The following is a 72,089-nucleotide window of genomic DNA, read 5'->3' as shown; positions in this document are numbered from 1 at the left end:
CTCATTTCATTCAAATACAACTTGTCATCTTGCGTCTCCGTTTTTAATTGTATTGAAAATTAAATAAGAGTTGACTATTGTTTACAGAATTTGATAATTAATCTTGACATTAATCTCTATTCAATATGTCCCCGTAATTATGTGGTAAAAAAAAAAATTGGTGTTATAAGTGTACAATGAATATACATTATTATTTCTTAAATGTCACTCTTAATAGTCTTGTTTGAACTTGTTCGTTCGTCTTTGGCTCAAAGACACTTGCTGCGAACTTTACTTCGCGGAAGCTTCAAGTTTATTTCAAGTGAGTGAGATAAAATATTTCAACTTAAAACAACATTTTGTGCCCAATTATTTCCCAGACGTAGTTTTAGTATTGAGATCCAAGTTAACTTGCCTTGCGTTCGCTACAACAGTGTGTGATGGTCACACAGGACGACTCGGCAGATTTGAAGTGTTTACCTCTATCACTGCGACTTTTTTTGAGCATGTTCTGCAGACAGAGTGACCATCCTCGATTAAGTTTCCCTCAGGACTTTTGTAAATGTCAAAATATGACCACAGCTCAGATTTGGTCCTCTTAAAAGGCTGAAAAATCTCCCGAACACGGTCACTGCCTTCCGCCATTCCTTCTCGAATAAAAAAGAAAAACCCAACATTGCGCGCCTGCGTCAAACTGTTGCTGGCTGGACAGGATTTATAGTGGGTTATTAAAATCGCGATAATCAAACACGGTTTTAATGATAATTTAATTTTAAACGATAATACTAACCGTCAGTACATTTTATCGTGGTTTATAGTGAAACCGGTAATCGTCCCATCCCTACTGCATAGAATATAAATAATATGACTGTGTTTGAGTCTGCTGTAAACGACAGACCTAAACCAGCCATGGCACCAGCACACACACATCATCAACAAAACTGAAATATCCAGATGTAATGTACAGTATTAATTTTTGATTCCTCAGTTCTTAAATTTGACTTTAGAAAGTGTGCTGCAACCCTGTATTATCAAGACCAACACATTGAAATATCCCCCATTGCATCATCATTATATAATGCTGAATATAATTTAAGTAGTTTATTCATTGGCGGCTGGTCCTGACAGCACACATGTGGTAAGAAACACACATCCTTTCATTCGCAGTGCAGCGTTCAGTGGCATCCTGAAGAATAATGTAACGGAATCACTGATTGTTCAGGAAAATCCCCATCAAAAGAACCGTTGTAACGTCATCTTTCCCACACTGTTTCAGGAACAGACCAAGAATGCTCAGTTCATCATCATCTCCCTGAGGAACAACATGTTTGAGATGGCCGACCGGCTCATCGGCATCTATAAGACACACAACACCACCAAGAACGTGGCCATCAACCCCAAAGCCATCGTCCTGCGGGAGATCGAGACCGTGTGAACATCACTGCAAACCTCCTACAGGTCCTTCATCCTTCTGCTCGCTCCTTTAGCCTTTTATAAACCATGACTTATTACTATAGTATAGTAGGTGTAACATGCGATGTTATCATGTTCTCACTGCACTGCTGTTTTAAATAAACATTAAATTTACTGTTTTGAGTTTTGTGACACCTTTACGTCTTTACTACAACACCATAAGCTCTTGATGATTTGAGCCTTTTGCAAATCAGGCTTATAATCATGTAGTGTGAACTTTACATGTTATGCTGAGTACACACCAAAATAATTTTTTTACATCTTATAAGATTTTCAAAATGTGATGGACCCCAAACATGAGGACAAAAATCCTAGATTTAACCGTTTTGCTCGTAGAGTGTGTGTGTGCCATGATGTGACAGGCAGCACAACACACACTAACATATTTTCATCCAGAGTCTGGACTGTAAACACAGGAAATCTCACAAAACCACAAATTAATCAGTCTTGCTAAAAAATTTTAAAAAATCTAACTGTAGTATTTATTTGGTTATACAAATGTTCAATACGCCTATGATAAAACCATGGTTAATTCTCACTCTTTTAACTCCCGGCGTCCGTTTTCAAATAGACAACTCCTATTTCGCATCATTTCTCATTCCACTTCTCGCGTGTGTTTTCATGCAAAACATGGTTTGGGGACTGGGTCGAGTCGTTGGGTGACGGTTGTTGTCAGCTCGTGTAGTGTGTGTGTGTGTGAGCCCCTTTATGTAGTGTGAACACCACAACGACTGCAAGACTCCAGAGCAAGTCCTGTAGTCTGACCTGTGTGTGTGTGTGTGTGTGTGTGTGTGTGTGTGTGTGTGTGTGTGTGTGTGTGTGTGTGTGTGTGTGTGTGTGTGTGTGTGTGTGTGTGTGAACTAGCCATGAGTTTGAGTGGTTTACCTTCACTCCTGTCTTAAATAACCAGAAGAAACCTCAGTACAGAAGAGCTTTATTCATCTTCAGCACTGCAACCATTGAACATAATCTGAGCCACCGAAAGGGTTAACATTCATATTTCTTTAGGTGAAAATAGTAGGGTTTTTAGCTACTATGTATTATTACTAAAAGCAAAGACTGAATGGAAAAATTAGGAATGTACAAACGGTTCATAAAAGTTGGTCCCAAATATGTAGAAAGATGCATTCAGGCATCTCCTCGTGCTCCTGTAGCCAGTGGGGTCCATAGTGTCTAAAACCGGCTGCAGTGCCGTCTGATGCATCATGGGTAATGTAGTCTATTTGTGCTGCATGGTTGCGACAGACTGGAAAGTGCATCAGTTGTCTGAGCAGCTGGTGTTCAAGGGGTCGTGACATGGGGAATCGGGACGTCATTGTACTATAAAAGTAAGTTCAAGACTTCAACAATACCATTTGTTGATATTAAGAATGTTTTTACTTCCTCCACATTGTGACGCGTCACTGGAAGATGTTTGCGTGTGACTAGCACGTCCACGCTAGCTCCAGCTCATCGCTCCTGTAACTGCCGGAGCGAGTGCACTGGGCTTCAACCTCGTCCTGGATCGCGATGTTGGAGGATTATATAATTGTTTTGTAATCGGTGCACAGTTTAATGCAGCGTTCACAAGAGACGTGTTGGAAGAGGAAGTGACCGGTCCTGAATCTGACTGCTGCTACATCACAAAGGGTAACTATAAACTATTCCATGATACTGGTTTTGTTTATAGAGGTTTTCAAAACATCCATAACTAATTTATTAATTGATACTTTTTTAAAGGTTAAAATTATTTGAACCATAAGGAACATGTTGAGACTAATGGCGCTTTTCCACTACACAGTACCAGCTCGCCTTGGCTCGGCTCGGCTCGACTCGACTCGCCTTTGTTTGGTTTTCCACTGTGTAAAAGTTGTACCTGTACCTGCTTTCGGGTACTTTTTTTCGTACCACCTCCGGCGAGGTTCTAAGCGAGCTAAGGCGATACTAAAATGTGACGTGAAAACAATGCCGACTGCTGATTGGTCAGAGAGAATCGTCACTATTCACTGCGTCATCATTGCACGCGCCAGATGGAGTATCCAGAATAACCCCGCCTTTTTTAAATAGTTTAGCCAGAGATAGTTACTAAACTTACTACTATTATTATGGCAACTCGGAAGAATACGCCGTGGTCAAACGAGGAGGTGCAGGCATTCCTTTGTTTGGTTGCCGAAGAGAGGATCCAGCGAGAGCTTGATGGGGCAACGAGGAACGAAAGGCGTCGCTATGACGACCGGGTACTATTTGTGGCGATACTTTCTGCAATGGAAAACGGAACGAAAAGCGAGCCGAGTCGAGGCGAGCCAAGGCGAGTCGAGTCGAGCTGGTACTGGTAATGGAAAAGCGCCATAAGTAATATCGTGACCCCTTCAACTCTTTACCCGCCGTTGACGGAATTTCCTGGCTATCCGAGTTTTCACTGTTATACGGTAGGGAGCGCTATTACACATCTAAATAAAGAGTACAGCATCTCCTGATCACAACACAGGAGAAGATGCAAAAACAAGCGACATCATATGTAATACATGTGTAAAATAAAGCGATCATCAACACTAAACAACATAAATCTAAACTGCCTAATGTTACTGGATGAAATGTGGACCCAGGACGAGCTGCAGGACTGAAGCTTTGAGGTGTTGATGAACTCGATCTACTCCATCTGTGTTTTCATCATCTCTGAATCTTATCCACATGTAGCCTTTAAGAACACAATTTTCTCAAAATGTTGCTTTTTTATGAAACCCACATTCAAGTGTTGAAATACAATGTTTTTGTTTTGTTTAAAAGCAGAGGCTCTGTTCTTTTGTTATATTGCATGTTCAGATAGGTATACAACAAAATATCCTGGGGGCCATGAAACTTTTGTAAACACATGCTGGAAAAGCGCTGGTGGGGAAAGAGAATGTTTATCAAGCATGTACTACAGTACTTTTGCTCATTTCAAGAACGAGGCCAATTGTGCACAACACGTGTTTCCAGTTTCACCCGGAAACTCCTTCCGCTTGTGTGTCCCGAAGGCTGAGCGTGTGCAGCTTCTGGAGCGTCTAACACCAGTGTAGTGTTTCGAGAAAGCTGAGCAGATGCTGGGAGATGTTTTCTCCTAAAGTAGACATAAAAGTGTGTAATGTCATGATAGTGTTGTGTATGGGACAGAAGAGGAGCGTCCCGACGTCACGGAGCGGTTCTTCAGCAGGAAACTCGCTAGCACAGAGATGTAAACACAGGCCTGTGAGCACCAGCATCATCATCATCAGGACCGCAGCGGATGGAGACGTGCGGAGCCGCCCGCGCTGAGCTGGACCCGGACAGCAGATCTCCGGCACCGGCCCGTCGCTCAGTCCTCTGACGCTCAGGCGGCTCCAGTGCTCCAGGAGGAAGGGCTCGGCTCGCGGCGCCAGCTGAACGCTGGGGATCTCTGGCAGCGGCGTCCGGATCAGAGCCTCCACTCGCTCCCTCAGCTCGCGCACCGTCTCCAGATACACCAGCGGCCTCTCGTCGCTCTCCACATCGGAACCGAGCGCCATCACCGCGCCGTGCTCTTCCTGGAGCCGCTTCAGCTGCTCGATGAGCGGGTCGTACGTGCACGCCACCCGCGCGCACGCCCGCTCCAGAGCCTGCAGGAACTCCTCCCTCTTCCGAGCCAAGATAAGGTCCAGGTCCTGGAAGAACTGCACTGTGAACTCACGGTCGTCTTGGATTAGCCCCTCGCTCCGCTGCTTCTCCAGCTGTAGGCGCTGTGTAAGCGCGCAGACGTCCTCCCAGCGCTCGCCGCGCAGCCGCTCCATCAGCCGGGCCTGTACCGCGCGCTCCCTCGCGTACGCCGTCTGCAGGTCGTCAATGGCGTGTCCGCGGTGCCGGCCCACGGTGAGGCAGACGCCGCAGATGAGCTGCCGGTCCTGCACGCAGTACACGTTGAGGGGCTGTGGGGGGTGTTCGGGGCAGGCGGCGGAGCGCGGCCGCTGGTACTTCTCCACGATGGCGCTCAGGCACACGTTGGTGGGCAGCGCGTCCAGGCCGTTGGTGGGCAGCTCCGCCACGCTGCGGCAGCTCGGGCACTTGAGCGGCAGGCGCAGCGGACGCCACACGGACACGTCCACGGACACGTGCATTACGCTCTCCAGACAGCTCTTGCAGAAGGTGTGTGAGCAGGGCAAGACCCGCGGGTCTGTGAAGAGGCCATAGCACACCGAACACGTCAGGTCCTCCTCCAGATCATCCATGACGGCGGCTTCTCCTGCAGAGGGACGGGGAAGCGGCATTAGTGCATGTGTTGGGTCTCAGGTTTCATCTCATGTTTATCTGTACGTTTGGCTGGTGAACTCTGTTAAGGCTTGATTTACATTAAAGAGGTCCAATAAGGACCTTTTCATAAGATGTAAAATGTCCTTAGAGTGTGTATGTGAAGTTTTAGCTCAAAATACCCCACAGATCATTTATTATAGCACGTTAAAATTGTCACTTTTTGAGGGTTAGCAAAAATGCACTTTTTGTGTGTCCCTTTAAATGCAAATGAGCTGCTGCTGCCGGCACAGGGGGCGGAGCTACAAGAGCGTGCGTGCCTGCACACACTCACATGCACTGAACATTTTGAAAACTTTTAGCCTTTTATATTCTAACTGGAATCGCACAAAGATGGAGAGACTCAAGAAGAAGTGACAACATGTAGAAGCAACAGGACATTTCCGAATGGTTAGCCTAGTTGATGAAGATAACTACACAAGCTACATAAATTCTAGTCATTGATTAGCATATTCTGTCATGATAATCTATAAATTGTGTACCCGGGGGCGGGGTATACGTCAATTTTAGGGTTAGTGATGGCACCCTAACTTTAGACGGTCATCTGTCGCCACCTACTGGCGGCTTAGTTTCGTATTTAAAAGTATCAGTCTTTCCAACATTTCATTTTTTGTAAAGTTGAATCCTTGACACAAGTTCATAAAGAGTTGGTGAAAGTAATCCATATGAGCTGAGCGGTTTAATGCTAAAGTATGGTCAAAGCAAGCTCAGGTTTCATTAAAAACATTCACTTCTGTTTTGAAGATTAATAAAAGTCGTATGGGTTTGGAACTACATGAGAGTAATTGATGACTGAATTTACATTTTTTTGGTGAGCCATTCCTTAAACACGATTTTTCTTTTTTGTTGGATTTTAAAAGGTCACATTAATTTTGTATGAGTCTTTTTACCATGCTGTTGTCATTTTTCAGCCATTTAAATGCCTTTTTATCCTGGTCAAAGAGTCTTGTTTATCCTGGTCAAAAAGTCTTGTTTATTTAAAAATGTATATGTTTATACTTGTTTTAACACTATCAGCAAGACGGCAGTCTTGATATTTTATTCCTGTCATTTCTACCACAGAATGAATGATGAGGTGAGATGTGGAGGAAATGACGTTCATTCGTATGCCTGTGCAGCGTTAATGTCCCAAACTCACACACATACATATTATAAAAATTCTAATTACATCACTGAGTTACTTCATGTTTATAAAGAACAATAACGGTGGAAATGTATATTTGCTTGTTTTATTGTAGTCAAGGCTTGAATAAAATCGAGATCATCATCAACTGCAGTGAAGGTGACCACTTGCCCCGGTATTCCCTACACAACTGTGTTGAGAACGTGATACAACAGGAAGTCGTACACCGCTTAATACAAGCAACACATCAATACAGTTAAATAGCAGAACTTCAGGTATAAATTAATTTAACACGGGTACGTAATGTAGAGACGTATTGATGTTGTAAAATGACGTGACATTCGAAACAAAAACTAGCAAAAGTTCTTCAAACACTTTCAGCGTACTATTTAGCCTACGCATATTAGGTTAAATTAGATTAAAACCGAAATAAGTGCTAATAACTGACCGTCATAAACAGCAAAAGTCCACAGAAATGGAAACACGACACGCGCATGCGCGTCCTCACTACTTTCCACCAATCACATCTCTTGATTCAACACGTCTTGAAATGCGACTAATGTTGCGTCTTGATACGAGAAACGTGATTGGTGGAAAGTTGTTAATGAACCCCGCAGTCCTGTGCGTGTGTGTGTGTGTGAGAGAGAGAGAGATGAAACATTAATGAGTTCTAGTTGATTAGGTCCTCGCTGTTCTGCAGGACTTCTAAACTGTACAATACTACCTCTGGCCAAACTCTGACATCAGAATCAGAAAGAGCTTTATTGCCAAGTGTACTTGCACACACACGGAATTTTCCTTGGTACTGAAGCTTCCAGTGCACATAAACAAATACAACTAGAAAACATATACAAACTATAAGAATAAAATTATAAAAAAAAATATGAAAATACTATAAAATAAAAATATATAAGCTCACAGTTGGGTTTAGTCAGAATAAACATTAACAGAACATATTTACAGTATTTTGAATAGTATATATAAATATCAGCTGAATTTTTAAGATATTGCCCTAAACAGTGGGAGTATTGCACTTACAGGAGATATGGTAACTGTTCAGAAGGGAGGTGATGGTGAATGTGTGACATCACAGCTTTACTAATTATACTAAAATATAAGGAATAGCTGACAAACGGTCTTTGAATAAACAAACAAAAAAAACCTTAGATGTCCATTATTTTCAATAACTCAAACTTCCGCAATCTACGAGGTTTTATCCTTAAAACACTCCTAGAACCTACTTTCTTGCCTGTTTTACAAACAAGGGTTTGTTAAAGTGTAGACTACATAAGATTGTATTCGTAAATTAAGTTTGCATGCGCAAGATAAGCCTCGTAAAGTTGTTTGTTCAAGTGTAAGAAAAAAAAGATATGCGGCATTTGAGTGTTTTTTGTAAGTGTATGCTAATTAATGTATAGTGAAACTGCAGCTTCATGCTAATGTAAAATAAATGTTATCTTTTGGTCTCGTGTCTTATACGAATACAGCGTAGCCACGAATAATCGTAATAAGCTCTGCGTTTTGTTACTTTCAATAAGAAACAAAGAGTCATCTTTCAAATTCTGTCCATTTTATCACAAGATTCAAACAAAGATTAGCGGGGTTTTATTTTTATATTTTTTGCTCTCTGATGTGGCGCGACAGATCACAGTATATTCAAGCGGCAGCGATCATCATATTCACTTACAGAATAAACATGAAGGAACATATGAAGGTATGTTGAAAGATACAAAACAACTTACTGAAGTGTATCTCGTGTAATCGCTCAATCAGTGCTTTAATCGCGGCAAAACGTCAATAAAACATCTTGTAAACAACGTCACATATCATTTACGTCATGTGTCTACAGCTTGTGAGTTCGCCAGGGAAATTAACTCTTGCTAAATACATGCACAATATTAGCCTAGATATATCATTATATTTTACTTAACGTAAATTAGTGATGTCTTGATTCTTTAATGTATGTTTGAAATCTGTCATGAAAAATGTCATTTTACTATAACATAAAAAACTATGCTTTCACCTCTAATCCCTCACTAGCTTGTGCTACTCTATACAATGTCTGAAACGTTGTATTTTGAACACTTCCTGTGTTTATTTGCCTGCTAGTTTTGAAATTAACACTTTCCAAATGCGGGTAATAATCAACTGTGGCGGGAAACGCTGTCAAATCACGAGCCAATCTGGCGTGTTACTACGTTTACTAACTTTACTGGGGAAGTTTGTGTAAACCAAATCTGTGCAGATTTAGCACAAATACTCGTGAATCATCATATTTAATACAGTGTATTGTGCAGAATCTGCTCATATCTGGCTTACTTGAACATTCGTCACATCAAATAACTGCATGTTTGTTCATTTGCATCGAAGCAACAGCGAAGATTGAAAAGCATTTGGTCACTTTTTTATGTTCTTTATTCTGTATTGATCTGTCCACCTAAAATACATTTTTGATGAAAAGGATGAAGATGAAAGAGGAAGAGAGGAGATGACAGGATTTTGTTTGAATGAGAAATGAATGTATGAAATCCAAATGTTTTTTATATATATATATATATATATATATATATATATATATATATATATATATATATATATATATATATATATATGCGTGTGAGTGAGTGTGTTTTTTTAAAGTTGTGATTGTAGTGAATCTGGGCCCATATTTATCAAGCCTCTGAGAATTACTCACAAGAACACTGCTAAGAATTTATATAAGAGTAAAATAGTTATTGTCTCAAAGCTGCTCTTAAAAGGTGGTTATCGAGCATCTCAGTCGTAATGTATAAGTGAAGTGTAGGACTAAATCTTAAGTGTCAGTTTTAGAGAATAGAGAACTTTCAAACGCTGCTCTTGCTTCATTTCTACTTCATTTTTCTAATACATGTTTCACTTCTGCATCTGGAGCGAGAAGCAGTTTTCTGATAGAGTAAAACCTGTGACTCCACTCCACCAGCATGCTCTCTATATGGGTTTCTTGGTGACACCTGGCTCTCAAGGCTTAGGGTTCATTTGGGACTATATTTGTTGGTAGAGAAGACATGTACAAACTAACCAGTGGCATCTCTGGCTCTATATTTCTGATGGGGCACAAGCAACCACTTACTCAACCCAACATGAGGACACACACGAACGTTTAATCTCAGCAAAAAACAACAATAAAATGTGCATGTCATAAATGTTCAAGAGGCCGTGAAACCGAGTCAGAGAAAATCACCAAAAACAGTGCATATTATGTGATCCAGCTCACATACACATTACAACCAACTACACAATGTTGCATTTTTCACAATCTAATAGTAAACTAAGGCATCAACAAGTCCTCGTCATCAGTACCTCATACCAGTTACTTTTGCACATGGAAACGACATTCTCCAAATCTCCCTTAGTCCTTACTATATGTCTATTAGTTGAAGACTATAAATTATATGTCATATCCCAGCAGTCACAGTATGTCAGTGTGACGTCAGGAAGACATTGGACCCCAACTAATCCAACGTCGCTCTGACGTCAAGTTTTACATGAAAATGAATATTGGGTTGATGTCTAAACCCAATATAAGCCATGTCTAAACATTAATTTAATTCATATTCAGTGTTCCTTCAAACGTTTAAGCACACACACAAACACGTTTTATAGAAACTTTCCATGGAAATAATGAGTTTTATACTCCACAAACTGTATATTCTTTCACATAAACCTACCCCTAATCCTTACTGATGTATTTTAACAACGCGATCTTATGAGCATTTGCATGTAATTCATATTGACAGCATTGTTTTTTTTTAGTTTTTTTTTTAGGTGGTATGTTTAGCTTTGGGGACAGGCTTTATGTATTTGTAAACATTGTAATGAACTATTAATAATAATGCAATTAATGTCCAATAAATGTTGGTTAACACCAACACTTAATTAATGCCATTTCCCCCATTTTCTCTGACATAATCTAAATGATAACTAGTTACAGTTAATATGCTTTTAACAAAGCATTATTTAACTCTTTACAAATGAGCTAATTAACCAATAACATTTTGTTGATTATTAATGCATTAACTACAGTTTATAAACTATAATTGACTATTTGCAAATTATTTGTAAATACTTTATTACACTATACTCATTATAACATGTTATCAAATAAAGTTATGTGAACACAATGACTGATCAGGAAGTAAATGTTAAACTAAAGTATGATTTATGTTTTTGCACGTAATGATATTGTCATGCTGCAGTGCCCATGAGCTCCTCCAGAGGGCACTTCTTTTTGTCTCTGTGTTAATATTGAGGACTGCATTCCCCACAATCCTTTGCCTGGACTCTTTATACAACATGACATCATGACTTTGCGTAAACATACACGCCACTTTCAAGTCAAGTGGCGTGTTATCTATACGCATTTTTTAGCTATCCGCGTGTATGTCCACGCCGAAACGAACCGTCATCTTCCACGTGTATGTGTACGCCATTAAATGTCCGAGTGATTCCGCGTGTATGTGTACGCCGTTAAATGTCCGAATGATTCCGCGTGTATGTCTACGCCATTAAATGTCCGAGTGATTCCGCGTGTATGTCTACGCCATTAAATGTCCGAGTGATTCCGCGTGTATGTGTACGCCGTTAAATGTCCGAGTGATTCCGCGTGTATGTGTACGCCATTAAATGTCCGAGTGATTCCGCGTGTATGTCTACGCCATTAAATGTCCGAGTGATTCCGCGTGTATGTGTACGCCGTTAAATGTCCGAGTGATTCCGCGTGTATGTGTACGCCATTAAATGTCCGAGTGATTCCGCGTGTATGTGTACGCCGTTAAATGTCCGAGTGATTCCGCGTGTATGTGTACGCCATTAAATGTCCGAGTGATTCCGCGTGTATGTCTACGCCATTAAATGTCCGAGTGATTCCGCGTGTATGTCTACGCCATTAAATGTCCGAGTGATTCCGCGTGTATGTGTACGCCATAAAATGTCCGAGTGATTCTGAGTGTATGTGTACGCCATTAAATGTCCGAGTGATTCCGCGTGTATGTCTACGCCATTAAATGTCCGAGTGATTCCGCGTGTATGTCTACGCCATTAAATGTCCGAGTGATTCCGCGTGTATGTCTACGCCATTAAATGTCCGAGTGATTCCGCGTGTATGTGTACGCCATTAAATGTCCGAGTGATTCCGCGTGTATGTGTACGCCGTTAAATGTCCGAGTGATTCCGCGTGTATGTCTACGCCATTAAATGTCCGAGTGATTCTGAGTGTATGTGTACGCCATTAAATGTCCGAGTGATTCCGCGTGTATGTGTACGCCATTAAATGTCCGAGTGATTCCGCGTGTATGTCTACACCATTAAATGTCCGAGTGATTCCGCGTGTATGTCTACGCCATTAAATGTCCGAGTGATTCCGCGTGTATGTGTACGCCGTTAAATGTCCGAGTGATTCCGCGTGTATGTGTACGCCATTAAATGTCCGAGTGATTCCGCGTGTATGTCTACGCCATTAAATGTCCGAGTGATTCCGCGTGTATGTGTACGCCGTTAAATGTCCGAATGATTCCGCGTGTATGTCTACGCCATTAAATGTCCGAGTGATTCCGCGTGTATGTCTACGCCATTAAATGTCCGAGTGATTCCGCGTGTATGTGTACGCCATTAAATGTCCGAGTGATTCCGCGTGTATGTGTACGCCGTTAAATGTCCGAGTGATTCCGCGTGTATGTGTACGCCATTAAATGTCCGAGTGATTCCGCGTGTATGTCTACGCCATTAAATGTCCGAGTGATTCCGCGTGTATGTCTACGCCATTAAATGTCCGAGTGATTCTGAGTGTATGTGTACGCCATTAAATGTCCGAGTGATTCCGCGTGTATGTCTACGCCATTAAATGTCCGAGTGATTCCGCGTGTATGTGTACGCCGTTAAATGTCCGAGTGATTCCGCGTGTATGTCTACGCCATTAAATGTCCGAGTGATTCCGCGTGTATGTGTACGCCATTAAATGTCCGAGTGATTCCGCGTGTATGTGTACGCCATTATTCCGCGTGTATGTGTACGCCGTTAAATGTCCGAGTGAGTCCGCGTGTATGTCTACGCCATTAAATGTCCGAGTGATTCCGCGTGTATGTCTACGCCATTAAATGTCCGAGTGATTCTGAGTGTATGTGTACGCCATTAAATGTCCGAGTGATTCCGCGTGTATGTGTACGCCATTAAATGTCCGAGTGATTCCGCGTGTATGTGTACGCCGTTAAATGTCCGAGTGATTCCGCGTGTATGTGTACGCCGTTAAATGTCCGAGTGAGTCCGCGTGTATGTCTACGCCATTAAATGTCCGAGTGATTCCGCGTGTATGTGTACGCCGTTAAATGTCCGAGTGATTCCGCGTGTATGTCTACGCCGTTAAATGTCCGAGTGAGTCCGCGTGTATGTCTACGCCATTAAATGTCCGAGTGATTCCGCGTGTATGTCTACGCCATTAAATGTCCGAGTGATTCCGCGTGTATGTCTACGCCATTAAATGTCCGAGTGATTCTGAGTGTATGTGTACGCCATTAAATGTCCGAGTGATTCCGCGTGTATGTGTACGCCGTTAAATGTCCGAGTGATTCCGCGTGTATGTGTACGCCGTTAAATGTCCGAGTGATTCCGCGTGTATGTGTACGCCGTTAAATGTCCGAGTGATTCCGCGTGTATGTCTACGCCATTAAATGTCCGAGTGATTCCACGTGTATGTGTACGCCATTAAATGTCCGAGTGATTCCGCGTGTATGTGTACGCCATTAAATGTCCGAATGATTCCGCGTGTATGTGTACGCCGTTAAATGTCCGAGTGAGTCCGCGTGTATGTCTACGCCATTAAATGTCCGAGTGATTCCGCGTGTATGTGTACGCCGTTAAATGTCCGAATGATTCCGCGTGTATGTGTACGCCGTTAAATGTCCGAGTGATTCCGCGTGTATGTGTACGCCATTAAATGTCCGAGTGATTCCGCGTGTATGTCTACGCCATTAAATGTCCGAGTGATTCTGAGTGTATGTGTACGCCATTAAATGTCCGAGTGATTCTGAGTGTATGTGTACGCCATTAAATGTCCGAGTGATTCCGCGTGTATGTGTACGCCGTTAAATGTCCGAGTGATTCCGCGTGTATGTGTACGCCGTTAAATGTCCGAGTGATTCCGCGTGTATGTCTACGCCATTAAATGTCCGAGTGATTCCACGTGTATGTGTACGCCATTAAATGTCCGAGTGATTCCGCGTGTATGTGTACGCCATTAAATGTCCGAATGATTCCGCGTGTATGTGTACGCCGTTAAATGTCCGAGTGAGTCCGCGTGTATGTCTACGCCATTAAATGTCCGAGTGATTCCGCGTGTATGTGTACGCCGTTAAATGTCCGAATGATTCCGCGTGTATGTGTACGCCGTTAAATGTCCGAGTGATTCCGCGTGTATGTGTACGCCATTAAATGTCCGAGTGATTCCGCGTGTATGTGTACGCCATTAAATGTCCGAATGATTCCGCGTGTATGTGTACGCCGTTAAATGTCCGAGTGAGTCCGCGTGTATGTCTACGCCATTAAATGTCCGAGTGATTCCGCGTGTATGTGTACGCCATTAAATGTCCGAATGATTCCGCGTGTATGTGTACGCCATTAAATGTCCGAGTGATTCCGCGTGTATGTGTACGCCATTAAATGTCGAGTGATTCCGCGTGTATGTCTACGCCATTAAATGTCCGAGTGATTCCGCGTGTATGTCTACGCCATTAAATGTCCGAGTGATTCCGCGTGTATGTCTACGCCATTAAATGTCCGAGTGATTCCGCGTGTATGTGTACGCCGTTAAATGTCCGAGTGATTCCGCGTGTATGTGTACGCCATTAAATGTCCGAGTGATTCCGCGTGTATGTGTACGCCATTAAATGTCCGAGTGATTCCGCGTGTATGTGTACTCCGTTAAATGTCCGAGTGATTCCGCCTGTATGTGTACGCCATTAAATGTCCGAGTGATTCCGCGTGTATGTGTACGCCATTAAATGTCCGAGTGATTCCGCGTGTATGTCTACGCCGTTAAATGTCCGAGTGATTCCGCGTGTATGTGTACGCCGTTAAATGTCCGAGTGATTCCGCGTGTATGTGTACGCCGTTAAATGTCCGAGTGATTCCGCGTGTATGTGTACGCCATTAAATGTCCGAGTGATTCCGCGTGTATGTGTACGCCATTAAATGTCCGAGTGATTCCGCGTGTATGTGTACGCCATTAAATGTCCGAGTGATTCCGCGTGTATGTGTACGCCATTAAATGTCCGAGTGATTCCGCGTGTATGTGTACGCCATTAAATGTCCGAGTGATTCCGCGTGTATGTGTACGCCGTTAAATGTCCGAGTGATTCCGCGTGTATGTCTACGCCATTAAATGTCCGAGTGATTCCGCGTGTATGTGTACGCCGTTAAATGTCCGAGTGATTCCGCGTGTATGTGTACGCCATTAAATGTCGAGTGATTCCGCGTGTATGTGTACGCCATTAAATGTCCGAGTGATTCCGCGTGTATGTGTACGCCATTAAATGTCCGAGCGATTCCGCGTGTATGTGTACGTCGTTAAATGTCCGAGTGATTCCGCGTGTATGTCTACGCCATTAAATGTCCGAGTGATTCCGCGTGTATGTGTACGCCGTTAAATGTCCGAGTGATTCCGCGTGTATGTGTACGCCATTAAATGTCCGAGTGATTCCGCGTGTATGTGTACGCCATTAAATGTCGAGTGATTCCGCGTGTATGTCTACGCCATTAAATGTCCGAGTGATTCCGCGTGTATGTGTACGCCGTTAAATGTCCGAGTGATTCCGCGTGTATGTCTACGCCATTAAATGTCCGAGTGATTCCGCGTGTATGTGTACGCCATTAAATGTCCGAGTGATTCCGCGTGTATGTGTACGCCGTTAAATGTCCGAGTGATTCCGCGTGTATGTCTACGCCATTAAATGTCCGAGTGATTCCGCGTGTATGTGTACGCCGTTAAATGTCCGAGTGATTCCGCGTGTATGTCTACGCCATTAAATGTCCGAGTGATTCCGCGTGTATGTGTACGCCGTTAAATGTCCGAGTGATTCCGCGTGTATGTCTACGCCATTAAATGTCCGAGTGATTCCGCGTGTATGTGTACGCCATTAAATGTTCGAGTGATTCCGCGTGTATGTGTACGCCGTTAAATGTCCGAGTGATTCCGCGTGTATGTGTACGCCATTAAATGTCCGAGTGATTCCGCGTGTATGTGTACGCCATTAAATGTCGAGTGATTCCGCGTGTATGTCTACGCCATTAAATGTCCGAGTGATTCCGCGTGTATGTCTACGCCATTAAATGTCGAGTGATTCCGCGTGTATGTCTACGCCATTAAATGTCCGAGTGATTCCGCGTGTATGTGTACGCCGTTAAATGTCCGAGTGATTCCGCGTGTATGTCTACGCCATTAAATGTCCGAGTGATTCCGCGTGTATGTGTACGCCATTAAATGTCCGAGTGATTCCGCGTGTATGTGTACGCCGTTAAATGTCCGAGTGATTCCGCGTGTATGTCTACGCCATTAAATGTCCGAGTGATTCCGCGTGTATGTGTACGCCGTTAAATGTCCGAGTGATTCCGCGTGTATGTCTACGCCATTAAATGTCCGAGTGATTCCGCGTGTATGTGTACGCCGTTAAATGTCCGAGTGATTCCGCGTGTATGTCTACGCCATTAAATGTCCGAGTGATTCCGCGTGTATGTGTACGCCATTAAATGTTCGAGTGATTCCGCGTGTATGTGTACGCCGTTAAATGTCCGAGTGATTCCGCGTGTATGTGTACGCCATTAAATGTCCGAGTGATTCCGCGTGTATGTGTACGCCATTAAATGTCCGAGTGATTCCGCGTGTATGTGTACGCCATTATTCCGCGTGTATGTGTACGCCGTTAAATGTCCGAGTGAGTCCGCGTGTATGTGTACGCCGTTAAATGTCCGAGTGATTCCGCGTGTATGTGTACGCCGTTAAATGTCCGAGTGATTCCGCGTGTATGTCTACGCCATTAAATGTCCGAGTGATTCCACGTGTATGTGTACGCCATTAAATGTCCGAGTGATTCCGCGTGTATGTGTACGCCATTAAATGTCCGAATGATTCCGCGTGTATGTGTACGCCGTTAAATGTCCGAGTGAGTCCGCGTGTATGTCTACGCCATTAAATGTCCGAGTGATTCCGCGTGTATGTGTACGCCGTTAAATGTCCGAATGATTCCGCGTGTATGTGTACGCCGTTAAATGTCCGAGTGATTCCGCGTGTATGTGTACGCCATTAAATGTCCGAGTGATTCCGCGTGTATGTCTACGCCATTAAATGTCCGAGTGATTCTGAGTGTATGTGTACGCCATTAAATGTCCGAGTGATTCTGAGTGTATGTGTACGCCATTAAATGTCCGAGTGATTCCGCGTGTATGTGTACGCCGTTAAATGTCCGAGTGATTCCGCGTGTATGTGTACGCCGTTAAATGTCCGAGTGATTCCGCGTGTATGTCTACGCCATTAAATGTCCGAGTGATTCCACGTGTATGTGTACGCCATTAAATGTCCGAGTGATTCCGCGTGTATGTGTACGCCATTAAATGTCCGAATGATTCCGCGTGTATGTGTACGCCGTTAAATGTCCGAGTGAGTCCGCGTGTATGTCTACGCCATTAAATGTCCGAGTGATTCCGCGTGTATGTGTACGCCGTTAAATGTCCGAATGATTCCGCGTGTATGTGTACGCCGTTAAATGTCCGAGTGATTCCGCGTGTATGTGTACGCCATTAAATGTCCGAGTGATTCCGCGTGTATGTGTACGCCATTAAATGTCCGAATGATTCCGCGTGTATGTGTACGCCGTTAAATGTCCGAGTGAGTCCGCGTGTATGTCTACGCCATTAAATGTCCGAGTGATTCCGCGTGTATGTGTACGCCATTAAATGTCCGAATGATTCCGCGTGTATGTGTACGCCATTAAATGTCCGAGTGATTCCGCGTGTATGTGTACGCCATTAAATGTCGAGTGATTCCGCGTGTATGTCTACGCCATTAAATGTCCGAGTGATTCCGCGTGTATGTCTACGCCATTAAATGTCCGAGTGATTCCGCGTGTATGTCTACGCCATTAAATGTCCGAGTGATTCCGCGTGTATGTGTACGCCGTTAAATGTCCGAGTGATTCCGCGTGTATGTGTACGCCATTAAATGTCCGAGTGATTCCGCGTGTATGTGTACGCCATTAAATGTCCGAGTGATTCCGCGTGTATGTGTACTCCGTTAAATGTCCGAGTGATTCCGCCTGTATGTGTACGCCATTAAATGTCCGAGTGATTCCGCGTGTATGTGTACGCCATTAAATGTCCGAGTGATTCCGCGTGTATGTCTACGCCGTTAAATGTCCGAGTGATTCCGCGTGTATGTGTACGCCGTTAAATGTCCGAGTGATTCCGCGTGTATGTGTACGCCGTTAAATGTCCGAGTGATTCCGCGTGTATGTGTACGCCATTAAATGTCCGAGTGATTCCGCGTGTATGTGTACGCCATTAAATGTCCGAGTGATTCCGCGTGTATGTGTACGCCATTAAATGTCCGAGTGATTCCGCGTGTATGTGTACGCCATTAAATGTCCGAGTGATTCCGCGTGTATGTGTACGCCATTAAATGTCCGAGTGATTCCGCGTGTATGTGTACGCCGTTAAATGTCCGAGTGATTCCGCGTGTATGTCTACGCCATTAAATGTCCGAGTGATTCCGCGTGTATGTGTACGCCGTTAAATGTCCGAGTGATTCCGCGTGTATGTGTACGCCATTAAATGTCGAGTGATTCCGCGTGTATGTGTACGCCATTAAATGTCCGAGTGATTCCGCGTGTATGTGTACGCCATTAAATGTCCGAGCGATTCCGCGTGTATGTGTACGTCGTTAAATGTCCGAGTGATTCCGCGTGTATGTCTACGCCATTAAATGTCCGAGTGATTCCGCGTGTATGTGTACGCCGTTAAATGTCCGAGTGATTCCGCGTGTATGTGTACGCCATTAAATGTCCGAGTGATTCCGCGTGTATGTGTACGCCATTAAATGTCGAGTGATTCCGCGTGTATGTCTACGCCATTAAATGTCCGAGTGATTCCGCGTGTATGTGTACGCCGTTAAATGTCCGAGTGATTCCGCGTGTATGTCTACGCCATTAAATGTCCGAGTGATTCCGCGTGTATGTGTACGCCATTAAATGTCCGAGTGATTCCGCGTGTATGTGTACGCCGTTAAATGTCCGAGTGATTCCGCGTGTATGTCTACGCCATTAAATGTCCGAGTGATTCCGCGTGTATGTGTACGCCGTTAAATGTCCGAGTGATTCCGCGTGTATGTCTACGCCATTAAATGTCCGAGTGATTCCGCGTGTATGTGTACGCCGTTAAATGTCCGAGTGATTCCGCGTGTATGTCTACGCCATTAAATGTCCGAGTGATTCCGCGTGTATGTGTACGCCATTAAATGTTCGAGTGATTCCGCGTGTATGTGTACGCCGTTAAATGTCCGAGTGATTCCGCGTGTATGTGTACGCCATTAAATGTCCGAGTGATTCCGCGTGTATGTGTACGCCATTAAATGTCGAGTGATTCCGCGTGTATGTCTACGCCATTAAATGTCCGAGTGATTCCGCGTGTATGTCTACGCCATTAAATGTCGAGTGATTCCGCGTGTATGTCTACGCCATTAAATGTCCGAGTGATTCCGCGTGTATGTGTACGCCGTTAAATGTCCGAGTGATTCCGCGTGTATGTCTACGCCATTAAATGTCCGAGTGATTCCGCGTGTATGTGTACGCCATTAAATGTCCGAGTGATTCCGCGTGTATGTGTACGCCGTTAAATGTCCGAGTGATTCCGCGTGTATGTCTACGCCATTAAATGTCCGAGTGATTCCGCGTGTATGTGTACGCCGTTAAATGTCCGAGTGATTCCGCGTGTATGTCTACGCCATTAAATGTCCGAGTGATTCCGCGTGTATGTGTACGCCGTTAAATGTCCGAGTGATTCCGCGTGTATGTCTACGCCATTAAATGTCCGAGTGATTCCGCGTGTATGTGTACGCCATTAAATGTTCGAGTGATTCCGCGTGTATGTGTACGCCGTTAAATGTCCGAGTGATTCCGCGTGTATGTGTACGCCATTAAATGTCCGAGTGATTCCGCGTGTATGTGTACGCCATTAAATGTCGAGTGATTCCGCGTGTATGTCTACGCCATTAAATGTCCGAGTGATTCCGCGTGTATGTCTACGCCATTAAATGTCCGAGTGATTCCGCGTGTATGTGTACGCCGTTAAATGTCCGAGTGATTCCGCGTGTATGTGTACGTCGTTAAATGTCCGAGTGATTCCGCGTGTATGTCTACGCCATTAAATGTCCGAGTGATTCCGCGTGTATGTGTACGCCATTAAATGTCCGAGTGATTCCGCGTGTATGTGTACGCCGTTAAATGTCCGAGTGATTCCGCGTGTATGTCTACGCCATTAAATGTCCGAGTGATTCCGCGTGTATGTCTACGCCATTAAATGTCCGAGTGATTCCGCGTGTATGTGTACGCCATTAAATGTCCGAGTGATTCCGCGTGTATGTGTACGCCATTAAATGTCGAGTGATTCCGCGTGTATGTCTACGCCATTAAATGTCCGAGTGATTCCGCGTGTATGTCTACGCCATTAAATGTCCGAGTGATTCCGCGTGTATGTCTACGCCATTAAATGTCCGAGTGATTCCGCGTGTATGTGTACGCCGTTAAATGTCCGAGTGATTCCGCGTGTATGTGCACGCCATTAAATGTCCGAGTGATTTCGCGTGTATGTGTACGCCATTAAATGTCCGAGTGATTCCGCATGTATCTGTACGCCGTTAAATGTCCGAGTGATTCCGCGTGTATGTGTACGCCATTAAATGTCCGAGTGATTCCGCGTGTATGTGTACGCCGTTAAATGTCGAGTGATTCCGCGTGTATGTCTACGCCATTAAATGTCCGAGTGATTCCGCGTGTATGTGTACGCCATTAAATGTCCGAGTGATTCCGCGTGTATGTGTACGCCGTTAAATGTCCGAGTGATTCCGCGTGTATGTGTACGCCGTTAAATGTCGAGTGATTCCGCGTGTATGTCTACGCCATTAAATGTCCGAGTGATTCCGCGTGTATGTCTACGCCATTAAATGTCGAGTGATTCCGCGTGTATGTGTACGCCGTTAAATGTCCGAGTGATTCCGCGTGTATGTGTACGCCATTAAATGTCCGAGTGATTCCGCGTGTATGTGTACGCCGTTAAATGTCCGAGTGATTCCGCGTGTATGTGTACGCCGTTAAATGTCCGAGTGATTCCGCGTGTATGTGTACGCCGTTAAATGTCCGAGTGATTCCGCGTGTATGTCTACGCCATTAAATGTCCGAGTGATTCCGCGTGTATGTGTACGCCATTAAATGTCCGAGTGATTCCGCGTGTATGTCTACACCATTAAATGTCCGAGTGATTCCGCTTGTATGTGTACGCCATTAAATGTCCGAGTGATTCCGCGTGTATGTGTACGCCATTAAATGTCCGAGTGATTCCGCGTGTATGTGTACGCCGTTAAATGTCCGAGTGATTCCGCGTGTATGTGTACGCCATTAAATGTCCGAGTGATTTCGCGTGTATGTGTACGCCATTAAATGTCCGAGTGATTCCGCATGTATCTGTACGCCGTTAAATGTCCGAGTGATTCCGCGTGTATGTGTACGCCATTAAATGTCCGAGTGATTCCGCGTGTATGTGTACGCCGTTAAATGTCCGAGTGATTCCGCGTGTATGTGTACGCCGTTAAATGTCCGAGTGATTCCGCGTGTATGTGTACGCCGTTAAATGTCCGAGTGATTCCGCGTGTATGTCTACGCCATTAAATGTCCGAGTGATTCCGCGTGTATGTGTACGCCATTAAATGTCCGAGTGATTCCGCGTGTATGTGTACGCCGTTAAATGTCCGAGTGATTCCGCGTGTATGTGTACGCCGTTAAATGTCCGAGTGATTCCGCGTGTATGTCTACGCCGTTAAATGTCCGAGTGATTCCGCGTGTATGTCTACGCCATTAAATGTCCGAGTGATTCCGCGTGTATGTCTACGCCATTAAATGTCCGAGTGATTCCGCGTGTATGTGTACGCCATTTAATGTCCGAGTGATTCCGCGTGTATGTGTACGCCATTAAATGTCCGAGTGATTCCGCGTGTATGTCTACGCCATTAAATGTCCGAGTGATTCCGCGTGTATGTGTACGCCATTAAATGTCCGAGTGATTCCGCGTGTATGTGTACGCCGTTAAATGTCCGAGTGATTCCGCGTGTATGTGTACGCCATTAAATGTCCGAGTGATTCCGCGTGTATGTCTACGCCATTAAATGTCCGAGTGATTCCGCGTGTATGTCTACGCCATTAAATGTCCGAGTGATTCTGAGTGTATGTGTACGCCATTAAATGTCCGAGTGATTCCGCGTGTATGTCTACGCCATTAAATGTCCGAGTGATTCCGCGTGTATGTGTACGCCGTTAAATGTCCGAGTGATTCCGCGTGTATGTCTACGCCATTAAATGTCCGAGTGATTCCGCGTGTATGTGTACGCCATTAAATGTCAGAGTGATTCCGCGTGTATGTGTACGCCATTATTCCGCGTGTATGTGTACGCCGTTAAATGTCCGAGTGAGTCCGCGTGTATGTCTACGCCATTAAATGTCCGAGTGATTCCGCGTGTATGTCTACGCCATTAAATGTCCGAGTGATTCCGCGTGTATGTCTACGCCATTAAATGTCCGAGTGATTCTGAGTGTATGTGTACGCCATTAAATGTCCGAGTGATTCCGCGTGTATGTGTACGCCATTAAATGTCCGAGTGATTCCGCGTGTATGTGTACGCCGTTAAATGTCCGAGTGATTCCGCGTGTATGTGTACGCCGTTAAATGTCCGAGTGAGTCCGCGTGTATGTCTACGCCATTAAATGTCCGAGTGATTCCGCGTGTATGTGTACGCCGTTAAATGTCCGAGTGATTCCGCGTGTATGTGTACGCCGTTAAATGTCCGAGTGATTCCGCGTGTATGTCTACGCCGTTAAATGTCCGAGTGAGTCCGCGTGTATGTCTACGCCATTAAATGTCCGAGTGATTCCGCGTGTATGTCTACGCCATTAAATGTCCGAGTGATTCCGCGTGTATGTGTACGCCATTAAATGTCAGAGTGATTCTGAGTGTATGTGTACGCCATTAAATGTCCGAGTGATTCCGCGTGTATGTGTACGCCGTTAAATGTCCGAGTGATTCCGCGTGTATGTGTACGCCGTTAAATGTCCGAGTGATTCCGCGTGTATGTCTACGCCATTAAATGTCCGAGTGATTCCGCGTGTATGTGTACGCCATTAAATGTCCGAGTGATTCCGCGTGTATGTGTACGCCATTAAATGTCCGAGTGATTCCGCGTGTATGTCTACGCCATTAAATGTCCGAGTGATTCCGCGTGTATGTGTACGCCGTTAAATGTCCGAGTGATTCCGCGTGTATGTGTACGCCATTAAATGTCCGAGTGATTCCGCGTGTATGTGTACGCCGTTAAATGTCCGAGTGATTCCGCGTGTATGTCTACGCCGTTAAATGTCCGAGTGATTCCGCGTGTATGTCTACGCCATTAAATGTCCGAGTGATTCCGCGTGTATGTCTACGCCATTAAATGTCCGAGTGATTCCGCGTGTATGTGTACGCCATTTAATGTCCGAGTGATTCCGCGTGTATGTGTACGCCATTAAATGTCCGAGTGATTCCGCGTGTATGTCTACGCCATTAAATGTCCGAGTGATTCCGCGTGTATGTGTACGCCATTAAATGTCCGAGTGATTCCACGTGTATGTGTACGCCGTTAAATGTCCGAGTGATTCCGCGTGTATGTCTACGCCATTAAATGTCCGAGTGATTCCGCGTGTATGTCTACGCCATTAAATGTCCGAGTGATTCCGCGTGTATGTGTACGCCATTAAATGTCCGAGTGATTCCGCGTGTATGTCTACGCCATTAAATGTCCGAGTGATTCCGCGTGTATGTGTACGCCATTAAATGTCCGAGTGATTCCGCGTGTATGTCTACGCCATTAAATGTCCGAGTGATTCCGCGTGTATGTGTACGCCATTAAATGTCCGAGTGATTCCGCGTGTATGTGTACGCCATTAAATGTCCGAGTGATTCCGCGTGTATGTGTACGCCGTTAAATGTCCGAGTGATTCCGCATGTATGTCTACGCCATTAAATGTCCGAGTGATTCCGCGTGTATGTGTACGCCATTAAATGTCCGAGTGATTCCGCGTGTATGTCTACGCCATTAAATGTCCGAGTGATTCCGCGTGTATGTGTACGCCATTAAATGTCCGAGTGATTCCGCGTGTATGTGTACGCCATTAAATGTCCGAGTGATTCCGCGTGTATGTCTACGCCATTAAATGTCCGAGTGATTCCGCGTGTATGTCTACGCCATTAAATGTCCGAGTGATTCCGCGTGTATGTCTACGCCGTTAAATGTCCGAGTGATTCCGCGTGTATGTGTACGCCATTAAATGTCCGAGTGATTCCGCGTGTATGTGTACGCCGTTAAATGTCCGAGTGATTCCGCGTGTATGTGTACGCCGTTAAATGTCCGAGTGATTCCGCGTGTATGTGTACGCCGTTAAATGTCCGAGTGATTCCGCGTGTATGTGTACGCCGTTAAATGTCCGAGTGATTCCGCGTGTATGTGTACGCCGTTAAATGTCCGAGTGATTCCGCGTGTATGTGTACGCCGTTAAATGTCCGAGTGATTCCGCGTGTATGTGTACGCCGTTAAATGTCCGAGTGATTCCGCGTGTATGTGTACGCCGTTAAATGTCCGAGTGATTCCGCGTGTATGTGTACGCCGTTAAATGTCCGAGTGATTCCGCGTGTATGTGTACGCCATTAAATGTCCGAGTGATTCCGCGTGTATGTGTACGCCGTTTAATGTCCGAGTGATTCCGCGTGTATGTGTACGCCGTTAAATGTCCGAGTGATTCCGCGTGTATGTGTACGCCGTTAAATGTCCGAGTGATTCCGCGTGTATGTGTACGCCATTAAATGTCCGAGTGATTCCGCGTGTATGTGTACGCCATTAAATGTCCGAGTGATTCCGCGTGTATGTGTACGCCATTAAATGTCCGAGTGATTCCGCGTGTATGTGTACGCCGTTAAATGTCCGAGTGATTCCGCATGTATGTCTACGCCATTAAATGTCCGAGTGATTCCGCGTGTATGTGTACGCCATTAAATGTCCGAGTGATTCCGCGTGTATGTCTACGCCATTAAATGTCCGAGTGATTCCGCGTGTATGTGTACGCCATTAAATGTCCGAGTGATTCCGCGTGTATGTGTACGCCATTAAATGTCCGAGTGATTCCGCGTGTATGTCTACGCCATTAAATGTCCGAGTGATTCCGCGTGTATGTCTACGCCATTAAATGTCCGAGTGATTCCGCGTGTATGTCTACGCCGTTAAATGTCCGAGTGATTCCGCGTGTATGTGTACGCCATTAAATGTCCGAGTGATTCCGCGTGTATGTGTACGCCGTTAAATGTCCGAGTGATTCCGCGTGTATGTGTACGCCGTTAAATGTCCGAGTGATTCCGCGTGTATGTGTACGCCGTTAAATGTCCGAGTGATTCCGCGTGTATGTGTACGCCGTTAAATGTCCGAGTGATTCCGCGTGTATGTGTACGCCGTTAAATGTCCGAGTGATTCCGCGTGTATGTGTACGCCGTTAAATGTCCGAGTGATTCCGCGTGTATGTGTACGCCGTTAAATGTCCGAGTGATTCCGCGTGTATGTGTACGCCGTTAAATGTCCGAGTGATTCCGCGTGTATGTGTACGCCGTTAAATGTCCGAGTGATTCCGCGTGTATGTGTACGCCATTAAATGTCCGAGTGATTCCGCGTGTATGTGTACGCCGTTTAATGTCCGAGTGATTCCGCGTGTATGTGTACGCCGTTAAATGTCCGAGTGATTCCGCGTGTATGTGTACGCCGTTAAATGTCCGAGTGATTCCGCGTGTATGTGTACGCCGTTAAATGTCCGAGTGATTCCGCGTGTATGTGTACGCCATTAAATGTCCGAGTGATTCCGCGTGTAGGTGTACGCCGTTAAATGTCCGAGTGATTCCGCGTGTATGTGTACGCCGTTAAATGTCCGAGTGATTCCGCGTGTATGTGTACGCCATTAAATGTCCGAGTGATTCCGCGTGTAGGTGTACGCCGTTAAATGTCCGAGCGAAACGAAGCAAAATGTATATCTACATCTGGGGAGCGATATTTTTTTTCCTATGATGGTAGGGGAAGACTCATAAATGGTATTAACCCCAGTGACGGGTAGGTTTAGGGACGGGGTTGGGGTAGGTCATATATTTATTTATACAGTGATGTAACGTTAAGTCAACGGCGTTGATAAACACGCTGAAAAGTGATTATGCGTGTTGATAGCACGCCAAAAATGGAAATACGAATTGGCGTGTCATACATACGCCATTTCATGAGATCAGTCTGCAACATAGTATATTCAGTACATATTCTGGTTTATTTAAGTAGTGTATTCCCATGCATTCTGTGTGTAGTCTTGCTAGCATGTTACCACTGTGTCTGAGCTCCATTCTTGTCCTGGATCCTGTGTTCTTGTCTTCTGCCTGGTTGTTTTTATTTTACCCTGCTTGGATTATCTTGATTTCAGCATGTTTGGACCATTTGGATCTTCAGCCAAGTCTCAGAGCTATGTCCAGCGGTTTTGTAAGTTCATTTCAGGTACCGTTTGGTGAAATTGCACTGAAGGACGTTTTCCACTATGGTCTTAATAAACCCATTAAGTCATGGCTCCAGGGAGGGGAGATTAACTTTTACAGATTTATATGGGTTATGCACAGATGCTCCCCTTTTACAGTGGCAGTGGTCGAGGAAGATACAGATGTAGCAAATTAGCTAAAAAATAAATATGAATAATCATAACTTGTAATAATTATTATGAATATTTGTATCAGTTGATAATATTAATTTTACTACATTAAATTAATTTTACAATCAATCAGCCTGTTCATCCCATGAACACTCAGTGTTAATTGTTTATTAATTCTAAGAAATGTTAATTTCCAGGGGAGGGAAACGTTTTTCTTACTGTACAGTACTACTAAGAGCCTGTAGTCAAAATCTAAATCGTAAATTTTTTTTGCAAGAAGAGAATCAGAACCAAATACGTATTGTGCACAAGTTGTATTAACTAAATCACAAACATAACTAAACTAAACACACAACATACAGTCACACATACTTCGGTAAAATGGAAAGTGATAGATTGAAACCGGAAGCAGGAAATGGAACTATGAAAATAACCATCAGCTTATTAATTTCACAGCAACTCATTAAATGTATACTTGCATGACCTTTGCAGTGAAAGCATTTCGTGAAGTTCCTGAAGAAGGATTTCGATGGTTCCATGAGTTTCAAGCGATTTCTTCTGCGTTGAATGAAGAAATGGTGATGAACTTGGGTGGTTGGTTTGACTCTGTTCCCCGGGATGGAGTGCAGATTGTGGCCTGTCGGTGCTGGGCCTGAGAGGACACGCAGAGCAACCAGGAGAAAGAGGACGTCAGAAGAGTTGATGGTTGGAGTTGTGGTTGACTTCATCTGCAGGGCTGCCAACTCTCACGCAATCGACACTTTCCACTTGCTCTCACGCCACACATCTATTTTCTTACGCAGAGAAAAATCGCGAAGCAAAGAGGACACGGAGACCGACAGACAAGACAGAGAAGGTTCATTTTGATATGAAACAAATTCTCAGCTCTCAGATTCTGTTAATTTTATTTAGATATTCAATCAATAAATACAGTTTTGGCGCTTGTAAATGTGACGTGACAGTTGCAGCGCCTCAGTTAAAGCGGCACGTGAACCGATCATCTCTACTAGTAAATAAACACGACTGAACAATAGGTATGTTGAAAGATACAGTACAACTTACCGAAATGTTTATGCCTCATACATAATATCGATCAATCAGTGTTTTTCAACCGTGGAAAGAGGTCAATAAAACAGCTGGAGAACAATGTCACATAATGTTACATTTACCTCAGGAAAGCCATTTAAGAACCATATATAGCACGTTAGTTGGCTAGCAAAATTAGTTTGCTAAATAGCCTATGTGCACTATATTACATATTTATTGTATTTTTACTTATATAATTGAAATATAATAGCGTTGTTATTATAATAAAAAACACATTATATTTAATTGAGTTGTTATTTTTAACTTTTAATAATAATACCAGCTGACAGGGCTCTCTGTATAGCATTAGGTGAGATATTTTTTTCTTTAGAAAAATTAACATGTATCTACCTAATATGTATCAAAATGAATCGCTATCGAGTGTCCGGTGGCCCTAGGGGTCTCACTGCCAGTGGCTGCTCTTCCTGTAATGGCAGTGTCCATTTTGTGTGTTTGGGCCACACACACGCTCTCAGCACATGCTCAAGCCCCAGAGCCCAGTCCTGTGTTGGCTCGAGCCCGTGAGCTCCCTGCCTGTCCTGTCTCGACCACGGAGGTCATCCATTAGGTTTGTTTTCTTCTAAGAGAGTCGAAAAATAAGCAGATCTAGCAGTTTATGTACGCAATCGAGCTCTCTCTCCACGAAATGCGAAAAACTTCTAGTTTTGTTTTCTTCCAGCTACGCTCCATTTTTCTGGCCGCTGTCTTAAGGGCCCGGGTGTGTACCACGGCGCTGGACTATTTTCTTTAATCTTCTTTAAGCGCAAAGGAGCAAATGTGTCTAAAGGGCTGGAAAAGAGAGAGTTAAAAGTTTCTGTCGCAATATCGAGTTATACTAAGCTACTGTATCTGGGATGCTGAGATGATGAAACTGATCAGGTATATTATTAATAAAGCAATCTTTCGTGGCAGAATTAATAGGTCTAAAATATTTGTAACACGGAGTCGACTTTGCAGCCTTGGCTAAATGAAGTTTACACAAGACTATACAATGATCTGAGATGTCATCGCTCTACTGCAGAATTTCAATGGCATCAACATTGATTCCATGTGATAATAATAGATCTAGAGTATGATTACGATAATGAGTAGGTCCTGACACGTGTTGTCTAACTCCAATAGAGTTCAGAATGTCTCTAAAGAATGCTTAACTTCCCAGTACCCGGGGACTTCTCACCGGGGACTTCTCAGAAAGGGTGCTATAAACTAGCTAGAGCACCCTCGACCAGGCGATTTTACGCTCTAAAATGGTCAGTGTTCTCCAGCTGCTGCACAGCTGGGAACCAGGACCCCTACTCATGCGGAGTGCCAAACGTGCTCTCCTTTTTACAAGAGCTTTTGGATGCAGGCTGTTCCCCGTCCACACTCAAAGTCAGGGCCCTGGCCCCTTAGAAAGTAGCCGGCTGGTACCAAACCGGTGTGAGTACGGGAGTAATTTCAAAGAGGAAAGTTATCTCAACAGACGCCTCCAGCCAAGGTTGGGGGGCCCTTTACGAGGGCAAGCCCATCTCTGGCCTATGGTCTAACCCGGAGAGGAGCCTACATATAAATTATTCGGAGATGAAAGTGGTCGCTCTGTTGCTGCAAGCTTTTCTCCCATATCTAAAGGGACACCACGTCTTGGTCCGAACGGACAACATGTCGGTGGTCTCTTATATAAATCACCAGGGTGAACTCAGGTCCAAAAACCTGCACACCATGGCCAAAAGCCTTTTAATATGGGCTCAGCACAACCTGTGCTCGCTGAAGGCGGTGCACGTGCCCGGCACTCTGAACCAGGGCGCGGACATGTTATCCAGCGTTCCCCCAGGGGAATGATCGCTTCACCCGAAAGCGGTTCAGCTGATATGGAGCATCTTCGGCGAGGCAGAGGTTGACCTCTTCGCCTCAGAAGACACCGCTCATTGTCAAACATTTTTCTCCAAGGACAGGGACGCATTTGCCCACGATTGGCCTTATTTCTCACACCGTTTATCTCCCGCAGAGCGAAATTATGACATCGGCAATCGAGAGCTGTTGGCGGTAAAATTGGCTCTTGGGGAGGGGCGTCGCTAGTTGGAGGGGATGGCTATTCCTTTCGTGGTGTGGACTGACCACAGGAACTTGGAGTATATTCGTACAGCTAAACATCTGAATGCCAGGCAGGCTCGTTGGGCATTGTTTTTTGGGCGCTTCGACTTTGTGTTATCTTACAGGCCAGGCTCCAAAAATGATAAACCTGAGGCATTGTCATGGTGCTTCACTCCCTCAGTTGACATGCCTCCTTCTTATACCATTTTGCCTCAGGGCTCTGTAGTGGGGGCGGTCCCTTGGGGAATTGAAGCACGTGTCAAACGAGCTCTGGCTAGCTTTTACCGTTTTCCTCTCTGGACTGATTTCTGCTGTGAACTAGTGCCGTTTTCTGATCGTGAGTTGGGATGTCCCTGTTGGTTCTGTTTGCTCCTCGCGATTTGATTATCCTGGACTCTGATCTCTGCCTGCCTGACTATTCTATTCGCTGCTGTTCCAATCTGGTCAGGAGCCGTGCAGCTTGAACTGTATTACTGTTTCAATAAATTGAATTTAAGCATTCTTCTGCTTTTGGGTCCTCCTTTCTCAGATCATCACAATGAGATCGTATACCCGGCCGGTGCGAGACTCAAAGCGTTATAGGAATCCGGATGAACGGATGTAATTTCAAATATAGCTGCAAGCAGCAATTATCGGGGCCAAGCGCAAAGAACATAAGACATGCCAACATGGCTGGGAGTGTCAGACCAACTACAGCAATTAAAGACATTTTAAGATGATTTTAGGCAAATTGGCTGAATAATCATATATACAGTCACTTATAATATGATTTAACGGTTTATCGCTTTCAACCAATAGGTGGCGCAATTACGAATTTGATGTGGTGTGGTCAGAGTGAGGTGACAACGACACCTTTGTTTGGTGTCAATATGTCAAGGAATTGCAGAGATAAAGTCTCAGAGTAATTTTGCCATATGCCACAAATTTGTCACTGCAGTATACGAAAACGGTAACATCTATCATCACGAAATCCATAACTTTTTATCGGCACAGTCTGGAGATGATACGATACAATTTTGGTGGAAATTACATCAAAATCAAAATGGTGGACAGGAAGTTTGACCAAATACGGCTAACTTGGTATTTATGTTCTCGACATGACCCAAGAGATCTATTAAAACCAGTTTCATTGCAATACGCTAATTTATTGATAATTGATTTGCATTTTTTTCAAAATTTACTTATAACTTTTGACCAAAAGGTGACGCTGCCCCGAAACATTTTAATTACTTTCAGGGCATAGTTCCTAAGACATACCAATTTTCTTAATGGTACACCAATGTAATCGTAAAGTGTAGCATTTAATATCATGATATTATATTGTAATTAACCTTCTGAGCCTGAAGAATGCACCAGTGCATTCTGCTGGATTTTTTCCTCATGACAGCTTGAACAACTTAAAACACTTTGTCATTTTTGGCCATAAATATAAATCTTTATACATCTTTATAAACTATAAAAGGTCTTCTTGTATTTTTTTACACTCAAAATAACAATAAATCCTTGTGTTTTTGTAAAATAAACACGGTGTGCTTTCAGCTGTTGCTGTCTCCACAAGAAACTTTCTGAAAGACGTCTGAATAATGAACTGAAACTCAGCGAATACTTATCACACAAACATGAAACATACGTCTAAAGAAAGCTTGAAATGTCTACTTTTAAATAAATTCAAATTGAAAACAAATATTCTACTGCAATGTAATCTGTATGAAACTAAAGAGATATACAGATTCTCCTGGCTCTGCTTATTATCGGTAATGTGATCACACCCACGGGCAGAGTGCTTTATTCATAAGATAATGTTTTGAGGTGATCTATGTGAAATGGTAAACACCCCCACCAATGCTTTAAAAATCATCAAGATTTTTAAAATCATCTGAGATTAAATATGAATAGTCAACTAAATCTAATACTAATCTAATGTTGTTGGAGCTATGCCTCTTAAGCATAAAGCCTGATTGTGTTTCATCAATTATAGATTCTGATACTTGTTTTATTCTTCTAGCAAATATCAAGACCAACATTTTGTAAGCGTTGTTTAAGAGGCTAATTGGACGCCAATTATCAATATAAAGCAAATCTTTGCGTGGCTTAGGGAGTAAAGTAATAAAACCTTGAGTCATACTCCATGGTAAGGTTTTGGCTATTATACTTTCATTAAACACCTGCAGTAAAAAGGGCGCCATCTGCTGGGATTTTTAATAAAATTCAGATGATAGACCATCTGTCCCAGGTGACTTGTTGTCTTTTAACAGATTCTGGTCATTCTAAACACTGACTGACTTCTGCCAGGGATAAGGGGAGGTCACAAAAATCCCTTTCTGAGCTTAGGGGTATTATGTCGAGAATTAAGGAATATCGAAGACTCATCGTCAGCATATTCTGAGGTATATCGTTTTTTTTTATAAAATGAGGAACAAAAATCAGTTATTAAATGTTGATCATCACTTATAGAAATGCCAATTTTTAATTCAGTAATGGTATTCATCTTTGCGTGATACTTTTCCAGTTTGAAGAAGTATGAATAATTTTGTTCCCCTTCTTCTAACCACCTTTTCCGAGACCTTATAAAAGCTCCTTCTGCCTTCTTTTTATATATTTTATCCAGGTTCTCTTGTAGATTAAGCATTTCTATTTTTTCCTCCTCTGTTAAGACGTCTGGGGATATTTTAGACATTACCGAAATGCCTGTGATAACTCTTTGTTCCTCCAGTCTTCTAATTTGAGCAAGTTTACTACCAAGCTTCCTTAAGTATTTTGCTGATTCATATTTAAATAACTCCCAACACTAAAACACTAAAAGAATTTTCACAGCTTTGTTAAAAAAAATGCTTAACTGTTGGATTTTCTGTTTAACCTCCTCCACTTTTAGAAGAGAATTATTTAGTTTCCAGTAAGTGGCTTTGTAATCATTATCTGAAAATAATTTAATGAATACTGCTTTATGATCAGTTAATGGACAGGGAAGAATGTTAACCGAGATATCCTGCTCTTTAATACTTTTTGATACTAACCAGAAGTCTATGCGAGACAGTCTAGTGTTGTCTTTGTTACTCCATGTGAACGAAACTACATCTGGGAATTTAACTCTCCATATGTCAGTTAAATCAGACCTATCCATAAAAAGCTTAAAATATGCATATCTATTATTATCACGTGTAGGTGGTCATCTGTCAATCTCAGAATTAAGAATAACATTAAAGTCTCCTCCAAGTAGAATGTGAGAGTTTGGAAATTTTTGTTAGCCAATACTTAAGTCTATTTTCTATGTTAGCAAATAATTGGATATTTTCTAAATAAGAATTGTACCCGTAAATGTTGAAGATGATTAAAACAATCTTTCACTTGGCAGATAAAATGCCCTTTTGGATCTGTATCTGTGTGTAAAATGTCACCAATATGTTTGTGCTTCAACATTAAGACACCAGCTGATCTTTCTGAGTCGTTCCCCCACTGAGATCTCCAAAAATTCTCATCATTTGAGTTCAAGTGAGATTCCTGACAAAATGAGAAATCTGTGTTCAGCTGTTTAACAAATAAAAATAATGCTTTCCATTTAGTTATATTTCTTAACCCCCTGGCGTTTAAAGAAACTATAGACAATGACATTTTCAAGAATAGAAAAGGCTTATTGTAAGGTATCCACTGGAGGCAAGTTTTATTTGAGGACCCAAGTGCAGTTTATTTCAAAACAAACAAGATTAAACATCAAACAAAAACATGGTGTGGCATGAAAACTCAAAATCAGGACGTAAACGGAACGAAGACTTACACACAGTGGACATCAGGAAACAATACTTGACAAAGACACATGGCAAACATGAGGGCTTACATACACAGACTAATGACAAGGCAAGGGACACCTGTGAACAATTAACAGACGATTAACCAATGACAAGACACATGGCAGGATCACATGACAAACAGGGAATCACATGACAGACATGGAACATGACATGAACAAACCAAAACGTGACAGAGACAAGACCGAAATCGTGACAACAAACAGTGTTATACTGAGCACCAATGCACCTTAAAATAAAATAGTATTATATGGTGGAAACTTAAGACCATATTTGTTTTGACCCAGGAAAAGGAAGGAAGACCAACATACTTATCAAAAAAGAATGAAAGTCTTTAAAATGTTTGGTCATTAAGTATGATCCTTCAGGGAATATATTAAGCTACATCCCACATAAACATTGTTCACTGATTTCCATTACACGAGAGTAGATGTTAAAACTTCATGCTGATTTGTACTCGGCTTTCGCCAAGAAAAGCACCAACTAAGACGTAGCTTTACAGTAACCTATGCTTCTCCATCCATTTACGCTTCTTTCCATCTAGTGACGTGAATCTTCTGTCTGGTGTTAATAGTGTATTTGCGCGTCAGCACACACAACGGCTGCAACCACAGTGCGGTCCCCCCATAACAACCCTCTGGATTGAGCGGAGTAGGGAACATCTCTAGGGTCTTCAAGTGGGCACCTTCCGTCCTCAGTGTTTCGTCGACTAGCCCACGACACCTCAAGAGGGCTCGACAGTGACTCTGGCGTCCCAGAGTCACCCCCCTCCGTCCCCCACTCAACTCAGCCCAGCTTACTGACCTCTACTTCCCTCTCGCTGCTGAGACCTAACCACAATCTCACAATCTCTCCGCAACCCAACCATACGCGCCAACCCGTTTGACTAAGGCTGTCGAGCCCCACTGGTGCGTTAATATGCAGTTTCAGTGGCAACGGTTCCGTATGGCATACCACCTACCGCAAAACACAATATCTGCCCAACCACCCGTCATTCACGCAATATACAGAGGAACGTAATGACTGTAAATACTATACAACCTATACAAATAAATCAACACCCTTCAAGTTTTCAAGAATTCTACGAAACCGTAGCATGGCGGCCTGTACACAGCCAGCTAGAATCTTTCCGTCTCAACCACAGCCAGTTGCTGCTCCTTTCTGCTGCTTCAGATAAGTTCTTTACTGTGCGACGCAACTCTTGACCACTGAATCCGACGTCTCTGAGGAACTGGGTTGTAGAGTGTGCCACAAAACCTCGACAACCCACTTCCACTGGATAAACCTGGACTCTCCATCCTCGCTGTTCTGCTTCAGTGGCCAGATGAGCATTCCGCAGTTTCTTCCTCTCATATGCCTCATCTACCATCTACCGCATCCTCCCATGCCACTGTTAACTCTATCAGTTGAACAATGCGTGCTGATCCAGACCACAAAACAATATCTGGTCGTAGGTTAGTGGTGGCAATCTCAGGTGGAAAAATAAGCCGTTGATCAAGATCAACCAGCATCTTCCAGTCCCTAGCAGCTTCCAGTTGTCCTGGGCGAGAATTGGTGTTAGCACCTTTTCTTGGTGGTTGCTCGCCTGGGCGGAGGAATATTGTCTTCTGCGTGTAATGTTTTGCTAGAACAGGCGGCAACTTATTGGTCACACTACGCTTGCCTTCCAATGCTAAAGCCAAACATCGCAATACTTGGTCATGGCGCCAAGTAAACCGACCTTGGCTAAGAGCCACCTTACATCCTGTCAAAATGTGCCTTAATGTGGCAGGTGATGAACACAAAGGACAAGATGGATCCTCTCCTACCCAGAGGTTTAGGTTCTGTGGTGATGGGAGAACATCATATGTTGACCTAATAAGGAAACTGATCCTACTCTCTTCCATTGACCAAAGGTCTTGCCAGCCCATTTTTCGTTGTTCCACACTCTCCTATCTCATCCACTCTCCCTGCTTGGCCTGGGAAATGGCCTTTATACATCCCATCCTCTCCTCCTGCTTTCGCACCTCGTTGACTACCAGCTTCCTCCTTTGGGCTGGGCCTGCCTTGTGCCATTTAGGAGGAGCTAAACTGAGCCCAAAACTCCCTCTTCCATGCTGTACCTGTCCCACGATATCACCAATTTGAAGGTCAGCCTTTGCCTCTACTACAGATTTCTTTGCTGACCACTTTCTACCAGTTTTTACCACAGGGGCTGCCTCCCTTACACAAGGGAGACTAATCAAAACTAAGGATCAGGCTTCAGAATACGGTAGTAAAAAGATCCAAAGAGCCAGGAAAATCACTTGGGTTATGTGTCAAAAAATAAAAGAATATTTTATCCAAAGCCAAGAGGATCTGGAAGGTAGTCTCATGTTCATTATTCCGGAGATTTCGAGCCATAGTCAGAACAGTTCTTCAAGTGATTTCCTGCCCTTAATACCTTATTAGCTATGCAGTAAGTAAGAAACAGTATTCTAAAGTGTTACCAATTACATTTTAAAATATATTTAATTAGAAAACATTTATTTTAAATTGTAAAAATAAACAGTTTTTGCTTTATTTTGGATCAAATAAATGCAGCCTTGGTGAGCAGAAGAAAAACGTACAGATCTGTACCTGTAGGTCTACAGTTTTTAAGTAAAGTATTTTTTGTAAAGAAAATGTAGTCAGATTATTTCTTTTAACTAAAACTTGATTTTGTGAATAAGCCAAAACAATACATTCAATCATTAAGTCTCCTCACATGTATTTTCTATAGTTCCCTCATTGATATTCCCAGGGGAGGGTCTTTGTCTTTTCAGGTGTGAATCACAGCATTATTCATGATGTTTCACGCCCTCCGTGCATACAGCAATTCTGACAGTTGAGTGTCTTACAAAAGTTAAATGACTATATTGTTTGTATGAAGGAGAAATCAGGATGCTTTTCACATCGTTTTAAAGAAAAAACTCTAGGCAACAAGATCCAGATCCAAGATAAAAATCCTTGATAACAAATGTTTATTATGTGTTATATAGCTTAATTTCAGTGACTTAAAAATTTAATTAAAAAAAAACATGCATATAAACGTTATTTTCTCAAAACTACAAACTTGTATGTACATGTTGCTCACATATTACTGTTGCCCTGTTTGTGCTGAATACAGTGTAATCAGACTTTAGCCATTAATATGTTTTTAAGCAACTGAAAAAGCACAAATGTCAGGGCATGTCAAAACTTCTTCAGGGCCCCAAAATAGCGCCATCAAGGGTAACAATCCCACCAATTTAATGTGTCCTCAGAGGGAGCCCATACATGTGTGTGTCAAATTTGGTGAAATATTTAATTTTGTTTTGGAGTAATAAACATTTATATGTATGAGCGCATAAAAAATGACCCATGGGCGACTTTGATTGGATTTTTTTGCCACTTACTGTCACGGACGGTGGAGAAGAGATTCCAAAAGGCTTAAAGCAGGTAATATAGTCTTTTAATGGAAATAAGGCAAAGCCGCCAAGGCCGTTTAACAAAGGATAGTTCACAAAATATTCTTGGTTGGCAGAATGATGCTCAAGCGGCAGATCCGGAAGGCTCGTGTGAGAATAGAACAGGATTGCCGTGAGGCGTCGAGCCCTCTGCAACTCTCCACGGCACGACACTGGACACAGCACAAATCAGGTCACGTACTGCACAAAATAATTACCAGCACCGGACCGGACCGGACCGGACCGGACAGGCCCGGACAGGACAGGACAGGACAGGACAGGACAGGACAGGACAGGACAGGACAGGACAGGACAGGACAGGACAAGACAAGACAAGACAGGACAAGACAGGACAAGACAGGACAAGACAGGACAAGACAAGACAAGACTAATCATCTGAAGATGAAACACAAGCATTTAGCAACATACGTGACGGGTAACAATAATCCGACAGAGAAGAGGTGAGAGACAAAGCTAGAAATAGAGAGACTAATGACAAGAGATTGAGAGCAGGTGAGGGGATGAGAGAACGAGGAACAGCTGAAAGAGATGAGTGAGTAATAAGGGGTGAGCGTGTCAAATGTGTGTGTGTGACCAGCAGATGGAGACAGAGTAAGAAAAGAAGAGAGAAAGAACCAGGATCATGACAGTTACTATCAAAATTTTGACATTTGGGTATTAGCATGTAGCCAGCGACCAAATGTTTCAGAATTTCCTATGGTGGTTTCGTCTTGATCTGACTAACGGTTTAAAAGATATTCGCAAAAGTTTAAGCGCTCAATCACAACATTGCACTAACCATAAGGCAAAACCTAGCATGTTTGGTATCGTTGGACTCGGCAAGGAATCAGGAGATTGGAGATGACTCACATGAACATAAGTCAACCGCATCAAAAATTATGAGCATGTAAATAATTTTGGCCCTGGTCCAAAACTTCTCAGACTATTTTAGGGCATCATGCCAATTACCCATACCAAGTTTCGTAAAGATACATTCATGCGTTCTTGAACAGTGTTTGGAATAACGCCGTTTAAAAGAACGGCGTTAGGTAACAACGTTATTTTTTCAGTAACGGGTAATCTAACTAATTACTTTTCCCGTCGTTACAACGCCGTTAACGTTACTGGACGTTAAATGCGGTGCGTTACCACGGGTGTCAGTTTGGTTTGAAATGTGCTGGGGACAGAGACGCAATCGGAATTGCATTTTCAGAAGTGCTGGGTACAAACTTGTCAAACGATTCGCAAAGTTTGTTTGAGTTCTTAAATGGTGGTAGAACTTTTGCCAAGCGTGTCAGAGGTTACGGGTTCTAATCTGCACTCCTATAGGTTTTTTTTTCTCTCATCAAAATTGAATATGTTCATCAGTGGCTACAGTCTATATCAAGTAGGGACACGTTTGTGTGCATTTTATTTTGTGATTTCACCGGACTGAATAGAGAGTCTCCACAACGGCGACAGCTTGAAGCGCGAGTCCGTGTGAAGACTGCGCACTGTATCCATGACACTGATAGCAGCGGCAACGAGCGCTCAACTTGATTTAAAAAACAACACATTTTAGCGCTAGATCTCTTATTTAATAGCGAATTAAATGGCAATGCATGGTGTTGTTAGAGTTTGATTTATTTAATTTGGTACAGTTACTGCAAACACACTTTATATTATTTAACTGTTTATTTTTGAAGAAAATACTTGAAGTAGCCTACAGAGTGTCTACCAGACCAGTTGTCTGACATTGGGAGTTTGATTTATTTAATTAAGAATAAGACTTCAGAGCTAAACAAACTTTTTTGTTGTTTAAAAGTCTATTCTTGTTGTGAACAAAACACTTGGAAGTAGCGTAAAGGTTGTTTACTTGACCAGTTGTCTCAGGTTGAGAGAGTTTGATTTAATTTGCTAGAGTTAAATGCACTTTATATGGTGTAACTGTTTACTTATCTTACAAAGATAATACTTGAAGTGCAGGATAAACCTCTTGCTGTCTGTCGACGTGCAATAAATATCGAAAGTTATGTACAAACACCTTTCTGTTCTACTCATTTCAACTGACTTGTGAAAACTGCTAAAAAATATATATTTTTAACAGTAACGCAAATAGTTACTTTCCCTGGTAACGAGTTACTTTTATTATAGAGTAATTCAGTTACTAACTCAGTTACTTTTTGGAACAAGTAGTGAGTAACTATAACTAATTACTTTTTTAAAGTAACGTTCCCAACACTGTTCATGAAATATAGTATTTAAGTACAAAATTCAAAATGTCCGACGTCCGAATATGGTAAAATTGGATATCATTCTACTCGGCATGATGCCCCAAATCTAACGAGACCACTTATATGATTTTTGGACAAACCGTTCAGAAGTCATATGCAAAAAAATACATTTTTTATATCTCTGGACCAGTAGGTGGCACTGCGCTGAAACGCAGCATATGGCCTCAAGTCATGCTTGTGATGACATGTACCAAGTTTGGTCTGAATACAATAAAGCGTTCCGGAGATATAGCCTTGTGTCCAAAATGGGGTGCTCTACGTCAATTTCATTTGCGTGTTATTTGATAACGGTTGGGTTTATCAAAAAGCTTTTGATAACTTTTTGCCAGCATAGTCTGAAGATTATCTGATTTGATTTTAATGAAAATTGGAGCAACCGTCTAGCAGGAGTTCGAAAAAGTAGTTTTTTGGCGGAAAAATTTGGTGGGAAAAGTTTCATGACGGAAAATGGGTGCATATGGCCATAGGATGCAATCGAATCGCAATGAACCAAGGAATCAGGAAAAATAATTTTGTTTCCCTTACAGTTCAAGTTATTAGCATAAACATGTGTGCAACTTTAGACAGTTGGTGGCCCTAGAGGTATTGAGTTAGAGACTCCAAATTTGCTATGTTGACAGTTCAGACTGATCCCTTTTAGTGTGCCAAATTTAAAAAAAAAAAGGGCTGCCATATACTTCCAGAGCGGAGAAGATGATGAATAATGAATAATAATATGAACGCCAATGGATACAATTGGTGCCATCGCACCTTCGGTGCTTGGCCCCTAATAAAGAGTTGAATAGAAAATAGAATAATCAAACATTCACCTAAATTTAATGATTAATAAACATCAATTAAAAAAATTGAATTTTTGGAGTCAGATGAAACAAAGAGGTAGCCTAATTAAATTACTTTGCCACACTGAACAGACAGTAATGCGCAGAAACCTTCCCCCGCTTATCGGAAACTGTCGTTGGGCCGATTGGGCAGGCCTTACAAAACAAAGTTGGTTGGGGTAAGACACTGAAGGATGATTACGAGCTTCCTCATTTCTCTGACGCTACTGCTTCGGGTTAGGGATAATGCACATATCTCAGAGCCATTGACACATCAGCAAAGGTTCACTGTTGTTTAGTTATGGGCAAAGCTAGAGTCACTCCTAAGATTACTACCATACCAAGGCTGGAGCTGTCAGCAGCAGCAGTCGCTGTACAAAAAAAGAAACTTGCTCAGAAAAGAGTGAGAGATAGACAACCTAAATGAGTGGTACATTAATAATGATGCCAGAAGATTTCATATCTTTGTGGTCAATCATATTTAGTGGATTAAAGTACAGACGCTAAGCAATGGAGATATGTGATCTCTGATAACCCAGCTGATTATACATCCAGTGGCCTAACAGCAGAAGAGCTCATATCCTCCAACATTATCAGAGCTTCAAAAAGCACAGGTTCGTAACAACCAAACGAATGAAGAAAGATCATTACTTGAACAACACTGTGGGTAAAATGGTCTGCTAAATGTATGAAGTTTAAGTAATCTTAGGTTATTAAGAATTAGATACTGCTTCAGATTGTCGTCTTATTGTGGAATATATATATATGGAATGCAATTCTTATCTTAAAGAAAAATTAGCTGAGAAGACATTTTCATGGAGACAACGGAAATAGGCTGGATAAAAAAAAAGGCTGTTGCATTTTATTGTCTCAATGCATTTTTTAAATTGGTCTAAAAGGGGGAGTGAATGAGTGTGTTCTGCAGTTTTGGTTTTATATGTCTTGAAAGGAACAGAGATATACATCTACATCATACGCCGTCGGTGTATGAATGGGTGAGTGAATGGGCGAATGAGAGGCAAATATGTAAAGCGCTTTGGCCAGTGGGTCTGTTAAAGCGCTATATAAATGCAGTCCATTTACCATTTACCATTTACCTTCTATACATCTTAAGTGCATTTTGGAACAACACAAGAATCACAATGCCAAGACGTCTTCTCACTTTGATATTGGGTAAATTTACCTTTCAATATTTGCACTTGGTATTTTTAATCACAGATGGAGTTTAAAGATTAACATTTCATAATGCAAATTTTAGGAAGATTAGGAACTGTATTGGCTGGTTTTGCCATATTTACTGTACTTCTGAATGAAGTTTGTTAATCTGTCATCTCTAAGGTTTTCAGGGAGCTGAAACTAGTGGATTATGTTTTCTGGTAACTTTAAACTGAGACACATTAATTATCACGACGTTTGATTGGGTATGATTGATTTTGAAAAGACATTTGCCTGTTCTAAATAACCTTTCGCTACTTTATGAAAAGCTAACATGTTATGAAGGGGCTCTAACAGAAAAATGTAATTTCTATAACATCTCGCACCAGAATGCAGATATATATACAGTCATTATTTAACATTGCTTAGTGTCTACACAGTGACAGGGTATGACGGGGCTAATGGCACACCTTAAGGAAAACGTGCTTTAAAGTGCCCATGTCATTTCTTTTCTTTGGCACAAAACCTGCTTGGACAGGACAGTTCAGGATACTAAAAAGTATCTAAATACATACATACAATAATATACACCTATTATTGTGTTTATTCTTGAGGGCAGAACATATATCATTAGTTAAATTTTTAATTATGAACACACAGGGTAAGCATGGCGAAACAAATTGATATTTGTGTCACAGTCACCTGTTAGTCACCGTCTGCACTACATGTTCCATCATCCTCTCCGGCTCACACCTGCATTTACCCGCACCTGCCGGCGATCACCAGATCATCTGCATCGCCTGTTTCCTGTTAATCAGTGTTCATCTGTGTTGGTATTTAGTTCACTCCTGTTCAGTCAGTCTTGGTCCGTTCTCCGTTATACCTAGTGTGTGTGAAACTTCTGCCCGTCTGTACCTATTTGTGTTATATATTCTAAGTAAACACCTTGCTTTGGAACTTCTGTCTTCTTCTGCCTGCACCACACCGTGACAATTTGTTGTATTAATATAACATTTAAGAAACAACAAAGCTGGCATGAAGGTGGGTATAATTACAATATAAAGTTACAATGGCTTTTATTTTTTATAAAGTTAACTTAATGAAGATGCTAAGGATATATATGTCCAAATATATATTCTGTATACATTTTGGAGATGATGGTATAATGCTTTCTTTTGTTTTGTTGTAAATTAATATGATAATGATAAACTGCATGATACAGTCACTCCTACTAGCCACTTTGACAGGTTGATTTTTATGTATAATATATACATTTTTCAATTGTAGTCTTTAAAAAAGCATCTGAAATAATACTAAACTAAGTGCAATGTAGTGTTGTAGAAAATAGTGTTCCCTTTCTGTCGGTCACTCCTAAATTTGTCGGAGGGAAACGACTGAAATGGGATCTCAGCAGAGAGACCAATCTACTTCGAGAGAAACTAAAACGAGCCACTGCACATGGCATGCCCCCCCCCCCCCCCCCCCCCCGCCTCTACCCTGCATGTGATGGCCACCCTGAAACTATGGAAGGCCAAAACACTCATAATGCAGGAAGGTAGTTCTGAGTCGGGGTTGAGCTGCGCATGCTGACTGAGATTAAGTCAAAGCGTTGGCCCTCGGCCAGACGATGTCCCCCCTGGTTAGCGCTCCCCAGACTGTCCCGCTGGCTCATCCGCACTATCAGACTCGGCTATGCGATTCAGTTTGCTCGGCACCCCCAAGTTCAGAGGCATCTGGTTCACCACAGTGTTGGCCAGTGGTGCTCCTGTCTTAAAGGCGGAGATCGAAGTCCTGCTGGCAAAGGATCAAGCCGGTCCCACCAGCCGATTTGAAGTCTGGGTTTCACAGCCCCTACTTCATTGTACCCAAGAAAGGTGGTGGGTTACAGCCAATCTTGGAGCTGCGAGTTTTGAATCGGGCCCTGCACAAGCTCCCATTGCTCACACAGAAACGCATTTTCGAATGCATCCTTCCCCAAGATTGGTTTGCAGCGATCGTCCTGAAGGAATTGTACTTTCACGTCTTGATTATTCCTCAACACAGGCCCTTCCTGCGCTTTGCTTTCGAGGGTCGGGCATATCAGTACAAGGTACTACCCTTTGGGCTGGCCCTGTCACCTTGCGTCTTTATGAAAGACATGGAAGCAGCCATTGTTCCACTCAGGGAACGCGGGGTTCGCATCCTGAACTACGTCGACGACTGGCTCATTCTAGCCCACTCGCGAGAGCTCTTGTGCGAACACAGGGACATTGTGCTCTGTCACCTCAGCCTGTTGGGGCTTCAAGTCATCTGGGACAAGAGCAAACTCTCCCCTTTGCAGAGGATCTCTTATCTCGGTATGGAGCTGGACTCTGTCAACCAGACAGTGCGCCTCACAGAGGAATGTGTCCAGTCGGTGAACTGCTTGAATTCATTCAAACGCAGAACAGCGGCCCCACTTTAACTTTTTCAGAGGCTCCTGGGGCATGTGGCATCCGCAGCCGCAGTAACGCCGCTCAAGTTGCTTCATATGAGGCCACTTGTACACTGGCTTCACAGTCAGTGACAGAGATGGGCGTGGCAGAGCGGCATGTACCGGGTTTCCATTACCCCGCACTGTCACCAAACCTTCAGCCCGTGGTCGGACCCTTCGTTTATATGGGCAAGTGTTCCCCTAGAACAAGTGTGCAGGCATGCTGTTGTCTTCACAGATGCCTCTGCCACCGGCTGGGGGGCCACGTACAACGGGCATGGAGCTTCAGGTCTGTGGGCGGGGGCCCATCTGCATTGGCATGCCAACTGCCTCGAGTTGCTAGCAGTACGTCTTGCATTCAGCTGCTTCAAGGTGCCGCTCCTTGGCAAGCATGTACTGGTCCGTACTGACAGCACTGCGATCGTTGTATACATAAACCGACAAGGTGGTCTGTGCTCTTGTCGCATGTCGCAACTCGCCCGCCATCTCCTCCTATGGATTCAGAAGCATCTGATGTCGCTTTGTGCCATTCACATCCCAGGCTTACTCAATCGTGCATCCGATGAGCTCTCATGACAGCTACGCTTCCGGGAATTTGGCGACTCCATCCCCAGGTGGTCTAGCTGATTTGGGGACGCTTTGGGGCCGCACAAGTAGATCTGTTTGCCTCCCCGGACATGTCGCTTTGCCAGTTGTTCTTGTCACTGATCGACGGAACCCTCAGCTCAGATGCACATAGCTGGTCCCGGGGCCTACGCAAGTATGCGTTTCCCCCTGTAAGCCTTCTTGCACAGGCCTTGTGCAAAGTCAGGGAGGACGAGGAGCAAGTCCTGCTAGTGGCCTCCTATTGGCCAAACCGGACCTGGTTCCCAGAACTAGTTCTCCTCGAGTCAGTCCCTCCCTGGCCCGTTCCTCTGAGGAAGGATCTGCTTTCTCAGAGGTACCCTATGTCTGGTCCCTGGACAGGATGCAAAGGTTCTAGGTGACCAACCCCAGGTGGTGGTAGACACCATCACTTCAGCTAGAGCCCCCTCTACGAGGCACCCCTATGCATTGAAGTGGAACCTATTCGTTAAGTGGTGCTCTTCATGCCAGGAAGACCCTTGAAGATGCCCGGTCAGAGTTGTGCTTTCCTTCCTGCAAGATGGGTTGGAGCGAAGGCTGTCTCCCTCCACCCTCAAAGTGTATGTCGTCGCTATTGCCCGCATCATGATGCAGTTTAAGGTAAGTCCTTGGGAAAACATGACCTGATCGGCAGGTTCCTGAGGGGAGCGACGAGATTAAATCCGCCTCGTCCCCCCTCTATACCCTCTTGGGACCTCTCTCTGGTGCTCAGCACACTGCAGAGACCTACCTTCAAACCGCTGCAGTCAGCTGAGCTTAAGATCCTGTCACTAAAGACAACGCTCCGGACTGTGCTGGCTTCTATTAAGAGGGTAGGGGACCTGCAAGGGTTTTCAGTTGACGAATCGTGCCTAGAATTCGTGTCGGCCAACTCTTACGTTGTCCTGAGACCCCGGCCCGAATATGTGCCCAAGGTTCCTACCACACCCTTTAGTGTCCAGGTAGGGAACCTGCAAGCGCTTCCCTCAGAGGAGGCAGACCCAGCCCTCGCTGTTCTCTGTCCCGTCCGTTCATTGCGCTTATACGTGGACCGAACGCAAAGCTTTAGGACCTCAGACCAACTCTTCGTCTATTACGGAGGCCAGCAGAAGGGAAAGCCTGTCTCCACGCAAAGGTTAGACCACTGGATAGTGGATGCTATTGTCTTGTTGTATCAATCCCAAGACATGTCTAGAAGTGTTGCTTCCTCCTGGGCACTGGCTCAAGACGCCTCGCTGACATGTATATGTAGTGCTGCGGGCTGGGCGACACCCAACATGTTCGCTAGATTTTATAGCCTTAATGTAGAGCTGGTATACTCACCCCAAGTGGCCAGTAGCGAGGGGAACCCGCTCAAGAGTCGGCTTGCTACGCCATTCTTGCTTGATCGGCTAGATACGTGCATCTATTGCTCCAGTATGTTTCCTGGAAATGGCTAACTCTGTTGAGTTCCCTTCAGGGAACGAGGGTTACTAAGACGTAACTGAGACGATTTTTTGATGCATATCGATACTGAAATATCTGAAACACTCATTTCCCACAGAATAGATACACGATACCAGCTATGCTTTCTCGCTCTCTCATCTCTCTGACTGCAAGTTTTACACACAAACCCACCTCTCCTCACTTGTTTAATTTGCTCCAGATGAATATTGTTGGTGTTACAGGGCTTGAATTCGTGGGATTGTGCTTAGTGCGCATCATTTTACTCATTCCCGCAGATTTTGTTCACACCCAAAGTGCGTGCACATAAAGTAAAATGCACACAAAATAATGTCAAAATGCCGGTCTTGGCAAGACAGAACACAGTCAGTTATGTTTTAAGTGAACGTAAACAGTGGAGAAAGAAAACGCATATGTAACAGGATAAAGGATCTGTGCATCAGGTCTTAAAGTGACAGCAGATTATGAGATAATATTAAAAATATCTACATGGCCGTTTTTGCCTATGGTATCAATGTCAAAACTGTGACAAAACTGTGTCCAGTTTGGAAAACCACTAGCCACAGTGGCTGGTGGCACAGTGGCAGACCAGGACTATTCAATTGGCAGCCCGGCAAACATTTCCATCCGGCCCGAGGGCACCCCAACCTCCCTCTTTTCCTGGCGGTGCAGCTAAATTTGTTTAGTGCCTGCAGCTGTACGGCTATACGCACTGTGTGCATCATGAACGCTTCAACTGACCTGAGAAACGTTTTCAGTCCGAATATTTCAGCAGTTATTATGTGTGTCCCATATTTCTGTCGACTGAACCAGCAATACAAATCATTCATGAATTCTTTGGTTTGATTATATATTTTCCATGAATTGGCCAATCGCTCTTGCATAACGGTCTGAAACGATTCGGATTCGTTCGGACCACTCTGTCACTGAATCATCTGAAGCGGTTTCTCTGTCAGTAACAACAAACAGAGAACAAATAGCGCTGTAGGTCCATACATGGACCTACACTATATTTTCAGAAAGTTTTGCGACATCTGCATTTACATGCACATGAACTTTAATGACATCCCATTCTTGATCCGTAGGGTTTAATATGGAGTTGGTCCACCTTTTGCATCTATAACAGATTCAACTCTTCTGGGAAGGCTTTCCGCAAGGTTTAGGAGTGTGTTTATGGGAATATTTGACCATTCTTCTAGAAGAGCATTTGTGAGGTCAGGCACTGATGTTGGACAACAAGGCCTGGCTCACAGTCTCCGCTCAAATTCATCTCAAAGGTCTTTCATCAGGTTGAGGTGAGGACTCTGGAGGCCAGTCAAGTTCCTCCAGAACAAACTAGCTCATCCATGTTTTTATGGACCTTGCTTTGTGCACTGGTGCACAGTCATGTTTGAACAGGAACATCCCCAAACTTTTCCCACAAATTAGGGAGAATCAAATTGTCCAAAATGTCTTGGTATGCTGAAGCATTAAGAGTTCCTTTCACTGGAACTAAAGGGCCATTCCCAACCCCTAAAAAACAACCCCACACCATAATCCCCCCTCCACCAAACCTTACACTTGGCACAATGCAGTCAGGCAAATACCGTTCTCCTGACAACCGCCAAACCCAGACTAGTCCATTGGATTCCCAGACAGAGAAGCATTATTGGTCACTCCAAAGAACACATCTCCACTGCTCTAGAGTTCAGTGGCGGTGTGCTTTACACCACTGCATCTGACGCTTTGCATTGTACTAGGTGATTTATGGCTTGAATGCAGCTTCTCGGCCATGGAAACCCATTCCATGAAGCTCTCTACGCACTATTCTTTAGCTAATCTGAAGGCCACACAAAGCCTACCACTTCATGGCCGAGATGCTGTTGTTCCCAATTGGTTCCACTTAGTTATAATACCAAACAGTTGACCGTGGAATATTTAGTAGTGAGGAAAATTCACAAATGGCTCATCCCAAGATGGCCGCCGCCATTCCAGAGTCCCGTCCCAAGATGGTCATCACCTTTCCAGAGTCTCGTCCCAAGATGGCCATCGCTGTTCCAGAGCCTCATCCCAAGTTTGCCTCAACCTTTTGTAGCAAAAGTTTGATCTATGAAATATTAATAATCAATAATAACTGGTTATAATTGATCATGAATATTTGGATCAGTTAATATAATTAACTTAATGTAGTAAAATTAATTTTTACTTCAACCCAACTGTTTGTCCCGTGGACACTCAGCATTAATTGTTTATTAATTCTAAGAAATAGTCATTTCCAGGGAAGGGAAATGTCTTTATTACTGTACAGTACTATTAAGAGCATGTAGTCACAATCTAAATCGTAAGGTAAATTTCGTATGCTAGCAAAGAATCAGAACCAAATACATATTGTGCACAAGTTTTATTAACAAAAACACGAAAAAATAACTACCATACAAACAATTACACATTCATTCATGCATTCATAGGTAGATGGTTAAAGTGAAAGAATGAAACCAGAGGTAGGAAATGGAACTATGGAAAATATCCATTTAACTATGAAAAGAACCATCAATATTATCATTTTTAAAGCACCTTCTTAAAAGCATACTTGCATGGCCTTGCAGTGAACACAATTCTTGAAGTTGTTGAAAATTGACATTTGTTGGTTTTGTGAGTGTCAAATGTTGAAGTTGCAATCGTTTTCTTCTCCGTTGGATGAAGAAGAAATGATGAACTGGCGTGGTTAGTTCGACTCTGTTGGGAGAGTGAAGGCCTAGCAGGCTCTGGTCACAGCCTGCTGGGGCCCCATGGAGACATCAACCCGAAGAAGCAGCAGTGAAGGCCAGAGGAAGAGAGGACTAAGAGAGCCAATGGTAGGAGTTGCGATGGACTTCTTCTGCGTTGAATGAAGACGTTGTGCCAAACTCCTGAGGTTGTCCTTGATTCTGTCGCGGTTGAGAGAGTCCTCTCTCCCCTGAATGAGCACATGGCTGGTTGTGAGTCAAGGCTTGCTGCCCTGGGGCCTGCTGAGGCCACGCAGGACAGCACAACACCGCGAACGTAAAGGAGAAGGCCAAAAAGAGAGCAAATGTTGGGTGTAGATTTAATATAAAGCCACAGAAAGTTCCCACCTCTCAGGGTTGGCTCGGCCAATAAGAAAGGTTGAAGTTCCAGGCGGGAGAACTTGGTTTATGGCTCTTTGTTTCAAGGGTGCTCATTTGCATGTGCACGCTGGAGGGGTGGTAGCCGATGAAGAAACTAAAGATTCTTGTAATACTAATATGTTGTTGTTATCGACATATCATGTACACAGTCATTTCTATCTTCAAAGTACCAAGTTATAGAGACCAAATATGGTATCGGTGATGTTACAATGACCGTTGGTTGTATAATAAAATACATACCGTAGTATCAAATACATAATATACATAAAATACAAGACAGTTAATCATTCACACAAATGTTCTGGGATGAACATTTTTGTTCCAGAAGTTCCAGAGCTTCGTCCCAAGATGGCCACCGCTGTTCCATATACAGTTTGGGAGCAGATTAGAAGTCAATGTTGGTGGATTCAGGGGAATTAGACAGAAAAAAATGTCACTGTCATACATAAATGATGCATGCTCACTTATAGATCTGTTTATCGATAAATAAATGCAGGGAAGTCTGTTTTAATGTCTGTAGGTTCTAATGGCAGGGGCCCTGACCACATTTTTAACAGCAATAAAACTGATCGTAGTCATGGTAACAAAAGATCCTTCTTGCCCTTGGTGGGGGATGGGACCACAGATCCCAGAGTGAGTTTTAATTATTATTTGTTACCTAAAACAAATAATTGTGTATGATTTGTCTCAGTCGTTACACTTTCCATGATCTCGTCCCAAAATGACTGCCGCCATTCCAGAGTCTCGTCCCAAGATGGCCGCCGACGTTCCAGAGCCTCATACCAAGATGGGTGCCACTGTTCCTGAGCCTCATACCAAGATGGCTGCCGCCATTTCAGGGTCTCGTCCCAAGATTCCCGTCGCCATTCCAGACCCTCTTCCCAAGATGGCCACCGCCATTCCAGACCCTCATCCCAAGATGGCCACCGCCATTCCACACCCTCGTCCCAAGATGGCCGCCACCATTCCAGACCCTCGTCCAAAGATGGCCACCGCCACGCCAGAACCTCGTCCTAAGATGGCCGCCACCATTCCAGACCCTCGTCCCAAGATGGCTGCCGCCGTTCCAGAGCTTCGTCCCAAGATGGCCACCGCTGTTCCATACACAGTTTGGGAGCAGATTAGAAGTCAATGTTGGTGGATTCAGGGGAATTAGACAGAAAAAAATTTCACTGTCATACTGTACAAATATATAGTTATTGTTTTGCTGTTCATGCAAAGGTTCCTAGAGGGGTTTATTTCAAGAACACAAAACACATGGAAGAGTGTATTAGGGAGTGATGCTCCTGTGAATTGATGTTTTGAGCTTATTCTGTGCTATCATTCTGAAGTCATCTGTTGTGTCATCACTGAGACATCTATCTGTCTGTCGTTTATTGCCTTGTCAGTTATGTTTTGATGTTGTTGTTTAATTCAAATTGTAAGTCTACAATATTTTGAATATGTCCTTGTTTTTCATCTCAACAGCCAGTGCCCTAACTTCTGTAACTGGTAAGTAACAGACTCATTTAAAAGTCCGTTCTCATTCTAGTTGTACAACATATGAACAATGACAGTTTTGGCTAGTTTGCAAGTTCGCATGTTGTAAGATGTCAGTTGTATCACAATGGAGTTTATATACTGTATATATATATATATATATAATTTTTTTTTTTTTTTTTTTTTTTTTTAGGAGATTATAGCATTAGACTGGCAGATGGCAATAACGACTGCTCTGGAAGAGTTGAGATTCTTTATGATGGCCAGTGGGGGACAGTGTGCGATGATAGCTGGGACATTAACGATGCTACTGTGGTGTGTAGACAGTTGGGATGTGGAAAAGCTGAAAGTGCACACAGCAGTGCTCATTTTGGCCAGGGAAGTGGTCAGATCTGGTTGGATGATGTGGGATGCACAGGACATGAATCATCCCTCACACAATGTTCTCACACTTCTTTTGGAACACATAACTGCGGTCATGGTGAAGATGCAGGTGTTGTCTGTGTAAAAGGTAAAATCATTCCTCTAAAGTAGAAAACTGATGAAAACAATAAGGACTCCTAGCAATGTCAAACACATACAATACACAGATAGGCCAGAAAATAAATGTTTAATCACATTGTGCTTTCATTTTTAATGCCATCTATCAGACACAAGGTTGGTCAATGGGTCTGATTCATGCTGTGGGAGACTGGAGATCCATTATAATGGCCAGTGGGGAACCGTGTGCGATGATGACTGGGACATGAAAGATGCTGCTGTGGTGTGCAGACAGTTAAAGTGTGGATCAGCCATCAGTGCACCTCATAATGCCGCCTTTGGTCAAGGCAGTGGATCAGTCTGGCTGGATGATGTCAAATGCTTGGAAAGTGAGGGAATCCTCACTCAATGTTCACACAGTGGACTAGGAACACATAACTGTAATCATGGTGAAGATGCTGGTGTTGTTTGTTCAGGTAAGCTAAATCTTTAGCAGCTTGACACGTTATTTTTGGGGAAATCACATTAAACCTTTAGAATTTATATAATTCATTCATTTCATCACATTGTCTTATTTCTTCTGCAGGTGAGCTTCAGATGCCCACACTTTTCCTGACCTCCACACAATCAGTTGTTTCTCGTAGAGAAAATATCCAGTTCAGATGCACAACACCTAAACCAAGGTGTAATGTTAATGCTGAATTCCAGCTCTTCATAAACGGACCATCTGTATCCTCCCAGAAACATGTATCTAGTGTGACTTTCAACATTGTTAATGTAGACGTTTCACATCAGGGCAACTACAGCTGTCAATACTCATACCAAAACAACACTATCAAGTCACCTTGGAGCAACAGTGTTAACATCACTGTGGGTGAGTACGTTCAGTCTTGTCCCGTAGCCTACATCATAGATAAATGCATTAGTTGAATAAAATTGAGTTCACTCATGAATTGATGCCTTTTCTGCATTTTGAAAAAGTTGAACTTTGGTCACAATGATGCCGTTCTTTATTTCTCTGAGGTTTCCTGAATTTGTTTATACCCGAGGCCACTCTACTTCTGATTCTATAACCATATTAATGTATTCTAATTGTTTTTTAGTGGACATGCAGCAGCCCAGCTTCCCTTTCAAGGGAACTTCGAGCTGCGTCAAACGCTGCGGGAACGCCCCTGCGTTGTGCGTCATGAAGCACGTATGGAATCAGCCCAATGGAGAGATGAAACGTCATAGGCGGGTGACGTCATCGACCAGGAAACTATAAAGCACCCCAAAAACACAAGCGCATTAGCTTCTGTGCTTTCAGTCGCGCTACATGTGAATCTGTCCCTGTGTGATATTGTCTGTCTTACATACCCTGCACCACACAAACAATTTATCCCTATATATATATATATTGAGAGATTATGGCGGACGAACAGCAGTTTAGAAAGTGTGTTCCTCCCTGCTCGCGTTATTTAACGAGCGGGGATACACATGATCTTTGTGTTGTTTGTTTGGGAGTTCAGCATGCCCAGTTTGCTCTCGAGGGAGCAGACTGTGAGCATTGCGAGCGTTTGCCGTTAAGGACGCTCCGCTCCCGCCGGTCGCTCTTTGAGGAGAGCGGTTCGGTGCGCGCTCCCCGCGGTTCGGGTCCCGCTTCTGCCGAGGCAGAGCGGCGGCGCTTATCGTGGGGATCGCAGATGGATCTCACAGCGGGGTTTGAGACGGGCTCTGCCTTATCTCTCCCTTCACCTGTGAGATCCAGTGCCTCAGTCCCGGGTTCGGAAGCACGCGCTGCGGTTTCTTCCGCTCGGGCTGAGGCACCAATGCTATCCAGTTCTGAGGAACTTGATGTTGTTAGTGTTGAGGGAGATGTGGAGGATTCGCCACCCCACACTCCTGAGAGTGATGAGCTTATGGAGGTGTTAACAAGAGCTGTTGAAAAACTTAATATTGAATGGCCAGTGACTAGACAGGAGTCTGTTTCTAAATCAAAGTTGGATGAGAGATTTTTGCCGTCACGTGTGCAGCCTCCACGCCGGTGCCTGCCGTTTTTCCATGATCTCCACACCGAGGTGTCGAAATCATGGAGAAAACCGGTGTCATATAGAGTGTTTAGTCCCCAGACTTCAACATACGCTAATATTATGGGAGCCAAGGCTCATGGTTATGGTGCGTTGCCTCGTGTGGAAGAGACGCTTGCGAGCCATCTCTCCCCCGAAGCAGCATCATCTTTTAAGGCACCGGCATTACCCACCAAGCCTTTAAGAAACACTTCGGCTTTGGTGGGTAAAGCATATTCGGCAGCAGGTCAGGCTGTGTCATGTCTGCATACTATGTCAATCTTGCAGGCATACCAGGCTGATCTGCTAAGGGACATGAGTGAGAGTGAGGAGGTCAGTACTGACGTAGTTCGCGAACTGCGTCAGGCTGCTGATTTATCCCTGCGTGCCACCAGAGAATCGGCCAAATTAATGGGTCGTTCTATGGCAGCTCTGGTGGCCGCAGAAAGACATTTGTGGTTAAATCAGACTAATATTAAAGAGAGAGAAAAAGCTTTTCTTTTAGATGCTCCTCTTTCTCCCATGGGGTTGTTTGGTGATGCTGTGAATTCAGTTATCGATAAATTCCAAGAAGAAAAGAAACAAACTGCAGCTTTTAAACAGTTTCTTCCCCTTAAAGTTCATGTCCCTGGGGCTGCTGGGCGGGAGCAGCCCCGGCCGTCTTCGAGCTCATCACATAGAGCGCAGCAGAGGCAGAGTGTCGCGTCTCGTGCTCCCCCTGCTGGACAGTGGGCTCAGCCGCGACACTCTCAGCCGAAGCCTTCTCCCAGTAGAACTGATCTGAGGACAGTTATATTGGCTAAGAAGGCTTCGGCTAAGAAGAAGTCCTGACGCCAAGCCGTTCAGGATGCTGAGGGTGGTCCCCACCGAGGCGGAAAGGTGTTCACCTCTTTTTACGGTGCCCATTCCTCCTCGGTGCCCTCAGGGGCTCGTTCTGCCAACCCCGCCTTTATGCCGGGGCACAGACGATCCCAGCGAGCGCTTTCCCGAGGGACGCTCGCTCCCTCTGAGGAGGGTCTCAGAGCGGTCAGACCAGTTGTTCCCTGCCGGTGCGCCGTTACAGGGCGCTGCGTCTGCTGCTCAAGTTACACCAGAGGCCAGTCTCGAGAGGCTGGTACCCTTAGTAGAATTTCTGGCAGAGTGGAAAAGCCTTCCAAAAATATCTCATTGGGTCCTGCAGACAGTAGAAAAGGGTTATGCTATCCAGTTCAGGTGTCGTCCACCAAAATTCAGAGGGGTTCTGCACACAGTGGTGGGCCCCGAGCAGGCTCTGGTATTGGAACAAGAGGTGAAAACGCTCCTTCAAAAAGAGGCTATAGAACGGGTTCCTCCTCCCAGTTTGGAGTCAGGTTATTACAGCCGATATTTCATCGTTCCAAAGAAGGATGGGGGGTTGCGTCCAATTTTAGACCTGCGCATATTGAATCGCTCGGTAGGGAAGCTAAAATTCAAGATGCTCACTATCAAGCAGATCGTGTCTCAAATCAGGTCCGAGGACTGGTTTGTCACGATAGATCTGAAGGACGCATACTTCCATGTGTCCATCCTTCCACAACACAGGAAGTTCCTGAGGTTCGCCTTCGGGGGCGAGGCGTACCAGTACAGGGTTCTTCCGTTTGGCCTAGCTTTATCTCCCCGCACTTTCACGAAATGCATGGATGCAGCACTAGTGCCTCTGAGGCTTCAGGGCATTCGTATTCTCAATTACATCGACGATTGGTTGATTTTAGCTCAGACCGAGCAGATGGCGGTTCGGCATCGAGATGTCGTCCTCGCTCATATCAGAAAGTTGGGGTTGAGGCTGAACGCAAAGAAAAGTGTATTATCTCCTTCCCAGAAGACCACTTTTCTGGGTGTCGTTTGGGATTCGGTATCGATGCGGGCGCGACTCTCTCCGACCCGCATCGCTTCGATTCTCTCAGCTGTGAAACAAGTGAAGCTAGGCCAGCTACTCACTGTCAAGCAGTTTCAGAGACTGTTGGGTCTGATGGCAGCAGCGTCCAACGTTATACCTTGCGGCCTGTTGTACATGAGACCGCTACAGTGGTGGCTCAGGACCAAGGGATTCTCCCCGAGGGGAAATCCGCTCCGCACGTTCAAAGTCACGCGGCGCTGCCTTCGTGCTCTGGTCATGTGGAGAGAAACTTGGTTCCTATCCAAAGGTCCTGTGCTGGGGGCTCTTTGTCGTCGCATAACGCTAACGACGGATGCTTCCCTCACAGGGTGGGGGGCGGTCATGAGTGGTCGCCCAGCCCAAGGTCTGTGGCAGGATCATCATCTTTCGTGGCACATAAATTGTCTAGAGATGTTGGCTGTGTTTCAGGCTCTGAAACACTTCCTAACAGACCTGAGAGGCCATCATGTGTTAGTTCAATCAGACAACACGTCGGTGGTCTCTTATATAAATCATCAGGGGGGCCTGCGGTCTCGCCGGCTTTACAAGTTGGCCCGTCAGATCCTCCTGTGGTCCCAAGGGAAGCTACTATCTCTGAGAGCAATGTATCTCCCTGGGTATTTGAATGTGGTAGCAGACTCCCTGTCGAGGCAGGGGCCGAGGCCAGGGGAATGGAGACTCCACCCCGAGGTGGTGGAGCTCCTTTGGTTGAGTTTCGGTCGCGCCGAGGTGGACCTATTCGCTTCCAAGGAGACCACTCATTGTCATCGGTGGTTCTCCATCACTCTTCCAGCCCCCCTGGGGTTGGATGCTATGGTGCAGCCGTGGCCGAGGTCACGTCTGTACGCCTTTCCCCCGATTGCTCTGTTACCAGGAGTTCTGGAGAGGGTCCGCCGGGACGGGGTCAGTCTACTACTAGTAGCCCCGTTCTGGCCGGCCCGAGTATGGTTTGCGGACCTGATTTCTCTCCTGGACGGTTCTCCTTTGGAGCTCCCGGTCAGGAGGGATCTACTCTCCCAGGCGGGGGGCACGATACTTCACCCCCGCCCAGAATTGTGGAAACTGTGGGCTTGGCCTCTGAGGGGGCCCAGCTCATAGACTCCGGTCTCTCAACCGAGGTTGTTGAGACCATTCTTAACTCCAGAGCTCCATCCACGAGGAAGCTTTATGCCTTGAAGTGGAAACTTTTCACTTCTTGGTGTGGAGAACACCTGCAGGACCCAGTTAACTGCCCAGTGGGTGCAGTGCTGGAATTCCTGCAGGAGCGCTTCTCCACAGGGTTATCCCCCTCCACACTAAAGGTGTATGTGGCGGCACTAGCTGCTTACCACGTCCCTTTCAGTGGAGTTTCTCTTGGGAGACACCCGCTTATAACTCGTTTCCTCCGTGGCACTTTGAGGCTGAGGCCAGCAGTTCGTACGAGGGTGCCGACTTGGGATCTGGCCATTGTATTAGAAGGTCTTTCCCTAGCTCCTTTTGAACCTATCGAAGAAGTTCCCGAGAAGTTTCTCACTTTTAAGACTATCTTTTTGCTTGCTATCTCTTCACTAAAAAGAATCGGAGATTTGCAGGCTCTGTCGGTTTCACCCTCGTGCCTGGAATTTGCACCTGGCATGGTTAAAGCTTTTCTGCATCCTAGACCAGGTTACGTTCCTAAGGTTCCAACTAATATTGTTAGACCTACGGTTCTGCAGGCTTTCTGTCCTCCTCCATTTATGTCATCGGACCAGGAGAAACTTAATTCACTCTGCCCTGTTAGGGCATTAGACGCTTATGTCCACAGAGCTGCCCTGTGGAGGAAATCAGAACAACTTTTTGTATGTTTCGGGCCACCCAGGAAAGGGTGTCCGGCGTCTAAACAGAGAATGAGCAAGTGGGTGGTTGAGGCTATCTCACTTGCTTATGAGTCGGCTGGCCAGCCTTCACCTTTGGTTGTCCGAGCTCACTCTACCAGGAGTATGGCTGCTTCTAAAGCTCTTTTGTCGGGGGTTTCCCTGAGTGATGTTTGTGATGCGGCTGGATGGTCTTCACCGCATACTTTTATTAAGTTCTATGACCTAGACTTAAGCTCTACCCCTGGGGCACAGGTGCTCTCGTCCTCTGTGCGCTAGTCTCACATGACGGTCATTTGGTCCTATGGCGACGTGGGTATTCGCGTTCCCGCAGCGTTTGACGCAGCTCGAAGTTCCCTTGAAAGGGAACGTCTCGGTTACGTATGTAACCCTAGTTCCCTGATAGGGAACGAGACGCTGCGTCGCTCCGCCATACTCCCGGCACTCCCGTTAGCGCTTCCTTCAAGCCTATCAGAAGCTAATGCGCTTGTGTTTTTGGGGTGCTTTATAGTTTCCTGGTCGATGACGTCACCCGCCTATGACGTTTCATCTCTCCATTGGGCTGATTCCATACGTGCTTCATGACGCACAACGCAGGGGCGTTCCCGCAGCGTTTGACGCAGCGTCTCGTTCCCTATCAGGGAACTAGGGTTACATACGTAACCGAGACGATTTCCCACAGTGCTCTTGATGGATGGATTGACGGGGGGCCTCAGGGGCCAGTGATCACCAGGGGCCACAGTTTCACTATCATCTGTTCCACTGAGTCTCATTATCCTGGAGGCTCCTTCTACTTGTTTCGGGAATTGAATATCATCAGTAATCAAACAGCTGTCAATCACTCTGCCTCCTTCCCCTTTCCTGAGGCAGATTATTCACATGAGGGAAGCTACAGTTGTGTTTATGAAGTCAGTGTGTCCTCTCGCACCTTCCGTTCATCTGCCTCTGAACTGCTGGTCATCACTATCACAGGTATTGATGTATAAGTTTAAAAACAAGCTGGACTGCTGGTGATGAAAGTTTAACTCAAACATGTGTCTTTCTCAGCCTCCCTGCTTCCTGTCATTATTGTTGTGATGTCAGCTGTACTGCTTTTATTGTCTTCCCTCATAATCATCCTCCTGAAGACAAAAGGAATAAGGAAACTCATATGAAGTGCTCTTCTAGAAAAGGTAACAGAGTTTGCATTTTATAAAAGTCAGACAATGTCTTTTAAAACTCTCTTTCATTGTCTTCCAGTGTCATTGTCTTTTCTTATTCTATATAACAACTTCCTCTAATTTTGTCCCTTCATCTCTATGCAATGTCACTTAGGTCCATTGAATTCATATGTAGGTGCATCCAGTGACAAGAAATACGATGATGATGATGATGATGATGATGATGAGGATGATTATGAAAACCTGGAATTTAATGATAAAAACGTAGTCAATGAGATTACAGAAACTAAAAGTGTGGTAGACAAATCTGATGATAACATTTATGAAAGCTGTTGTGATGTATAATGAGTGAACCCAAAATACTACACTTAATGGGGCTCCAAAACAGATTAAATGCAGTATGTCCTTTATAGGGATCATGGATTGAGAAATCAAATTTCCCTTGACTAGATAAACAGTATAGGGTACAACGGGGCTATGAAAATGTAAAATGTAAAAATTTACTTTTCACTACTTCCATAGTGTATGATTGCTGAAAAAAAATACAAGTTTGTATTGAACATTGATAGAGCAACAGATTTTGTGTGAAAATAAATCGTAAAAGTGGTTTATTTTGTTTAAAAATCGTATAAATGTATGTATGAGGTGGCGAGGAGGGTCTTTTACCCCACAGACACGGGGTTAAACCAGCACGGGGCAAAATACACACAGTATTGATACAAATACTTCGGCTAAAATAGTATATTTTAATATTAGTTAATACAAGTTAATACTTGTTCAAAACAATCACTTTAGCAAAATTTGCAGTATTTTTGGTTTATTTTGATTGTTTTATTTTGTTCAATAAATAATAATAAATATAAGGTCATTAATATTTAAAAGTATGTTTTAAAAAGTAAGAAACAAAATTATTTTAAAAAGTTTCTTTAATTAGCTTGAGCAAATATGAAAATCGTTAACAAGACATTTGTCTTAAAATATATTCAATAATTCTATCAACTCATTTGTTGATTAAATCTACAACATTTTAAAAACATTAAATAATAGATCAAATCAGCACTGCCGTTCGAGATCACGTCAAGGATCAGGGAAATCTCCAGGTGCATCTTGAAAAGCGGATGTTTTGGAAAGTGCTGCAAGTTTTTGTGCCATCTAGTGGTTAGAGGAAAATAAAACCAAAGGTGCCTTTACCCCGTTGAGCCTTTAGCCCCATTGTACCCTACATTTACATTTTTAACCTGTCTTATTCTAGCATTCTTTTTTATCAACACTTTTATCTGGGTAAGTTTCATAAAAACCTACATTTTGAATATTTGGTATAATGGTATTTCACACATTCTATGCATTTCTGTTTTGTCTGTCTTTCTGTTGTCAACATTTCTAATAATTTTTTTCACCCTGTATTAAAGTGACCCTATTATGCTATTTTAAAGTCTCCTAATTTTGTTTTGGAGGTTGTTGTGCATTAATTAGAGTAACAATAGCAATAATAGAATATAAATGTTTAGTTAATTTTCTTTGATAATAACAGAAACAGTTTAAATGGTAATTTATTAGGTTGTTCAGCTTTAAGAAAAGTGTACCTATAACGCGTAGTGGGCGCGAGCGCGCAGAAAGAAAAAAAGAGAAGAGAAATGTGATTGATTCCATGTGTGTGTGCTGAAGTTATGTGTAATCCTGTTCATAAACTTCAGTAAACAGTTTGTTTTATTTTAATTCAAGTCGTCAGTGGTCATTACTGCTTGCTAATAAGAAAAGACATGCCAGAGATCTCCTACAACAGGTTTACATGCATCAAAGGTCAAAAACAGTTTAATTTCCTCATTATATACATTGCACATCACCACATTTTTAAATTATTCTCAGACGACTCGATGGATAAATCAGTCTCTCAAAATCCCTCCTTTCCGTGAGCAACTCTGCTCTGATTGGCCAGATGGCCCAGTCTGTTTTGATAGGTCTACTGCTTACAACACCTGTCGGAAACAAAAACGGCCATTACCATAATAACTTCAGCTCTGTCCGGAGGCTTCCTAAACATTGGAAGAACTAGTTATTTAACCCGATCCTCCATCGTAAGGATGGGAGCAGGACATTTAGCAGTGATACACTACTCAGTTTGTGGTGCATTATGAGATGTTGCAACTGTAATTCCTCACCATCAGTATTAACAAGTGTATGTCCATCAACAAACCAATGTGTATATTTCTAATTCATTGCAGTGCACAGGCGGGAACTATCAATAACTGTGCATACATTAGCAGAGCACTAGCGTGAATGACTGATGTAACAAATGTTTGTAAAACATATATTGCTCCATCCTTTATCTTTACTCTAAGTAGTAAGAACGACAGACAATCGGTATAAATAGACACAGTTTTAGGTAATAGTGGCTCACAGCTGAGTTAGCCGGTTAACCGGAGACCTACACAATAAAAAACAAAAAAACATATCAAAGTATTTTGAACACCGGTAGAAAATATATACATCAATCATTTCTGAGGAGCAAGCTGGTCTAAAAAAACTGGGTACTGACCCAAAAGCAAGCATTTTGCGAATCCCCATGTTAAACTCAGAGATTTGAGAAGCAGTCGTCGGTAAAATTACATTTATGGGCTGGTCAAGTTGTTGCCGGGCTGACAAGGCACGTATATTCTAGTGACGTACACTCAAAAAAATGAAACCTTGACTTTAATTTTTTCTTGTCAACAGGTTCCACAAAATTAATTATGATTGTTGAAAGCAATCATAAAAGCAATCATCATGTTGAAAGCAAAGGTTATCTAACTTAATGGGGTTGGTTTAGGGAGAAATTATATTTTTGACTCAAGCCAACTATTATCAATCATTTTTGCTCAACAAGAGACGTTTGAGTTTAAATAACTTAAGGTCAGTTATGGACTAACACAATTTGTTTAGAACTTGCATATTACATATTTGTCTATTTAAAGTAAACTAATGATTTTACAACAACACATTAAATTCAAGCTTAATTAATCAAAATAAATTTTTACTAGTTAGGTTGAATTAACTCTAGTTTGTCAACAAGTTCCAAACAAATTACTTCAGTAAACTCAACTCAACCTTTTGTTAGTTCCTTTATTCACCAACGCAAGAGTTTATCAACAACACAACACAACTGTTTATCAAATTCTATTTCGCAAAAGAGAAAAAAAACAGTTAAACATAGATTAATAAACAGTTAAACATAGCGGAGAAGTATGTTGATTAAGAACGCAAACTTCAGACCTAAATGTGTAGGAATTAGGAAAGTATGTGAGAATTGAGATCAAAATTACCTTGCTTGCTTCTTTCCGCCATCTCACCTCAGTGCGAGAAAAAAATGCATCGCTTCTTCTGTACGGAAAACGAGCATTTTAATTGGTCGTCAATTCACTGTGAGTCTGTGTATCGTAGCAACGAGCACAGGCCTGTGCTGTTATGAATCCAGTGGGAAAATAGATCTCGTGTATTGTTTATATATTTCGTGTGTGTATGTCTCTATGTGATAGAATTATTATTTGATGCAAATAATTCTAGCCGGCTCAGCCAAACTTTATCAGATGGCGGCTCAATTTGGCTTACGAAATTATTGGCTGGCGGCGGCTGAAATTCTAAATGGCGCAAATGGCAGCGGCTTCGGGGTCTATACATTATTATACAATACATTATTTTCATATTTGTTGTGAATAATTCAACCGAACTACAGCCAAGGTGGAAATGACGCTGAATAAAAATACTCTGTATAAAAGCTTGAGTTACCTTGATTTATTTTCTTGTGATATTATTATTATTATTATTATTATTATTATGATATAAATATTACAAGCACCTTAAAATAAAGTGTTACCTTACTTGATTTTGATTACTTTATCAATGTAAAGCAATTTCCTTTTAATTTGATTAGTAACTAATTAAATTACACGTTTTACCTCAGTAATACAACTAAATACAATTACATTCATTTTGTAATTCAATAACATAATTTCATTACAGTTAACTCACTCCTCAACCCTGCATACATTTTGTTCTAATACAGTATATATATATATATATATATATATATATATAGAACAAAATGTATGCAGATACATTATATATATATATATGTATATAAAAGATATATATATATATATATATATATATATAAAAACAAATGTTCACCTCAAATTGTTTGTTTTTTTCTCAAGATTTACTAAAGTAATTCTGGGAACTGGAGTCATGTTCTATCATGTTCCACAAAATTACAATTACAGTAAATCAAACTTAATTATTTGTTCTGTGACTAGAGCTTTTAACATTCATTGTTGGGGGAAAATATTTCCTGTTAATGTAATCTGTTCAAGAATATCATTTATAGAATATGTAATGCAATCATATCTGACATATACTTTGAAGCTTCATTGTTAAACACACTTCACTTAAAATATCTATATGAATTTCTTAGAATTTGTTTTGAATTGCAATTCTGCTTCCTTTAATTCAAATTCGAATTGTAATTCTAGATCCTGTTTTTTACATCAATTTAAATTCAATTAAAACTCAAGAATTGAATTAGAATTCAGGAGTCATTCTCAATTCAATTCTGAATTGAGCATATGCCTGATTCAAAGAGGGCCAGTCTGGGTTGGGGACAAGCATAAAACAATAGGTTACTATCGTAACCCCGGTTCTCTGAAACATCGAGTGGAGAGATCCACCTATGGGAAGGACATCCGTACCTGACCTCTGCAGAAGCATCCAATTGCACCAAGTCTGGCTAGAAAGCGCGCAGCCAATGCCCGGCAAGGCCCCGCCCCTTTACCCGAGGGCATATAACGCCTGCAAGTGCTGCTATTCTTAAGTAAGTATATTTGCTTCTCGTGCCGGCAAGCTGGGCAAAGCTGGTAGATCTCTCCACTCGATGTTTCAGAGAACCGGGGTTACGATAGTAATCTATTGTTCTCTTTCATCATCTCATGTTCGAGATCCACCTATGGGAGAGGACGGGACACAGAGCATTTAGCCTCTGATCCTCCAGGGAGGAAAAAGGAGGAGGGTGAAAAGCGGACAGCTCCAACACCTCCGAAGTGAACGCAGGAAAGCATTTCGGCATGAAGGCCGGATTAGGCTTAAGGAAAACCTTATCTCCACTAAGAGAGAATTTAGTGAACGAGGAATGAACCGAGAGTGCATGTAGCTCACTGAAACGTTTAGCTGATGCTAAGGCCAAAAGGAAACTGAGACAGAGCCTCCAGCACCATGGAGAGGTCCCACTCAGGAACAGTTCTCCTGACAACTGGCAAAGAGCGACGGGCACCCTTCATAAATCTGCGGATTAGAGGATGCTGCCCGACTGTTGAGCCCTCAAAACCCACATGACAGGCCGAAATCGCAGCCAAGTAGACCTTGATTGTGGATAACGACCTCCATTTTTCCATGAGGTCTTGAAAGAAACACAAAATATCAGGAACTGAGCACTGATAAGATGTGAGACCACGCCCATCACACCACCCTTCGAACACTTGCCACTTACAGCCATATAAGGACCGTGTAAAAACTGCCCTGGCATTCTGTATAGTAGCAATAACACGCAGCGAAAGCCCCGGTGCGCTTAGGTTCGTCCTCTCACGGGCCAGGCCCAAAGAGCTACCCTGTCCGGGTGTGGGTGATAAATCTCCCCGTTCGCTTGAGATAATAGGTCCGTGCGGGGGTGCAGGCGCCACGGCTCGGCATGTAACAGAGGGATTATCTCCGCCAGCCACGGTGCTTTGGGCCACCTGGGTGCTATCAGAATGAGAGACAGGCCCTGATCTCTCACCCTGGCCAGCGTGGGAATTATCAGGCATAGGGGAGGAAAAGCATACAGCAGCACTCTGGGCCGTGGGTGGGCCAGTGCATCTACCCCGAGGGGCACGTCCACGTCCTTTAGCGAGAAGAACATGGACAATGGTGGTTTTCGCACGAGGCGAATAGAACTACGGTTGCCTGTCCGAATGTCATCCATAACCATAACGACCTGACGGTTGATATAAGGCACTGCCGTGGTATTGTCGCAGCGTACGAGCACATGATGTCTCTGCAGACGAGGCACAAAATGATTCAGAGCTTTAAAATGGCCATAAGCTCTAAATAATTTATGTGCACTGAACGTAGTCTGCTCGGCCACAGACCGTTCACCGTTCTGCCCTCCTGGGTGGCACCCCAGCCTGTTAAGGACGCATCCGTCGTCACAACTTTCCACATCATAACCGTCCCCAGAGGGGTTCCTCGTGCGTAAAAGTCTGCGCTCTTCCATTGGCGCAGGGCTGCCGAGCAGACGCAGACACTGTTACAGAGCGGTAAAGATCGCGTATCGGGCTGAAATGTAGTGACAAAACCCATTTCATGAACGCTCTCATTCTCAGGAGACCCAGCGGCACAACCTGGATGGATGGAGCCATAAGACCCTGCAGCCTGAGCCATGTGCGATATTGTACTTTCGCCCCCTCTCTGAACTATGACAGACAGTCTATTAGAGAGAGAGCGCGCTCTTGAGAGAGATGCGTTCGCATGGAGACTGAATTCAACTCCAAGCCCAGGAAAATGACATTCTGACTGGGTATAAAATTGCTCTTGCTCACATTCACCCTGAACCCGAGAGATGTGATGTGCGCGAACACACGGCAGGTGTCCTGCAACACTTTCTCCTTCAAATCAGCTATGAGTTAGCATTCTGAAATTGTATTTCCTCAAATGTTTGTTCAACACCCGGAGGTCCAAGATTGGACGGAGAGAGCCGTCCTTCTTTGGGACCAGGAAATAACGAGAATAAAATCCCTGATTCATCAGATTGGGGGGCACCAACTGAATCGCTCCCTTGTCTAGGATGGAGGATATTTCCTCTTTCAGAATGTGTGAGGCGCTCTCTTCCGTGAGATCCTCTCTCCGTAACAAATTCATATGATTCGTTAGTTTTGATGTGTTTTTTGGTTTTTTTTGTGTTTTGTGTTGGGGAAACACTGGGGCCGAAGCCTTTAATACTTGGGTGAGGGGAAAAGAGTGTGTGCGGTGTGGTGACACTGCTTTTACACTGCTTTTTACACTTTTGCACTTCTTGTTAGTCCCTGTGTATTTATACCTTGTGTTCTTCTTCAGTCTGGAGCAGGGATACCCCCTGCTGGAAGAACCCTCTTGTGACTTTATCCAGCTTGCATGCCAGATACACTACCCAGACCGCTCGCTCTGTGAATTTTATCACACCAGCCTGAGCGAGTGGTCCAAGGCGCGCATTCCAGCGGGTGGTCTGAAGGAGGATTTCGCTGCATTCGTGGAGTGGGTGCTGGTGAACAATAATTCACCATTCACCATCGGCCCTGCTGAGGATGACATCACCACTAGCCCCACTCCATCACCACCAGCGAGTGACGTGACGGAGAAGATGCACGTGCCTACCGCAGACCGTGAAGACCAGCCTGCTGCGATAAACGAGCCCGGACCACAAACTGAGTCTGACCAGGTGCGTGAGCCGGCAACATCGTGCGTCGCAGAGGGAGTGCTTGTGGTGCTCGAGGGCTGGGAGGAGAGCCCCGCCCACACCACTACTGCTGTGGATGAGATGTCAGTGGCCTCTGGCATATATTATGAGGATTTGAAGGACATTTTTGAGGAGAGCCTCATAGACTGGTTTGGCAAGGTAATTCCTGGACCCCCCTGTATCTCCAGTGTCCCTTGTATTACCTGAATGCCTGCCCAGCCTCCCTCTCCCACGTCCTCAATCAGCCAGTTCCTCAGCCCTGCCTCCGCTGCTGTCCTTCAACCCCTCTGCCCCTACCCCTCTGTGTTGAAGACCTGCCCAGTGTCTTCAGGCAACCAGCTCCACCTAGCCTTGAGGATCCCCTGTCTCCACTTCCTCCGTCTGACTCCGCCTTTCCCCGGCTCCGCCTTCGTCCTCGGTCCCACTGGCTCAGCCTCTGTCCTCTGGTATTCCGGCTCCACCTCGGACGCTTGACACCACAGGTCCACCTCAGTCTCCAGGACCAGCGGTCTCGCGTGGGCTCATTGGCTATTCAGCTTCACCAGGGTCTCCATCTGTGGCATCTTCTGCATCGGTCAACCCCAAAGTGTCGCCTTCCAGCAAGTCATCTACACCATGGCTACTCCCGCCTTCGACTCCGCCATGGGGCCTCATCCTGGCTTGTCTCTGGCATGTCATCTGGCTCCTTGCTCCCCACTGGCTTCTCCCACAATCCACTCCTTCATGGACTTTTTTTGTTTGCGCCCTGGACTTTGTTTTTGTTAGCTCCACACCCTCCTCCAGAACCCCCTTCCTCCTCAGTTGGACTATGAACGGCACGAGGACACACCTTTTTTGGAGGGGGCGTACTGTTACATGTATGATCTGTGTTTCCCCCTTCATTATGTATTTGGTTCAGTCCTGTGACCTAGTGTTCCATGATTGTTTCTAATTAGTCATGTCTATCACCTGTGCATTGTCAATCACATCATTAGTTGTTAGTCCTTGTGTATTTATACCATGTGTTCTTCTTCAGTCTTTGTCTGTTATCGTCAATGTAAGCGTGAGTGTTTGGTGTTTCCCCTGAGAGTTTGGTTAGTAAATGTTATTTCTACATATTCCTCATCTCCATGGGCTTTGTCCTACACGTAAAGTGATAGTAGTTGGAGAATCACCCATATATATATATATACCCCTTTTGAAAATGCCACAAAATTGAAATTTTCAACAAGTGTAATTATAACCATTATAAATTAAAAGACAATATAGTATGCGTATACACACACACACACACACACACATATATGTGTGTGTATATATGGATATATAATAATTCAAAGTAAAATATCCAAATATTATAACTCAGTCATGCATATATGGTAAAACTTTGTACATATAAGTAAGAATAATAAAAACACTTTAGACCTTTAATCTTCTTTTCAAGTAATAACTTATTGGAATAATTTAAATGAACATATATGAAAAATATTGCATTAAAACTAGGGCTGTCAATCGATTAAAATATTTAATCGCGATTAATCGCATGATTGTCATGAGTTAACTCGTGATTAATCGCACATTTTTAGCAGTTCTTAATGTACCTTAAATTAATACTTTTCAAGTTTTGAATACATTAATCAACATGGGTGTGGACAAATATGGATGCTTTATGCAAATACATGTTTATTATTAGTGAAACCAAACTCAACATAGCATGAAGACTAGACATCTATCAAAGGTCATATTTGTTTTTCAAAGAACTTGTTCATGTCTATTAGACACATGAAAAAAAAATAACATAGAAATACCAGGTTCCCATTACTTCTCTTTCTTTACTCAATTTACTTACACAAACCTGTTTACATTTTCGTAGGACAGGGCAGCTCACTTCTTCTGAACATGCAAAATTTACATTTATTATTACTGAAACCACCCTAAACATAGAGCATAAAGAACATTAGTTCTTGTCTATTAAACACATGGGGACAAGAATATAGAAAAACCACAGGTTCCCATTATTTCTCATTCTTTGAACTGAGCCAGTTGCTCAAACAGACAAGCCTGTTTACATTTTCAGATGACAGGGCAGCTCGCTTTTTCTGAACAACATGTCCTGACAGTGAAAACAATCTTTCACAAGGTATGGATGTGGCAGGTGTTGATAAGTATATGCGTGCAAGGTAGGCCATCTCACTGTGTGCCCCTTCATGTTTGGACCACCACTGCAGGGGACAGTCCTCTATGCCAATAGAGGGCTCTGCCTTGTAGCGCTCCACACATTTCTCAATACATTCCTCTTCATCATCATCATCAGATGAAGACTCTGGCACAGACATGAGACATGATATCTTCTTAGGTGGCTCAGTTGTCACTGGTTTATCTCGCTGTGCAAGCCCCTCCCTCCCCCCATTCTGGAGCAAGGCACAGACTGAACTCCACACCTCAGCTCTGTCAGCCCTGCTCAGACATTTGAGGTCCTTAAACCTAGGGTCCAGTGCTGTTGCAACCCTCAGCCATGTGGTGTTGATTTTTTCCTTCCGTTTGTCCATGTCTGTTGTGAAAGTTTCCTTAAACTTAATCATGTATGCTGGGTCATCTTCTGAGACCTCCATCACACGTGATAGATGACACAACGTGGGCAGCACAACTGAGCAAGAAACAAACTTCTCTCCTCCTAAAAATTCACTCACATACCTGGAATAATAGAGAAAAGCACTTTAATTACACATAATGAGTCTCTATATCCATCTCTCACTCTCACTGACACACACACACACACACAAACACACACACACACTGTCAGAGACGCATCAGAACAACATAAATCCACTCTATTATAAATTTCACACACACACACACACACACACACACACACACACACACACACACACACACACACACACACACACACACACACACACACACACACACACACACACACAGACTTCCCCACTTTGACACAACCTTAGTTTGACTGAGAAACATATAACTAATAAGAGTATTAATAAATTACCTGCAGTGTTCCAGCACAGTCTCCAACCTCTTCAGTTTATCAAATTCAGCTGCTGTTGGCATGTTGATGTTGCTTGCATGTAGGGCCAGTGCATCTTTCAATGGTTCTTGATTTCTCTGAACACGCTTTATCATTTCTAGGGTGCTGTTCCATCTAGTTGACACCTCCAGTATGAGTGACTCTTTCTTTTGAAGATGTTCAACTTGCTGCTGTTCGAGCTCGGCTGCATTTGCAGGACTATGCTTGAAATGACCCACTACCTTCCTACATTTTGCCAAAGCGCCGTCAAACGGGCTGTTCTGGAGAGAAACTGTGATAGCTCGGTGGAGACTGTGTGCAATGCAAGGCATATGCTCGAACGGGAGCTGCCTGGCCGCTGCAATCATATTGCGTGCACTATCAGTGGTCAGTATTCTAATTTTGAGTTCAATGTTCCACTGTCTGGCTACTTGAAGAAAGTGCTCAGCGCAAACGTCAGCATAGTGTCTCCCGTCTGTCTTCATAACGGTCAAAGCGTGAGACCGAAGTTTCCAGTGTGCGTCAAAATAATGTGCTGTGACACCCAGGTAGCTATGGTTACTGAGGGAAGTCCAGTAATCTCCGGTTAGTGCAACCGTGTTTGTCTGTCTCAACGCCTCCTCAACTTTAGCTTTCTCCTCTTCATATAAGTTGTGAATCTTGCTTGTAACAGTGGCTCTTGAAGGTAGTTCATATGTAGAATCGTTAGATGCGATGCGAATAATTTCAAGTAGACCCTCGTCCTCCACTACATTAACTGGTCTAGTTGCCGTAGCCACCCATTTAGCTATCGTTGAGGTGAGTCTATTGGTTGTGGAGTAGTCCATCGATCTACGCTGCAAACTATCCAATGTGGTCTGCCTTTGGCGAGGGGGAGGGTAGCTCTCTGCGTCCGTTGTATGCTTCGCCATCAAGTGATATTTTAAACTCGACGTGCTGCGGTGATAACTTAATTCACATTGACAATAAATGCAGACAACTTTTGTCTTGTCAACAGAACCATCAGACCTCGTTTTGTATACGAATTTTCCGTTCAGAAGACCCTTTTCTTTCTCCATTTCTTTTTGCTGCGGAATTCTTTACGTCTCTCTCTTAACGTGCATCTCTAACTCTCCAACTACGGGCTAGGCCACGGGTCAAACAGATAATGCGCGCTGCGTTAATCGCGCGTTAAAAAAATTAGTGCCGTTAAAATGAATTTGAGTTAATGCGCTATTAACGCGCTAATTTTGACAGCCCTAATTAAAACCTATTAATAATTCACAATAAACCAATAAGTGTGTTATACAATGAAGAACATTATAGAACTAAGGTAACTGATGATAAACAGGAGAGGAGTCCTGTTCTGATCCATCCATATGGTGGGGGTGATGGATCTGGACTTCATGGCTGGAGGTGGTTGGGTTTTAATGGCTGAAATCCTGCTGTTTGTGGGTGCTGGATACATGAGAACACAGGGCAGGCTTGTGTGGCTTGCTGTCGTTGATTTTCATCCTTAAACTCCAAATTAGCAAGGTAGTTGAGGATATGAATTTATGCCCTATTTTGATTCCTTGGATGAAACCTGTTTAATCTCGGCACTAAACTGAGGGCAAAATAGTACATCTCATTCTCCTGTTTTGGTACATGTGGTGAAGCTGCAGTTGTTGGTTGAGTGATAATATCCAGAAGTTATTGTTCCCTTTCGTTTTCACTGCCCCGACGGCCCGCTGCTGCCGCTGTCGGCTCAGATCCCTTAGTTTGCCCACCGCCGAGGGCGCCCTCCCGCACAGCCCCAGCAGGAGCCTCACCAGGCTGTGCTGAGGAGGAAGCCGCAGAAAGGCACCACAGCCCTCTCCAGCCCCGCCCCTGGCTAAACGCCGGGCTAAGCGGCGCTCCTGAGACGGGCTGCTCAGAGATGGGACTCAGTTCTTTCCAGGAGGTGGTAGCAGGCCCACTCCTTCCCCCGGCGGAGGGCCGGGGGAGAATCGTCTATTCTCAGAAAGAACTGATTCTCCCGTCTCTGAGCACACAGAGTTCTCGGATGACAGTGCCCACGGGCCTCGCCACTCTCGTCCCCCTCTGTCTCAGAGTTCTCGGACGACCATGTGTGCCGCCCCCGGGCCGCACCACTCTCGTCCCCTTCTGTCGCTAGACCCCTGGCAGAGCAGGCCCCCGTGGAACGCTGGTCCTTCCCTGGCCTCCTCTGTCAGGGTGCAGTTTAATTTAAGGGTTCTGTATGAGGTCCGGTTTCTACAGCCCCTACTTCATTGTCCCGAAGAAATCCGGTGGGTTACGTCCAATCCTGGACCTGCGTATCTTGAACCACTCCCTTCACAGGCTGCCGTTCAAGATGCTCATGGCCAAACGCATCTTCGAGTGTGTGTGGCCGCAGGATTGGTTTGCAGCGATCGACCTGAAGGACGCCTACTTCCATGTCTCCATTCCAGTACACGGTCCTCCCATTCGGGCTAGCCCTGTCTCCTCGCGCCTTCACGAAGGTCGTCGAGGCAGCCCTTGTTCCTCTACGGGAACACGGGTTCGCATCCTGAACTATCTCGACGACTGGCTGATACTAGCTCACTCTCGAGACCAGGTTTGCGAACACAGGGACCTAGTGCTCCTGCACCTAGCTCGTCTGCGCCTTCTGGTCAACTGGGAGAAGAGCAAACTTTGCCCCGTGCAGAGGATCTCTTTTCTCGGTATGGAAATCGACTCGGTCGCCATGTCCGCGCAGCTTACGAGCGTGCGCGCAGTCACTGCTGACTTGCCTGAAAGAATTCGAGGGCAAGAGTGCGGTTCCACTGAAGTTATTTCAGAGGCTCCTGGGGCATATGGCATCTGCAGCCGCGGCATCGCCGCTCGGATTGCTTCACATGAGACCGCTCCAGCTCTGGCTTCGCGACCAAGTCCCGAGGTGGGCATGGCAACACGGCACGCTCCGAGTACCAGTTACTCCGACCTGCCGTCAGACCTTCACCCCGTGGTCGAACCTAAGCTTTCTACGGGCCGGAGTGCCCTTGGAACGAGTTTCTAGGCATGTTGTTGTCTCCACCACGGGCCTCCACCAGATGCTTCCATCACGGGCTGGGGTGCCATGTGCAATGGACATGCTGCCGTGGGCTCCTGGACAGGACCCCAGCGCCTTTGGCATGTCAATTGCCTCAAGTTGCTGGGAGTAGGCCTTGCTCTGCACCGCTTTCTTGCGCTGCTCAGGGGTCAACACGTACTAGTCCATCAGACAATACCGCCACAGAAGCATACATCAACCGTCAAGGTGGTCTACGCTCGCACCATATGTTACACCATACGCCTGCCACCTCCTCCTATGGAGTCAGAAGCATCTGAGGTCGCTTCGAGTCATTTATATCCCCAGAGCCCTGAACTGTGCAGCCGACAAGGTCTCAGGGCTTCAGCCCCTCCCTGGAGAATGGCGACTCCATCCCCAGTCGGTTCAGCTGATTTGGGACCAGTTCAGGGACGCACAGATAGACCTGTTTGCCTCCAACAACTCGACCCATTGCGCCCTGTTTTACCCCCTGACCGAGGGCAAGC

The 72,089-nt window shown here is 44.1% G+C and overlaps 2 protein-coding genes and 1 pseudogene across 3 annotated transcripts in view; 2 read left to right on the top strand and 1 right to left on the bottom strand.

Moving 5' to 3' along the window:
• The window catches only part of smc4 (structural maintenance of chromosomes 4), a 59,497-nt gene extending 57,922 nt beyond the window's left edge, over positions 1 to 1,575 (top strand). The window contains exon 24 of the mRNA XM_077197321.1: positions 1,256 to 1,575. Within this exon, the coding sequence (XP_077053436.1) occupies positions 1,256 to 1,414 (159 nt within the window). The 3' untranslated portion in view covers positions 1,415 to 1,575. The remainder of the gene's footprint in view (positions 1 to 1,255) is intronic.
• A 794-nt stretch (positions 1,576 to 2,369) lies between these two features.
• Positions 2,370 to 7,366, bottom strand: trim59 (tripartite motif containing 59). Its single transcript, XM_077197320.1, has 2 exons — positions 7,302 to 7,366; positions 2,370 to 5,665 (listed from the first exon to the last, which is right to left on the bottom strand). The coding sequence occupies exon 2, from the start codon at positions 5,649 to 5,651 to the stop codon at positions 4,476 to 4,478; it is 1,176 nt and encodes a 391-aa protein (XP_077053435.1). The 5' UTR covers positions 5,652 to 5,665; positions 7,302 to 7,366; the 3' UTR covers positions 2,370 to 4,475.
• A 42,515-nt stretch (positions 7,367 to 49,881) lies between these two features.
• Positions 49,882 to 66,019, top strand: LOC143703899 (uncharacterized; annotated as a pseudogene). The gene is made up of 12 exons (XR_013191469.1): positions 49,882 to 50,293; positions 50,628 to 50,651; positions 50,833 to 51,169; positions 51,297 to 51,595; positions 51,706 to 51,993; positions 56,265 to 56,281; positions 57,559 to 57,862; positions 57,938 to 58,062; positions 58,205 to 58,347; positions 64,437 to 64,504; positions 65,167 to 65,704; positions 65,765 to 66,019. The product of XR_013191469.1 is annotated as an uncharacterized LOC143703899 (transcript).
• Positions 66,020 to 72,089: the final 6,070 nt, after the last annotated feature.

This window comes from Siphateles boraxobius, unplaced genomic scaffold (assembly GCF_051911475.1).
Source record: "Siphateles boraxobius isolate OS27281-9 unplaced genomic scaffold, OSU_SipBor_1 39, whole genome shotgun sequence".
Lineage (NCBI taxonomy): Eukaryota > Metazoa > Chordata > Actinopteri > Cypriniformes > Leuciscidae > Siphateles > Siphateles boraxobius.
This window is presented reverse-complemented; position numbering and strand designations above follow the sequence as displayed.

Bases quoted from the DNA above. Each gene is read 5' to 3' on its own strand.
- trim59 (XM_077197320.1), bottom strand. From the start codon at position 5,651: ATGGATGATCTGGAGGAGGACCTGACGTGTTCGGTGTGCTATGGCCTC.